The following is a 72,089-nucleotide window of genomic DNA, read 5'->3' on the forward strand; positions in this document are numbered from 1 at the left end:
AAGGTGGGACTGGAATAGATGGGGAATCTTAATCTACATAGATAAGTTGGGCTGAAGGCTTTTTCATCCGTGCCGTGTGACTCTACGACTTCATGACTCCATGCAATGAGAGAAATTTTGAAATATATGTTTAAAAGAAGCTGAACAACAAATGCAAAGAAGCACAAAAAATTAAAACAAAATCCTGAACAATATTTAGCAAAAGAAGAGAGAGTGGGTTTTAAGAAAGTCATTTCTAGATTAATTTTGCTCCCGCTATGTGGTACCACTAGTGTATAATGGTGACCTGCAAGCAGAGGGATAAATGGAAAATGCATTATTACAATGATTGTAAATTCAATCCATCATTTGTAGCTCCGCCAATGCACCCGTTCCCCACCCGTAGCCCCCATGGAAGGTGTGGTCCTCTAACTTAAGCCATTCCCAAACATAAGATCCCAGCACTCCCCTGCCTCCCTCAGCAGTGGGCTTTAAAAAAGAATTCCAATTGCACTTCCCCTGCCTGCCGCAGAAGTTCCAACAGCAATACCAATTGGCCCTTCCCCTCCTATTGAAAAATCTAATTGAGGTGAAAAGTTCAGAGACTTTCTGTCTTGCCACTTTGTATCAAAGTGTATTGGAAGCTGTGGGGAAAGTAATTTAACAGTAAAAATCTTGATATAGTTGTCATTTTTAAAACTTTAATCGCGAATAAGGATGAAATCATCAGTGAAGCTGATCACTGCTCGCCGAACAATTGTGACGTCATCAGTTGAAGCTGGTCATTTTCAATTCATAGTCTTTTGATTTTTTTTTACTTTAATCAGTAAAAAGTTGAGAATGTTGAGAAATAAAGCATAAAATGTTCAGTGAAGGTGTCCCTGATGATGATGATTATATTAATATTTCTAAATATTTCTTCCAGTATTAATCAGTTATCAAAATCTTTGTCGTGGTTTAGAAATACAGCATGGAAATAAGGTCCTACAGCCCACCGAGACCACGCCGACAATTAATCATGTATTCACACTAGTTCTATGTTATCCCACTATTGCCCAAACTCCATACACACTGGGATTTGGGAGGAAAGCGGAGCACCCAGAAGAAACCCACACAGTCAAAGGGAGAACATGCAAACTCTGTACAGATACTAACTGTGCTCAGGATCAAGCCCAGATCTCTGATGTTTGTGAGGCAGCAACTCTATCAGCTGTGCCACGGTGTCACCTTGTTGAATTCTGATTTAAACAATAGACAGTAGGTGCAGGAGCAGGCCATTTGGCCCTTCGAGTCAGCACCGCCATTCAATGTGATCATGGCTGATCATCCTGAATCAGTACCCCGTTCCTGATTTCTCCCCATATCCCCTGACTCCGCTATCTTTAAGAGCCCTATCCAGCTCTCTCTTGAAAGTATCCAGAAAACCGGCCTCCACCGCCCTCTGAGGCAGAGAATTCCACAGACACAACTCTCTGTGTGAAAAAGTGTTTCCTCATCTCCGTTTTAAATGGCTTACCCCTTATTCTTAAACAGTGGCCCCTGGTTCTTGATGACCCCAACATCGGGAACATGTTTCCTGCCTCTAGCGTGTCCAAGCCCTTAATAATCTTATATGTTTCAATAAAATGCCCTCTCATCCTTCTAAACTCCAGAGTCTACAAGCCCAGCCGCTCCATTCTATCAGCATATGACAGTCCCGCCATCCCGGGAATTAACCCTGTAAACCTATGTTGCACTCCCTCAATAGCAGAAGGACCTCTTTGCTCCTATACTCAACTCCTCTTGTTATGAAGGCCAACATGCCATTCACTTTCTTCACTGCCTGCTGTACCTGCATGCTTACTTTCATTGACTGATGAACAAGGACCCCCAGATCCCATTGAACTTCCCCTATTCCCAACTTGATATCATTTAGATAATAATCTGCCTTCCTGCTTTTGCTACCAAAGTGGATAACCTCACATTTACCTCTCACGACCATAGGAGACCTCTCACGCCCATACAGACGACCCCCCAATGACCGTGGTCGCGAGAGGTCTCCTATGGTCGTGAGATGTCTCCAAAGAGTTGTGGCGTCTTTCTGGTCACTGCTGAATATTCAACATATTGAAAATGTCGGCGACCTATCACGGGTGCCGGCAGTCGTCTGTAAAGGTCGTGAAAGTGGGACAGGCCCTTTAGTGTGCAGGGATCGCTGGTCAGTGCGGACTCAGTGGGCCGAAGGGCCTGTTTTCACGTTGTATCTCTGTATTTCCGAACAAGTAAAAAATTCCACACCAACCACCTACCCTTCTATGACTTGGAAAAAATTATTTCTATCCATTTAAACTAGAAAATGTTAAAATAGTAACATCAAAAGCACAAGGCATTAAACTGATTTAGAGAATTTTATTTTAATGGCAAGTGGTAAAAATACCATCCTTGGCGTTCATCAATGAGGAAGGATATTGGCTTGATGTTTCCCCTGTATCTGCAAACGAGTGTCAAATAATCACTATGTGGCATGTTGTTACCAGATATCTACTGTTCTCCATGTAAACAACATTCCCCACAGTTCCTTCTTAAAACCCCATCCCCATCCTGTCCCACTTACGCGACTTTTTTGGAGACTGCCGGAGCCCGTCATAGGTCGTTGCAGGTCACCGAAAATTTTCAACATGTGACCAGAGTGACGCTACAACTCTTTGGGCGACTGAGGAGACTACTCACGACCATACAGGCGAAAACCCCGCCGACATGTCGCGAGGTGAAGCCTGTATGGTCGTGAGTAGTCGTCCAAAGAGTCGTACCTTGTTCTGGTCGCTGTTGGATTTTCAACATGTTGAAAATTTTCGGTGACCTGCAATGACCTATGACGGGTACCAGCAGTCGCCGAAAAAGTCGCGTAAGTGGGACAGGCCCATAAACCTATGACTTCTTGCTTTACAATTACAATGGTATCAAAATGATCCTGGTACAAATTCCTGAAATTCCTGATCTAATATCATTGTGAACCCACTGTTAGACCAATAACACGCACAAGGAAAACTGTGCATATCGAGGACAACTGGCAGAAATTAATAAATGTACCCACCAGCAGCAAAAAAACTGTGAAAAATGACATACATTCCAAAATAGCATGTATCGCTTTACCTTGAGTGACAAATGGTACTGTGGGGGTTATTAATGTGACATTGACTGCATAGTACATTTTTCTCTGCAGACCTTGAGTTGCTATTTTGAGTAAACTCTTGACAACTTCTGTCCCAAATGACATGAAATTAGTTGGGAATAGCAAGAAGGGCGCATTAGGTTTCAAGGTGATTTTGAGCGTGTCCAAATATATGACAAATGCAGTATAATTTAGGTAGAGGTAAAATTGTCCACTTTGCTCAGAAAACAGAAAGGCAGAGTATTATTTAAGCGGTGATCCATTGGCAAAGACCTTGTCAACAAGTCCCTGCAAACAAACATGGAATGTGCTCATTCTTCAGGGAACAGGAGTTCCCCTCCCCCACTATAGATGAGGCTCTCACCGGGGTTTCTTCAATAACCGTAACACTGCTCTCTCTCCCCACACCCTCACTGTAACAAGGGCCGAGTCCCGCTAGTCCTCACCTTCCACCCTACTAGCCGTCACATACATCAAATAGTCCTCCATCATTTTCGCCACCTCCAACCTGACCCCACCACTCACCACATCTTCCCATCTCCCGCCCCACCCCCCCCCCCGTCTGCTTTCCGCAAAGACCGCTCCCTCCATAAATCCCTGGTCAATTCTTCCATTCCCACCCGTACCACCCGCTCGCCGGGCACTTTCCCTTGCAGCCGCAAGAAATGCTACACTTGTCGCTTTACCTCCCCCCTCGACTCCATTCAAGGATCTAAGCAGTCGTTCCAGGTGCGACAGAGGTTCACCTGCACCTCCTCCAACCTCATCTATTGCATCCGCTGCTCTCGATGTCAGCTGATCTACATTGGTGAGACCAAGCGTAGGCTTGGCGATCGCTTTGCCGAACACCTCCGCTCGGTCTGCAATAACCTACCTGATCTCCCGGTGGCTCAGCACTTCAACTCCCCCTCCCATTCCGAATCCGACCTTTCTGTCCTGGGCCTCCTGCATGGCCAAAGTGAGCACCACCGGAAATTGGAGGAGCAGCACCTCATATTTCGCTTGGGCAGTTTATACCCCAGCGAATGGAACATTGATATATGATCATTGACTTCTCCAATTTCCGGTAACCCTTATCGTCTCCTCCCCTTCTCAACTCTCCCTCAGCCATCTGGCTCCTCCTCTTCCTTTATTCTCCCCCCCCCCCCCCCCACCCTAAATCAGTCCGAAGAAGGGTTTTGGCCTGAAACTTTGCCTATTTCCTTCGCTCCATAGATGCTGCCGCACCCGCTGAGTTTCTCCAGCACTTTTGTCCACCTTCGATTTTCCAGCATCTGCAGTTCCTTCTTAAACAACATGAAAACAAACATGCAGCTTCAGGAGACACAGAAACTGCAGATGCTGGAATCTTGAACAAAACACAAAGTGCTGGAGTAACTCAGCAGGTCGGGCAGCATCTGTAGAGTGAATGGACAAATTAAGATTTGGGTGGGGTCCTTTCTCGACCTGAAAATTGGTCGGTCCGTTCCCTCCACAGACAAACCCCACCCACTGAGTTCATCGAGCACTTAATTTTTTGTGCAGGTTCACTAAACTGTTAAGAAGACAAGTAGTATGTTGGCCTTTGTTGCAAGAGGTTTTGGATAAAGGAGCAGAAATATGACAATTATATATGGCCTTTAGAAAGACCACACCTAGAGAACCGTGTGCTGTCTCCTCATACAAGAAGTGTACCCTCACCACAGAGAGAGTGCAACAAAACAGATTCCTAGGAAGCTGAGACTGTTGTTTGAGGAGACATTGGTGTTTAGAAGCATGACAAGAAATCTGACTGCTACATACAGCATTCTGATAGAGCTCAGCAGTGTTGAGATCTCACAATCTCAGGATAGAGTAAGACATTTAGGACTGGGATGGGAAGAGATTTCTTCACACATATAATGATAACTTGTAGAATTCTCAACTGGGGTGGCACAGTGGCACAGTGGCACAGCAGTAGAGTTGCAGCCATACAGTATCAGAGACCCCGGTGTGATCATGACTCCAATTGCTGTCTATACGGAGTTTGTATGTTCACCCTGTGACCCCGTGGGTTTTCTCCAAGTGCTCCGGTTTCCTCCCCCACACTCCAAAAACATACGGGCTTGTAGATTAATTTGTTAAAAAGAATTGTAAATTGTGCCTTGTGTGTAGGATAATGCTAGTATATGCTGATCACTAGATGCCATGGACACAATGGGCCAGTTTCTGTGTTCTATCTCTAAAGTCTAAAGTCACAAAGGAATTTGGTTGCCAGGATGCTGGATATATTAAACAAGGAAATAGATTTATAGACACAAAGAGCTTGAGGGGATATGGGGTGACAGCAGGAATGTGGTATTAAGTTAGGAGATCAGTCATTTATTATACTATTGAATGGTAGAGAACCAACAGCCAAATTACCTAATTTCAATGTTTCTAATTGTTTCTCTTATTTTCGTTATTGCTATCAAAGGATGCAGATACTCATCCTCCAGGAGTTGGCAGAATCATGGAATGATGCTACACAAGGGGATGCCCTTTGGACCATCGTCCCGATGCTAACTCTCTGGAAGGCCTATCGGATTGTTCACAATCCCCTTGGTTTTTCCCCAAAAGCCAGCAACAACTTTTCCCCTTCAAGTGACAAATTGTTTTTTGAAAAAAGTAGTTGAATCTGCTCATTATCCTCTTTCAAGCTGCTCATTGTCGATCACGACAAATCACTGCGTTAGAATGCGTTTCACCTGACTCCAAAACAACAGCATGTGTTCAAAGTGCAGCAGATGTATGATAATGTTCCCATTCACTGAGACGGTAAAAGGTGAACTGGGCTGTTGCAATTTGCTTGTAAGAAGCTTTAATAACGGTAGCATTATTCATCTCCCATCTCCAAATTGATGAACTCCCAATTAGAGGAATTCCCATGGCTTGGCACACAACCAAATCTAGTGAACTGAACTAAGCTGGAAACTACAATGGGTCAGCACTCCTCCCAACGGCAGGTGTAAAATCTGATGAAAATCAAAGCATCTGTGTTTTGGGCAGATTGCAGAATGTTACCAATACATTGCAACCTTCCATTTAAAGCAACACCATTCTCACTTGCTACCCATTATTGGGAAGTCTTGCCTGCCAGAAATCTGACCACAAATTGTGTCATTTTCTGACCATTGAAGGTCAAGGCATCACACCCTCTTCACAATTGGAAAAGCACTATTGCCAGCTGCACAAAGACAGGAAAATATTCAAACCTACCCTCACCTTCATCTGTCACCACTGCTAATCTGTCGTGGTGACTGCGAGATGCATTTAGACTATTACCCATCCAGCACTAACTCAAACAGAAGTTCAGGTGAACAACAGCATCTTACTATCTGGGTTCCAGATGCCTTTTAAGCTCGACAAATGTGATAAAATATACATTTAGAGTACTGTTAAATGATAGTCTGCAGCGCAGTTCATTTACTTGAAAATCTCCAGGCAACCATCTTCACAAAGGTTTTCAAATAAACCCTAACAGGAAACCTTTTTAGTGAGGCTGATAAATTGTGAGTAATGGCTATTCATGTGTTTGTTTAAATCATCATAGGCACTCACTGATGCAGAGCGAAAGGCAAAACAAGCGCTCACTTCCTTAGAAACTTCGAAAAAGAGTTGTCATTACCATCAGCAATTGAACTGCAAGGCCTTTTATTGCAAAAATTGAACAAAAAAAATCTAGATGCATTGATGTGCCTAATGCATCTGTTCATCTTACCATCCTTTTGTCTTCTGTAAATAGCTCACCGGCTCCTCTGTCCAACAGAGAGCATTTACGTAAATGATGCTGAAGCCTGTATCATTAATATTCACCCATTGTCTGTCACAGACACGTTACTGTACATCTGTTATGCAAATGTATGCAAATTACATCTCACTGACAGCTGCCATTATTTACTCCATTTTTTTGGTGGGGGGGGAGAAATCTCCCATTCTGAAGTTTTCAATCTGCCACAGTAAAACCTTTACCTAATGGTTAGTAATGAGAGTTATATATGATGAAGAATGGAATTCAGCACTGAAAATGCAGAGGGCGTATAACAACACTCGCTGTTAATGAGATGCCAGAATGTGGAATGGGCTGTAAACAAGTTGGTTGGGACCCTTCCTGAGTGATTTATATTTTCTAATTTGCTTTTAGTTTAAGCCTTTTGTTCCCCCTTGCACATCTTTGCAATGCTCTGACTGTGTTAGCCAGCATTCATCCACAGGCAAAATTAATAAATCCCATGCATGGCTGCACAAAGAAAATTGATTTTTATTTGTGTTTATTTTCAAAATAATGTACATGCAACTCGACAACGGACTACACTAAAGAAATGCTTAATTAAAAATCTACTTGCTAGGATTTTTGCTGAGTGGCATTTGGTAATAACATTGTTAAAACATTTTCTGACGGTTGCTAGGAGACTCAGATGATTCTGGTTGCAAGAATTGTGGGAAAGGTAGTTTAAAACTGATCATCCTATTTTGTGTCCTTCTGCTCTTCGCCTTCTAACTATAAGCCGTTTATCGCTTCCTTGTTGACCCTTCGAAAGAGATCAGCAGTTCAATCCATTGAGGAACCTGCATAATACATACTTCACTGGCAAATATAACTGCATGATGATGAGATGGCTTCTGGTGGGTATGCCTGGGCAGAGACACATCAACTGGAAAAGTATTGTATCAACAACATCCTTCACCACTGAGGTCTAAAGAAGTGTTGTGACTGGAATGTTAAATTAACTCCAACAAAAAAGTGTAATTTATTTTTCAAGTGGAGTGTGAAGTAAATCCAGTTAATAGAGAGAATCGGTATATGAAGTCTTCTATTATATGGTGAATCTCACTCCTGTATGTCTTAAGTGTCATGAAGGTGACAAGGAAAGAAATAGCTAAAGCGATTCTCATTAATTCTCTAACCCACATCAGGAAAATTAAATCTGATGCTCAAAGCTGGGAGTGTTTCTCATTTAAAATAACCAGCAGGAAGACTTGTTAACCAGCTGAATTTTTTAAAATCCAATTGGGACAAAGTGATTATTGTTGCCAAGGCTATTATTGTGAGCATTTATTGAGCTCTGGCTATAAAACTAAGTAGTCCACTTGCTATTATCACTCCTTTATTTTGATTGCTATAATCCTAATGCAGGATCACGACCTCAAATGTCAATACATCCTTTTTGCATCCACAGATGCTACTTGACCTGCTGAGATCTTCCAGCTGTTTGTTCTTGCTATTATCACTCAACTATTCCCATTAAACCAAAAGGTTCTTTGCTATGCAAGTGACAGGCTATCATCTGAGATGTTCTTTGTTATGACTAAAATGTATATGTAAGGATGTCCAAAGAAACAAAGTAAAATGTTGATATGGAATTGGATTTCCTCTTATGGTAATCCAAATGCATGTTGTATTTGCATTACAATCAGTAAGCAGCATTGTGTGTGATGTGTTGCAGTGAACTGCGAATGCTAATTTATACGGAAGATAGACACAAAGTACTCAGCGAGTCAGGTAGCATCTCTAGAGAAAAAGTATGGGCGACGTTTCGGGTCAGGACCCTTCTTCAGACAGGAGACAGGAGAAAGGTCACCCATCCTTTTTCTCCAGAGTTGCTGCCTGAACCACTGAGTTACTCCAGCACTTTGTGTCTATTAGCAGCATTATTGTTTTGGTCATTAAAATTGAACCTGAAAGAAGTGGATAAATAGTGTTTATAAAATCTAACCAAATAAAGAGAGATGTGATGCCGACTGATTGTTTGTAGTTTAGTATTAACAATTATAAATTGAGTAAACATTAAAATGTAAGAGTACTTGCTGAGACTTCAGGAGCTCCTGTATGGATCGGCTTATCGACGAGGAGAGGTCAAACATTTCAGACTCAGGCTTCAATGGTAGTTGTAGAAAAAAGGGTAAAAACTAAGGAGGTGAGGTACAAGTCAGAAACCTATTGATTCATGGGGCATCAACTGATAAGAGGCCTCTTCATTTACTAAAATCTGCAATTATAATTAAAAAGAAAACAATTTCAAAAATATCAGCTGCACCAATTGTAAAATTGATGATTTCCTTGAAATTAACTTAACTCTCTGAAAAACTAAGATTGGTAGTGAGCAGTACATATCTCGGGCATAAAGAATTAAACCAATGGTAATTTAGTTTAGAGATGGAGTGCGGAAACAGGCCCTTCAGCCCACCGAGTCTGCACCGGCCAGCGATCCCAGCACAGTAACACCATCCTACACACACTAGGGACAATTTATAAATTTACGAAGCACATTAACCTACAAACTTGTACATCTTTGGAGTACTGTTCCCTTTATGATCTGCAGAATTGACATATGTTTGTTGCCTATTTGGACGACAATGAGGCATTTGGCATGATAGGCTGGCCCATATGGTAAAGATACATGAAATCCCAGGCAAACTGGCTACTTGGAATCAAAACTGGTTTGATGATAAAAGGCAAAGGGTAGTTGTAGAAGAATATTCCCCTGATTTTTCGTTGTGTCAGCCACAGGAATCTGTGTTGGGATATTTGCTGTTTGAGATGTATGTTAACAAGTAGGATGTGAATGTAGGTCAGATGATTCGTAAATTTTCAGGTGCCATGAAATTGATGGTGGTGTGGATATTAAGGAAGATTGTCTGAGGCTAAAGCAGGGTGTAGGTAAGTTAGAAAGTGTTGCAGTACTAAAAAGGTGCAGAGGAGATCACCAGAATGTTGCCTGAATTGGAGAATTTTAGTTATGGAGGGAGATTGGATCGGCTTAAGATAGACACAAAGTGCTGGAGTAACTCAACGGGTCAGGCAGCATCTGCGGAGAAAAAGGATGGGTGACGCGTCAGTTCGAGACTCTTCTTCAAACCTTCTGCAGGCTTGGGCTTCTTTTCCTGGAGTGAAGAAGACTGAGGAGTGACGATCGAAGTATATAAGATTATGAAAGGTATAGACAGGGTAAATATCCAAACTTTTTTTCCCATGATAGGTGTATCAAAAACAAGAGAGCATGAATTTAAGATGAGAAAGAGTTTTAAAGGGGTCTGAAGGTTACATCCTTTACATGGAGAGTGGCTGATATCTGGAAGGTGCTGCCATAAGATGTGATGGGATCAGACCCAACAATGCTCTTCAGGAGGCATTTAGACAGTCACTTAACTGGACAAGTCAAAGAAGACGTGTGGCAAACAGGTTTAATGTAGATGAGCAAAAATGTTGGCATGGACACGGTGGGTTGAAGGGGCCTATTTCTGTGCTGTACAACTCTATGACTCTTGGACTAAGCTGGCCTCCTGGGTAAATTCATGGCAGCAAAAGTGCCCCCTGAATGATTGCTCCATGTGCACAGATTCCCCACAGGAACTGGAAGAGTAATCTTAAAGAGAAAGTGACTATAATCTGGCAGAAGGATGAGGGGTGATCTTATAGAGGTGTAAAAAATCATGAGAGGAACTGATCGGATAGATGCACAGAGTCTCTTGACCAGAGTTTGTTTTTTTTTTCAATTTTTAGGCCTATTTTAGATATGGTAATTTTAATTTTTAAAGCTATATGTATTTATTCTGTTTTTATTAACCACACTGATGGGAACTGATTGAGAAACAATTTTTTCATTTCATCTGTGTATGTAAGTACTCAGTTAAAATGACATTAAAGTAAATACTGAATACTGAATACTGAGTAGGTGAATCGAGTACAGACATGTAAATGGATAGGACAGGTTAGGAGGTATATGACCAAATACTGGCAGGTGGAATTCATGTAGCTGGGACATGTTAGCCGGTGTGGGCAAGCTGGGCCAAAGGGCTTGTTTCCACACTGTATCACTCTATGACTATAAATATGATTGGGGAAGTGATGGCTTTTCGGGAGAGATAGGCTTAGGAGAAGAAAGTGAAAAAGCAATCCCGTCTCCACCAATGAATTTATCCTTTGCTCTCTTATACTGAACCAGACATAAGTGAGAATGAATCTCTGAGAGTTTATGCATTTCTTTCTAAGCTACATGTGTGCTCCCTTTCCATAGTCCAGCACAGTACACTGTTCAGACAGCTTCAAGAAGCTTCACTGTAAGCCAGCAAGATTGCCTTATTGAAGCTATCATGGACACTCTGACTCTTTATCGGGCAATCTGCGACCTGTTTATATTCCACCCTTGTCCCTTTTTAAACGTCTTGCAGGAGAAACTGCTTCAGCAAACGCAATGGGAGCCTCCTAACCTTAGAAGAGATCTCTGGAAATGCTGAGTTTGGTGGTAATTGAAAAGGTTTATCCCCTCACATATCCAAATCCACAAAGGTGAGTGCAGATGAAGAGTTTCAACCCATAATTGACATTTCCTGCACAGTTGTTGCCTGGTCTGCTAAGATTTTTCATCAGTCTGGGGTTTTTATGATTCAGATGTCAGCAACTGCATTTAGAAGGCTGAGGGGGGACCTCATTGATGCTTACCAAATAGTGAAAGGCCTGGATAGAGTGTAAGTTATTGGGGCAAATCCTCCAAAATTATGGAAGAACTCGGGGATGAGGACCATGGACATTTTTTAACAGACTTGCTGGCTGCAAAGGAAAAAACCCCAATCCACAAAGGAGGAACCAGTTTAAAACCTGTCTGTGGGCCTGGGCATTACATGACTATGCGAATGGTGTGAACAGGAAAGGCTGAGACGGAGATAACAAGATTATCTTGGAAAGACAAAGGAAGGAACCGAGCCTCAGCAGACGGGGGGTGAACAGCCCAGCAGCAAGACCATCACCATCGTGAATGGCTCATCCATCGGGACAATGGGAGCCCATCCAGGTGATGGGATAACGATCAAGCTGGCGCATCGTGACATCAGCAAAACCATTACCATCGGAAGCCTATTGTTCATGCCAGATCGAAACTGGGAATCATCGAAAGACCCCTTTGTCCAGAGGACCACCTGGGGGGTTTCAAGAGATAAACTCGGATATAAAAGGGACAGGCAAGCCAGAACTCGTTGTCTTTTCTGCTCTGTTGGATGCCTCCTGACCCAGCATCAATCTAGCTGTAAGTACCCCAGCGACCTGGTGAAGTTCCCGAAATAGGATAGAGGTTGAGAGAAGAAGGGGAAAGGGGGTGTATCTGTAAGTAAAATTGTGTAAAGTAAGTTTTACGACATGCTCGATAATTTTCTTTCCATAGTCTTAGTTTAAAGCATAAGTTTAGCCATGTATTATGTAGTGTTGCTGAGATTCGATTTCTCATTGTTTAATAAAGCCTGTATATTTTAGACTTGCTTTGAGTCCGTCTTGGTTTCTGTTTTCTCTCATCAGCACGCTCTGGTCAAGTCAACCTTTTATCATATCCCACCATAGAACCAGGGGACCACGTTTTTTTTGTATTCTCTCTTGGGAACCGCTCGAGTGGAGTGGTGGCCGTTTGACCCACCAACAAGGGAGAGAATCACTTGGGCAGCTGGGCCCGAAGTGGAGTAAAGGGAACCAAAACCCCTACATAGAGTGGATGTGGAGAGGATGTTTCCAATAATGAGAGAGTCTTGGGCCAGAGGCCATAACCTCAGAAAAATAGGAGGTACATTTAGAAAGGAGATGGGGGTAAATTTCTTTAGTCAGAGGGTGGTGAATCTATGGAATTCGTTGCCACAGAAGGCTGTGGAGGCCAAGTCAATGGATATTTTTTAGGTGGAGATTGACAGATTCTTGATTAGGTGTCAGGGGTTATGGGGAGAAGATAGGAAAATGTAGTTGAGAGGGAAAGATTGATCAGCCGTGATTGAATGATGGAGTGGACTTGATGGGCCTAATGGCCTAATTCTGCCCCAAGAAACTTTGAACTTATGAACTGCAGTTTCTTGTATATCAAAGGTGTTATTATCCTTTACTTTTATTTTGTATTTGCTTATTCTCCCATTCACTCCCACTTATTTACAGTGTTTTATTTGGTAAAGCTTGTCTTCATAAGGTACAGGTCCTCTCTGGGTTATGACAGGATTCCGTTCCAGGGAACTGTTTGAAACCCTGACAGTTCACAAGTTGGGAATGTGACCATCAGGACAGAATGTTCAAATAAAAACATCGGCAAACCAAGGGCGACTTGCAGTTAAACCAGGACGTTTAACTCAAGCATTCAGATTTCACTGCAGGATGCACTGATATTGCTGTGGACCAAGTTCCTGCATGGAAGAGGATGCCTGCACCCCTACAACGTCCGCTGGATCCCTGCTGGAATCCTGCATTGGACCAGGTGGAAATCCAATCAGTGAGTCAGACAGCATCTCAGGAGAACAAGGATTGGTGACATCCCCCTTAAGACCCTCAGCTACCCATCCCCCAAACCTTTGTCTCTGAGATAAAAAGGGAAACTGCTGGAAACACTTAGCAGGTCCGGCATCATCCATGGACAGAGAGTAAAGGGGTTGTCCCACTAGGGCGACCTAATCTGCGAGTTTAGAAGAGTGTCTTCGACCTTCAAACTCGCAGCATGGTCGACACGTGGTCCTAGGAGATCCTATGAGGTCGCTGGAACTCTCCTTCATGCTCAAGGGAAGTTCCCGAATACTCGTGGCCTCAGCTTGGTTGCGGAAATTTTTCAGCATGTTGAAAAATTTTCCGTGAGCAAAATTTGGTCGGCATGGTTCTTTTTAACTCGTAGTGCAGTGGAGTGGGGTCGCTATTTAGGGCAGTCAAGGGCAGTTGTAGGCCATCGCCTTTGCTGACCGGGCACTTTGATTGGCTCATTGGAGTTTTCAGGACCAAGGAAAACCTACCAGTAAGTAAAACGCCCCCTAAACTTTATTATACTTCTTAAAAGTGTCTCCACTCCTTCTCTCCCCCTTGTACCCCCCCTTGTACCCCCTTCTCTCACCTTCTCCCCCCTTCTCTCCGCTTCTCTCCCCTTCTTCCCCCCCCCCCACCGCACTCTCTAAAGGACTTACCATTACTGTGCAGCCGTTTTACCTTCCTCTTCATCGTGGGTGTGAATTTCTGACAGCGTTCACCCGCTTCCCTGGCCCCGCCTTTGCGATGTGTGTGTGTGTGTGTGTGCGGTCGGTCGACCCAGCTCGCGGTTTCAACGCGGACGGTCGATCCAGCTCGAGGCTTTCCAGGCGAGTGCCCTCGAGCTTGAAGGTCGAAGACACTCTTCTTAACTCGCGGATTAGGTCGCCCAAGTGGGACAGCCCCATTTACTATTCCCAATCTGGTTCTCCTTCCATTGCAGTTCTTTTTAATTTTCTTCGTCTCTTGGACACAAAAGATCTCAAAGGACGAAGGACAAAGGACAAGGAGAAGGACAAAGGACATTTATTGTCACATACACCAATTGATGCAGTGAAATTTGAGTTACCATGCAGCACACAAATAAGATAAACACAACACTATAGAATTTAACATAAAACATAAAAACATCCCCCCAAAACGGAATCAACGTTTCCCATTGTGAGGGAAGGAAGGCAACAAAGTTCACTCATCTTCCTCATGTTCACCCGTGGTCGGGGCCTATTGAGGCCACCGGAGACCGCGGCTCCCGAAGTCCACAGGCCGAGCTGGGCAGAGATTCAACGCTGGCGACCCCGGCAAGGATCCCAGGCTCCGCCGCCCACTGCTGGAAGCTCCACAGACCACAGCTCCATGGTGTCAAAGTCGGCTGTCCCAGCACTCCGTAGCTCCAACACGGCGATCCCGGTAAGGCATTGCCCTGGCCGGCAGGAAAGGCCGCGTCAATCCAGATGGTAGGCCGCGAGTAGGGGGCGAAGATGCGGCTCGGAGGAAAGACGCATCCTCGACCAGGTAGTGACTGAGAAAAACGGTTTCCTCCTCCCTCCCCCCCCCACATAATAAAGACTAAAAGACCTCCAAAAACAAACTTTAAGACAGACTAAAAATAACAAAATGGATGAAAGGATGGACAGCTGCTGGCGAGGCTGCCACACTCGACGGCACCACCACTCATACCTAGGCCCAGATCTCAGGCCTTTTGCAATGAAAACTTGCAATTATTTTATGATTCTCTGATTCAATTAATTCTCCCTGTTGTCCTGACCAATTTTAATTCCTCAAATGACATGAAAATAAACTAGATAGTTATTACATTTGGTATTTATTAGCTCTTACGCGTGTGTAAATTACTGCTGCCTTCGCAAGGTGATTACACTTTAAGAAGTATTTCTTTGTTAAAAAATGCTTCAGAGCATCCTGAGGTTTTACAATGATGCTGCCATAGAGATATACGTCTTTCTTCTATTTCCTTCTTTGTCGGACGGCACAGTGGCTCAGCTGGTAGAGGCGTTGCCTCACAGCGTCAGCGACCCGGGTGTGAACCTGAGCTCAGCCGCTGTCTGTGTGGAGTTAGCACGTTCTCCAATGACCGCGTGGTGTCCTCTGGTTTCCACCCACATCCAAACGACATGCAGTATTGTAGATTAATTGACTTCTGTAAATTGCCCCTCGTGTGTAGTGAATGGGAAAGTGGGATAGCATAGAACTAGTGTTAATAGTGATTAATAGCCATTGTGGACTCAGCGGGCCCAAAGGCCTGTTTCTACAGTGTATCTCTAAAACATATATGCAGCATAAGATGAAAAATCTTTTAAGAAGCAAACTTACAGATTCAGTTTTAAGAAGGTAACTATAGGTTTGGCTGTTGCAGTAGATAGGGAAATAGTTCTCAATGCTGATCAAAGTGGGCTGGACCATTTTGTAAAAGCAAAGGCCCATCAGAAAAGATATGAATTTGTAGCATTAATTTTATACAAAAGAGGGACCCGAGCTTTTGGAGTGCCATTCATGCACTTTACCATATTACTGCAACTTCAGTGATACGGCAAAAGCATTAAAGCAAAATATCCCACCCCACCATCATAGCTGCATGGCCAAACTCAAAGTCATGCATTTTGCAATGCCTTAGTGAACATAGGACAGTACAGCACCAAGAACAGGCCATTCACCCCAGAGCAAGATGCCGAGACCATATCTTATCTACCTTCACATAATCCATATCCCTCCAATCCTTGCATATACATATGCCTATCCAAAACTCTCTTGTACGCCACTATTGTTTATGCCTCAACCACCAATCAGGCACTCGCCACCCTCTGTGTAAAAACGTTTGTCCCTCTCACCTTAAAGCCATGCTATGCTGATTTATCCATATTGGTAAATAATTCTGACTGTCTATCCTTTCTATATCTCTCATAATTGTGTATACTTCTATCAGGTCTCTCCGCAACTTCTGTCAGTTATGCATTTAATTTGTTAAACATGTTTGGAGTTATACAAGCTTCCGCCTTACATTTTATCAACGATGGGTGAGATAAATTGAGTGTATGCAGAACACCACTGCTGCATACACAGCAGTGAGCAAGAACTAAAACATTCTTGTGGTCAATCTACAATTCCTAGAGCTAGATCCTTGACTCTGATGAGCATTGAAATCTATGCATTATATTTTCAGATTATCTGCTCCAAACACAGCTCCTAATTCAGGGGCAGTTGAATTTGGAAAGTTGGATGAAGGTTCGAGTGTGCCTGATTTGCAGGTGTACAAACATTGTGGTCACTAATTTAGAAGGCTTTATTCTCAGTGAGTTGGGGTTAGGGTAAGGGTTGGTGTAAAAACCAACAAAAATAAATAACAAAGGTCAAATGGCCTAATTTAAAGATAATCAGATTTTCTTGGCTTTATCCTAACAAATAGAGAATTCAGAGTATTGCCAATTCACATTCCTGGTCTCTGCGGACAGTTTTTTCTTTCCTGTCAAATGGGCTGAACTGCAACTGGAGTCTCTGAAAATTTTCCAAAGGAAATTCACGCTTCCTCATTCTAATACGATGTTGAGACAGTGCCAAATATTAAAGAATATTAATGACTCCTCTTGATTTCCTGACACCATCATTTATCACAGGTTACCCAAAAAAGCTTTTAAACCACCTGGAATTCAACCAGCCCCATCTGTAGAGAAATATGAAACATGATCCTCCATTTGTGCAAATTCAAATTGACACCGTAAGTTCCTCAACTGTATCCAAGGATACATTTCATAAGACACTAGCAAGTGTTACTAGCAAGACATCAACAGCAGTTGATGGGAATCAGAATATTATAGGGCCTACACTTTTTTAATTTCTTTACACAGTATGTGTGAAGTCTTGTTAGATTTACACCTTTCAAATCTCTGTTTTCTAGGAGTTTGATTAGGTTTATTATTGTCGCGTGCTGAAGTACAGTGAAAAGCTTTGTTTTCTATGCTATCTAATCAAATCAGATAATACTATACATCAATACAATCAATCCAAACTCAAGCACAATTTGTAGAGCAAAGAGAAGGAAACAGTCTGCAGAATATAATTCTCAGCATTGTAGCATAACAGGTCCAGAGAAAATGTCCAATGTCCGCATTGACGTAGAGGAGAATCGGGACTGCACCCTAGATCATGGAAAGCTGTTCAGAAAGCTGATAACAAAGGGGAAGATACTGTTCGAGAGCTGGATGATGCATACTTTCAAGCTTTCATATCCACGACAAATTGTTGGTAATATTTACACCAAGGAATCTGAAGCTCACAGCATTTTCCACTTTAGCCACGTTGATGCTGATTGGGGCATGTACTCCACCTGAAGTACTTTTTGAAGTCTTGCATGAAGATAGAGTGGCATCCACCTTCTGGTTATTTTCCTCTCCTCAATGTCACCTATCCATGTTCGCCAGAGATACAGCCTGACCCACTGTTTCACTAGCACTTTGTGTCTTTTTTGGCTTTCGGTTGCCCACTTTCCTTCATGCACTGTGAAGCATGCAAAGTAAATCAAGTGAGTCTGGATCCAGGGAATGTTAGAGGAGTGAGAGGTTATGGGTAAAAAGAGCTGGCAGCAAGGTAAAAAACTAGAACCTGGCGTGATGCCCAGGGATCAGGATCTGATAGACGGTTGTTCAGAGATCATGGGAATTGGCACAATAAAGAAAAGTTAACAATTGTTAAACAATGAAGGGGAGTCCCAAGATGGCTTTCTTCCCGATGCTGGACCCCCCCCCCCCCTCCCCTTTAAATAGAATTGCTGCCTTTTCATGAGTGGCCAGTGAGTTTATGTTCAGAACAATGTAGCCTTAACTACAGAACAAAGTTCCAAAGGATTATTGCCTAGAGAATGGTGCCATTTCACATGCAATTGGCTTGTGAAAGACTGGGTAGCTCAGTTACTGATGGTAGAGCATCAGACTTTGAATTTGAGGGTCCAGGGTTCAAGTCCCTGTTCAGGTGCTGGGTTTTTTTCAATTCCAAAGTTTGATACCGTATTTCATTGCTCGTTAAAGATTGAGATGCTGCCTGACCTCTAGCCTTTTGTGTCTATCTTTGGTATAAACCGGCATATGCAGTTCTTTGTGTCTGTGTCATCCTCTACTGGAAATGGCCAGTGGGGCTTCTGTAATGCATGGTTCAATCGAGAAATGGTTGCATTTGCTTTACTCTTTAAGCAAATGATTTCACCACATCAAGGCCATGTCACTGAATTTCTAGGCTATTAATTCATAACCTTGACTTTGCACATAAAATGTTAAGGGCATATTGCAGTGAGCGACTTGCATTAACGTACCCTTATGTAATTGTGTCAATTCAGTGCACTTAACACAGACAATTTTCCATGGGCTGTTTTGATTTCCAGTTCCCCAATGCGGTGAACTTTTGTGTGTGTGTCTGGCAGGGAATCTTGCCCATCTGCTGCACATTTCAAAAGATTACAGAGGTAATCTTGAATTTCAGAAACGGAAGCAAAAATTTGCAGATGTTAGATAATTGAAACTAGAACGGAAATTGCCTTATCACTCAGCAGCTCAGGCTGCATCAGTGAAGAGGAAACAGCATTGAGTTCGATCCTGACTATGGATGCTATCTGTATAGAGTTTGTATGTTCTCGCTGTGACCACATGGTTTTTCTCCATGTGCTCCAGTTTCCTTCCAGACGTGCAGGTTTGCAGGTTAATTGGCTTTGGTAAAAATTGTAAATTGTCCCAAGTGTGTAGGATAATGCTGGTGTACGGGGTGATCGCTGGGCGGTGCAGACTCGGTGGGCCAATGACCTGTTTCCGTGCTGGTATCTCTAAAGTCTAAAATAAAGTCTAAAGAGTCATGGAACATCAGAAATTTATCACAAGGTTTATTTCTCCATTACAATACTTACAAGAATCCATCTTGTTCACTCAAGCCCCACAAGTTTTTAATTCACCAGATGGGCACCTTATACTTTGAGCACAGCAGGAGACCTGCAGCTGCCTGATTGGAAACTATGAACAAACAACAAAGTGCTGCGGATCAAAGAAGGGTCGCGACCTAAAACGTCATCTGTCTGATCCCTCCACAGATGCCATCCGATCTGCTGAGCTTCTCCACTTTAATTTTTTGCTCCAGCATCTGCAACCTCCAGAGTGTTGAAGGCTGATTTCAAAAGAGAAACTTAGGTGTCTGGCTTTATTAATTTCTCAGTTCTGCAGAAGGGTCACAGATTTGAAACGTTGACGCTCGTTTTCTCTTCACAGTTGTTGCCTGACTTACCGAGTGTTTCTGCTGTTTTCCTTTTTATGTTTGTGAATTTCAGGCATGGTTCTGGGCGAACAAACTCCTCAGCAGCAGGGTGGGTTCATGAAGTTATAATAATTTGCCTTGGCTTTCAGTTTGAGCTCATTGCTGGAAAAAGTAGAGACAAAGTACATTCCAGACTCAGCCTCTTACCTAAGGCCTAGTTCTGATCTTGTCCTTAGAGAGCAGGAACTAACTTTCCAAATGTTAAAGGGAAAAGACAGTTTAGTTTAGTTTAGTTTGGGTGGCCACGGTGGCGCAGCGGTAGAGTTGCTGCCTTCCAGCGCTTGCAACGCCGGAGACCCGGGTTCGATCCCGACTAAGGGTACTGTCTGTACGGAGTTTGTACGTTCTCCCTGTGACCGCGTTGGTTTTCTCCGAGATCTTTGGTTTACTCCCACACTCCAGAGGCATACAGGTATGTAAGTTAATTGGCTTGGTGTGTGTGTAAAATTGTCTCTAGTGTGTGTAGGATAGTGTTAATGTGCGGGAACCGCTGGTCGGTGAGGTGGGCTGAAGGGCCTGTTTCCGTTCTATATCTCTAAACTAAACTAAGCAGATTGAAGACAAAATACAACAAAACTATTGTTTAGATATACCAATATTTAACTAGGAATGGAAAACCATAGTTGGAAGGAAACTAAAGATGCTTGCTGCTCCCACAGGAGCATAAAATAATATTTAACAGATTTTTTAAATTCTGAACTGTTTTGATAAAATGAATATGGTCAGTCAGTTGAAGTATATTATCAGGGGGAGGGCTGGAAAGAAGAGAATAATATTTGCATGCTGATAGCTAGAGTATGAAATGCTTAAAATGGACAGGTCAGAGCAGAAATTAAAGATCATCAATCAAGAAGAAATGAGCAGGTTTTGCAGCCAGACCCAGCACATGGACAGCTCATCATCGGGAGAGCCAATAATTTGATGTCTAAAGTGTACAGAGAGCTCAGTGTCTATAGCGTGTGTGAAGCATGTAGCAGGAGTGTTTGTGGAGGGGGTAGGGCCTGAAGAGTGAAGCCTCCACCGAGGTAACCACCTTGAGAGTAAACAAGCTGGAGAGTGGAGACATTCACTGACTGAAGAAGGGTCTCGACTCGAATCGTCACCCATTCCTTCAATCCAGAGATGCTACCTGTCCCGCTGAGTTACTCCAGTATTTTGTGTCTATCTTCGGTGTAAACCAGCATCTGCAGTTCCTTCCTACACACTGACTATCCTGACAGACTCATTAATTTATTATTGTCTTTCACTTATTGAGGAAAACGTAAGTGCTCTCCATTTTAACAGTTAATAATCTTTGCTTCTGTGCTTTGTAATGGATGTGAAAACATTTTTATTGAAGGTCAGAGAGTGATCTTCTCAAATAGATATTTATCATTAGTTTGGTGAAAGGACCAAATTGAGATTTACAGCTGAGCATCCGGAGATCTACCATCAAGATTTTGACAGACCATTATGAGGGGCATAGATATGGTAGATGGTCTAAGTCTGTTTCCCAGGATGGAAATGTTATGATGGGCATTGGTTTACAGTGAGAGGAGAACGTTTAAAAGAGATGCGCAAGGCAACTTTGGTAGACGTTTGGAACATTCGGCCAGGGGAAGTAGAAGGGTGGCACAACAGTAATGTTGCTGCCTTACAACACCAGAGACCCAGGTCGATCCTGACTAACGGGTGCTGTCTGTATGGAGTTTGTACGTTCTCCACGTGGCTATGTGGATTTTCCTGGTGCTCCGGTTGCCTCCCACACTCCAAAGATGTACAGTTTTGTAGTTTAATTGGCTTCAGTAAAAATTGTAAATTGTCCCCAGTGTATACGATAGTGCTAGTTTACGGGGATCGCTGGGTGACGCAGACTCGGTGGGCCAAAGGGCCTGTTTCCACACTGTATCTCTAAACTAAATAAACCAAACTAATCACATATGAAAGCAACGTTTAAGAGGCATTTAGTCAAACACTACGAACAGGCACGGACTGGAGGGATATGGACCATGTGCAGGCAGTTGTGATTAGTTTAGGTTGCATTATAGTTGGCACAGACATGGTTGATCAAAGTGCCTGTTCCTGTACTGTACTTTGCTGTTTTTTTAATATTCTAATTTGGAGAACACCAAAGGAAATATGATACCATATTTATTTCTGAATTCCAAATCTGATGGAAAAATGGTGGGAAAATCTTGAAAGATGATAACTACAAGTCCAAGATGCACATGGTGTGGTTTTATATCTCTGGTTGTTGCCCAGTTGCAAATCAACCTTGTTCTGAAATTTGATTGTTTGTAATCAATATAGTAAAGACCACAGTTATAATTGCAAAATACATCCTGTTATAAAACCATTTCTAGTATGTTGTTTAAAAAAGCTTCATTTGTATTAAAGTAACTTTCAACATTATATATGGGTACTATCACACTTGCATGAGTTACTTTATCACCATAATGTGGAACAGTACAATTTATACAAGGACCAATGTTTATTGACAGGAAGAATGTCTTGGAATAAACTGTTCAGCTGGTTAACTTGTATCGTTCCTGCATTGTTTATGACACATAAAAAATGCAAAGAAGGCATTTTACTGATAACTTGATATTGAACCAGTGATTTGAATCGTTCTCCTGTTTGTGGCTTTGGAGATACACATAGATAAGGTGCAAGACTTCCTTTTGAGTGATGCTACGATTACAACTATTATTAAATCGACTGAGTGGGATTTTACTCAGTGTGACTGGTTTCATACTTTTGGTACATTCTTAGTTATATCGTGATTATACAAGACACCGTCAGTTTGTATATGCTCCAGTTAAATTATATCTGACAGCGGTAATAAAAAAAAATATATTTGCTTCTGCAAAAAAAAGATTGTGCAGGTGATTTAGTTTAGTTTAGTTTAGAAATACAGCGCCGAAACAGGCCCTTTAGGCCCTTTAGGGTCCGAGCCGACCAGCGATCCCCGCATATTAACCCTATCCTATACCCACTAGGGACAATTTTTACATTTAACAAGCCAATTAACCTACATACCTGTTTAAGAAGAAACTACAGATGCTGGAAAATCAAAGGTAGACAAAAGTGCTGGAGAAACTCAGTGGGTGCAGCAGCATCTATGGAGCGAAGGAAATAGGCAATGTTTCGGGTCGAACCCTTCTTCAGACTGATGTAGGGTGGAGGGGGGGGGGGGGTGTGCGGGAGAAGAAAAGAGAAAGGAAGAGGAGGATCCCAAGGGCTGAGGGCTACCGGAAATTGGAGAAGTCAATGTTTATGCCGCTAGGGTGCAACCTAGAAGCATAAACATTGACTTCTCCAATTTCCAGCAGCCCTTGCTGTTTCCTCCCCTTCTCAGCTCTCCCTCAGTCCTCTGGCTCCTCCTCTTCCTTTCTTCTTCCCCCCCCCCCCCCCCCCCCCCGTCTTTCTCCTTTCTTCTCCCCGCACCCCCTCCCCCACCCTACATCAGTCTGAAGAAGGGTTTTGGCCCGAAACGTTGCCTATTTCCTTCGCTCCATAGATGCTGCTGCACCCGCTGAGTTTCCCCAGCACTTTTGTTAACCTACATACCTGTACGTCTTTGGAATGTGGGAGGAAACCGAAGATCTCCGAGAAAGCCCACGCAGGTCACGGGGAGAACGTACAAACTCCGTACAGACAGCACTCATAGTCAGGAACGAACCCGGGTCTCCGACGCTGCATTCGCTGTAAGGTAGCAACTCTACTGCTGGGCCACCGTGCCGCCCGTTTAGGGCACAGAAGAAGAGAAATAACAAAATTAAGATAAACTGCAAATGAAATGTAACATGACAAGGCTATTTGTTTAATGTACTTAATTTAACATCTTAGTTTTTATCTGTTATCCTACTTACATTTTAGCCTCAACAGAAATTAGAATCATTCACTGAACTAATTTTAATATCAAACTGAAAATGTTGGGAAATAATCAGCAAATACAGAAATACCCGTGGAGAGAGAACTGTTTAACATTTCAGGCAGTGACTTCTAATGAAGATTCAGGTCAGAGTCCTGCAATGCAATGGACTTCATCAACTTCACCACCAATTTCCATCCTGCACTCAAATTTACTTGGACCAGCTCCGACACCTCCGTTCCCTTTCTTGATCTCACAGTCTCCATCACAGGAAACTGTGATCGACTGACATCTATTACAAACCCACTGACTCCCACAACTATCTCGGCTACACTTCTTCCCACCCTGCTTCCTGCAAAAACTCTTTCTCCTACTCCCAATTCCTCCATCTACGCCACATCAGTGCCCAAGATGAGGTGTTCCATTCCCGGACATCCGAGATGTTCTTATTCTTTAGGGAACGGGTATTCCCCTCTCCCATCACACGTGTCTCCTTGGTACCCCACAGCTCCGCCCTTGCTCCCCCTCTCCCTAGTCACAACAGAGACAGAGTCCCCTAGTCCTTACCTTTCACCCCATTAACCGTCGCATACAACACATAATCCACAGATATTTTCACCACCTCCAATGGGATTCCAACACTAGTCTTCCCATCTCTACCTCTTTCCACCTTCCACAAAGACCGTTCCCTCTGCAACTCCCCAGTTAATTAATTCCTTCCCACCTAAACAATCCCCTCTCCAGGTACCTTCTCCTGCAACCGCCGAAAATGCAACACCTGTCCCTACACTTCCCAGTTCATCTCTGTCCTGGGATCATGACAGTCCTTTTGGGTTAGGCAGAGGTTCACTTGCACCTCCTCCAACCTCATCTATTGTATCTGTTGGTCAAGATGTGGACTCTTATCCATCGACGAGACCAAACGTAGACTGGGCGATCGTTTGGCTGAACACCTTTGCTCAGTCCGCCTGAACCTACCTGATCTGCCAGTTGCTAAACACTTTAAATCTCCTTCCCATTCCCACACAGACCTTTTTGTCCTCGGTCTCCACCATTGTCAGAATGAGGCTAGACGTAAATTGGAGGAACAGCATCTCATATTTTGCTTGGGCAGCTCACAACCCAGTGGTATGAATATTGATTTCTCTAGCTTCAAGTAACCCCAGAATTCCCTGGTTAATTCATTCAGAGGCCCAGGAGCGGCTGGTGCAGCGTCCAGGCGGTGAGTTTAAAACACGAGCGCGGGTTTTGTTCCACAGAAGCCCAGGAGCGGTTGGAGCGGATGGTGCAGCACAGAAGCCCAGGAGCGGTTGGAGCGGATGGTGCAGCACAGAGGCCCAGGAGCGGTTGGAGCGGATGGTGCAGCACAGGGGCCCAGGAGCGGTTGGAGCGGATGGTGCAGCACAAGAGGCCCAGGAGCGGCTGGTGCAGCACAGAGGCCCAGGAGCGGTTGGAGCGGATGGTGCAGCACAGAGGCCCAGGAGCGGTTAGTGCAGCACAGAGGCCCAGGAGCGGTTGGAGCGGATGGTGCAGCACAGAGGCCCACTCTACAACGTTCCATCACACTTCAAATGAAGTGGTCTGGAGGAAGCTGTTGATTGGTGGAAGCGGACTAGAGGAAGCTACTGATTGGGAGTAACCCCAGGTTTGTATTTCTGCTTTCTGTTCGTAATTTTTGTTAAGGGTTCAGTGAGTTAAGGGTACAGTGGTTTTTAGTAAAGGTACAGTTTCAAACTTCAAATTCCTAGGAGTCAATATCACCAACAACTTCTCTTGGTCCACCTATATTGATGCAACGACCAAGAAAGCACACTAACGCTTCTATTTCCTTGGAAGGCGTGGAAGTTTGGTATGTCCCCTACAACTCTTGCCAACCTTTACAGATGCACCATAGAAAGCATTTTATCAGGATGCATCACAGCTGGTTTGGGAACAGATCCATGCTGGACACTAAGATATTGCTGCGAATTGTGGACGCAGCCCAGACCATCACACAAACCAACTTCCCTTCTATTGACTACATTACCTCACGCAGCCTTGGCAAGGCCAGCAGCATAATCAAGGACAAGTCGCACCCTGGCCACTCCCTCTTCTCCCCTCTCCCATCGGGCAAAAAGTATAGAAGTGTGAAAATGCACACCACTAGATTCGAGGACAGTTTCTTCCCAGCTGTTATCAGGCAACAGCCATCCTACCACAACCAGAGAGCAGTACTGAACTACTATCTACCTCTTTGATGACCTTCGGATTATCCTTGATCGGACGTTGCTGGCTTTATCTTGCACTAAACGTTATTCCCGTATCATATATCTATACACTGTAAATGGATCAATTGTAATCATGTTTTGTCTTTCTGTTGACTGGTTAGCGCACAACAATTGCTTTTCACTCTACCTCATTACAGGTGATAATAAACTAAACTGAATTAAAGGTGGCACAAAAGCGCCTCATAGTTTCAATGATCCAGGTTAAATCCTCATCAGCTGCTCTATGTGCGGAGTCTGCACATTCTCCCTGCGACTGTATTTCCTCTGGGTAATCTGGTTTCCTCCCACATTTCAAAGATATGCAGGTTGGTAGGTTAATTAGACCCAGTAAATTTACCCCAGAATGTAGGTGAGAGGTCAAATCTGGAGGGAGTTGAGGGGAATGTGTAGAAAGTAAAATGGGATTAATGTAAATGGGTGTTTGACATTGACTGTGAGTCAAAGAGCCTGGTTTTGCATAGTATAACTCTACTCTATGATGCTGCATCTCTATAAAATGGAGCCATTTCCTGATATTCATAGACACCTAATAACAGATTGCCAATAGCAACCAGATTTTTGTTTTGCTTTCCAGTTAGTTTTCAACGGGAAGATTACTGGATGGCAACACTGAGAGAAAAATGTTCCATGCAGGAATAGAGGGTGGAAGTGCTTGTGTAGTTGAGAGTGAAAATCAGACAGGAAGAGAGATTTAAATGTGGGAGGAGGTCATGGGGGTGGGAGATCAATTTATGGGGTGGGATGGGAGGTTTGCTTGATATATTGAGGGCCAGGGGAAATCTCCTCTGGATCCTCAAAGCCAGCACATCCTTCCTCAAATATGGTGCCCAAAATTGCTCACAATATTCCAAATGTGGCCTTATAGAGCCTCAACATTACATCCCTGTTTTTGTATACAAACCCTCTTGAAATAAATGCTAGTATTGAATATGCTTTCTTTACTACTGATTCGACTTGCAGATTAACCTTTTAGGAATCCTGCACTTGCACCTCCGATTTCTGGATTCTCTCCCCATTTAGAAAATAGTTTATGCCTTTATTCTTACTACCAAAATGCACAACTCCACACTTTGCGACACTATATTCCATCTGCTACTTCTCTGTCCACTCTCCCAACCTGTCCAAGTCCTTCTGCAAAGTCCCTGCTTTCTCTACACTACCTGCCCCTCCACCTATTTCCATATAGACATAGACATACAACCATAGAAAATAGGTGCAGGAGTTGGCCATTCAGCCCTTCGAGCCAGCACCACCATTCAATATGATCATGGCTGATCATCCAAAATCAGTACCCCTTCCTGCTTTCTCCCCATATCCTTTGATTCCATTAGCCCCAAGAGCTAAATCTAACTCTCTTGAATACATCTCCACTGCCGGCTGTGGCAGAGAAATCCATAGTTTCACAACTTTTTGGTTTTTCTTCATCTCAGTCCTAAATGGCCTACCCCTTATTCTTAAACTATGACCGCTGGTTCAGGACTCCCCCAACATCGGGAACATTTTTCCTGAATCTGGCCTGTCTAATCCCTGTAGAATTTTATATGTTTCTATAAGATTACCTCGCATCCTTCTAAATTCCAGTGAATAACATTGAGGGGAAGTCTTTTTTTTTTCATTCTGGCCACATGCACTGCCGGCAAAGCACTGATTGGCTGCAAGAAAAATTTCACATCGCATTTTAACTGCCGGGCTTTCTGATCAGACCTGTTGTCAATGTATTCAAATGATTGGTAAAATCTAAAGATTGACCCCAATCTTCTGGTTGACCCCTGGTTGAAACAAAGGTAGGGGGTTTGAAACCATTCCCCCCTTTTTAAAAAGAATTTAAACATCCTAATCCTCTCCACAAAATTATGGGAAAAATAAAAATTACTCTATGCTATATTTTACCCAAAGCTGATATTATGGAACAATGCAAATTGCTCCTAAATCATGCTCTAAGTTCCAATATACATCGCTCAAGGTTGGATTTGAACTCGTATCTCCCTGTTCATGCATTACACCCAGGTATGTCAGTGGGGATCAATGAAGTGAAGCATGTTCAGTGTTTAGTGAAGCATGTACGAGTGAAACATTTCTAAAATAAGTCTTCATATGCCTTAATGAAACACATGTAGGTCGTCAAGCATTGAGTGTACCTTTCAGTAGGATACTTCTGTTCTGTGTGTGTGAGTCTCTATATCTATTTGAATAGTTTTAAATATCGCTGCCCAATATTATAAAACCACTTGTAATAGTGATGAGCTGTGAAAAGATTGTAATGTCCTATCAAATGGAGAGAGACCACAGAATATTTATCTCCAAAGACCTAGAGTTTATTTAGATAGGCAGAATCTTTATAAACTATTTGTGCTGAGACTGTAGGCTGTTTTGCAAATTGAATTTCTCTGACAATGTCTCACTATTGAGAAGCAAGCCATCACATGACTAGAAGTTGCGTATATCTTTGAGTGAGAACCTTCTGCTTTGTGTGTGTCTGGTCATCCTGTGATCTTGATTGGAAACTTAATTGTGTTCCTCGCTGATGACAACTTTTTATTCGAACTTCATTTATTTTAATTTCTTAATTAAAGAAAGTTGGCCAGGATTAAAAGATATACTAACTATTTGGATGTGAATTCGGCTGGTATGGTTACTAAGTTTCCAGATGACACTAACATTAGTGGTACAGTGGAGACTGAAAGAAAGTTGAACATGGCGGCATGGTGGCGCAACAGTAGCGTTGCGGCCTTGCAGCACTTGCAGTGCTGGAGACCCGGGTTTGATCCCGACTGCAGGTGCTGTCTGTACGGAGTTTGTACGTTCTCCCTGTGACCGCGTGGGTTTTCTCCGAGATCTTCGATTTCATCCCAAACTCCAAAGGTGTACAGGTTTATAGGTTAATTGGCTTGTTATATAAGTGTAAATTGTCCCTAGTGTGTGTAGGGTAGTGCTAGTGTATGGGGATCGCTGGTTCTTACGGACTCTAAACTGAAACTAAACTAAAAGGATTAAAATCACATTTTCAGGAAACCCATCAGGAAAATTACTCCTTTCACAACTCCATCTAAATATCAGGTTCATTGAGGAAGGGCAAAGTATATAGGGGTTAAAATTAAATTTGCTGGTGATACCAAAATTGTCTGTGGGCTTGATAATGAGTGAGAAAGCTTACAGTTGCAGAAAAACATTGATGGACAGGACAGAGACGGCAGACAAAACAACAGATTTAAAAAAATTAAATGAAGGACATTCCCTTTTTCCAATAAATAACCATACCACTTATTCACATATAGAAACATAGAAACATAGAAATTAGGTGCAGGAGTAGGCCATTTGGTCCTTCGAGCCTGCACCGCCATTCAATATGATCATGGCTGATCATCCAACTCAGTACCCCGTACCTGCCTTCTATGCCAACTAGGGGACATAGTTGCAGAATAAGGGGGGGCTCTTTTAAAACTGAGATGAGGAAGAACTTCTTCACCCAGAGGGTGGTTAATTTATGGAATTCACTGCCCCAGGGAGCAGTGGAAGCAGAAACTTTAAATATATTTAAGACTAAAATAGATGGTTTTTTAGCTGCCAAGGGGATAAGGGGCTACGGGGAGAGGGCAGGGATATGGACCTAGGTATGGTTAGTATAGTAAGACCTGAGTGATCTCCTGGACAAGTGTCGATCGCCTAGATTGGGGTCGGAGAGGAATTTCCCGGATTTTTTTCCCGAATTGGACCTGGGTTTTTATCCGGTTTTTTGCCTCCCCCAGGAGATCACGAGGTTTTTGGGGTGGAGAGGGGTGATAGCGGTATAAAGGGGAGGGTAGTGTCTTGTGTTCTGTGTCTTGTGTCTACTGTTTGTGGGTAAGTGTGTCTGTTTAGTGTTCAGCCATGAGCGAATGGCGGTGCGGGCTCGACGGACCTGGTGGTCTACTCTCGCACCTACTTTCTATGTTTCTATGTTTCTATGTTTCTCCATACCCTCCGATCCCTTTAGCCACAAGGGCCACATCTAACTCCCTCTTAAATATACCCAATGAACTGGCCTCAACTACCCTCTGTGGCAGAGAGTTCCAGAGATTCACCACTCTCTGTGTGAAAAAAGTTTTTCTCATCTCGGTTATAAAGGATTTCCCCCTTATCCTTAAGCTGTGACCCCTTGTCCTGGACTTCCCCAACATCGGGAACAATCTTCCTGCATCTAGCCTGTCCAACCCCTTAAGAATTTTGTAAGTTTCTATAAGATCCCCTCTCAATCTCCTAAATTCTAGAGAGTATAAACCAAGTCTATCCAGTCTTTCTTCATAAGACAGTCCTGACATCCCAGGAATCAGTCTGGTGAACCTTCTCTGCACTCCCTCTATGGCAATAATGTCCTTCCTCAAATTTGGAGACCAAGGAAGACCCTCTTTCTCACCAAGACCCTGTTCAACTGCAGTAGAACCTCCCTGCTCCTATACTCAAATCCTTTTGCTATGAAAGCTAACATACCATTCGCTTCCTTCACTGCCTGCTGCACCTGCATGCCTACTTTCAATGACTGATGTACCATGACACCCAGGTCTCGCTGCATCTCCCCTTTTCCTAATTGGCCACCATTTAGATAATAGTCTGCTTTCCTGTTTTTGCCACCAAAATGGATAACCTCACATTTATCCACATTATACTACATCTGCCAAACATTTGCCCACTCACCCAGCCTATACAAGTCACCTTGCAGTCTCCTAACATCCTCCTCACAGCTAACCCTGCCGCCCAGCTTAGTGTCATCCGCAAACTTGGAGATATTGCCTTCAATTCCCTCATCCAGATCATAGAAACATAGAAACATAGAATATTATATTACATTAATATATATTGTAAATAGCTGGGGTCCCAGCACTGAGCCTTGCGGTAGCCCACTAGTCAATGCCCGCCATTGTGAAAAGGACCCGTTTACTCCTACTCTTTGCTTCCTGTTTGCCAGCCAGTTCTCTATCCACATCAATACTGAACCCCCAATGCCGTGTGCTTTAAGTTTGTATACTAATCTCTTATGTGGGACCTTGTCGAAAGCCTTCTGGAAGTCTAGATACACCACATCCACTGGTTCTCCCCTATCCACGCTACTAGTTACATCCTCGAAAAATTCTATAAGATTCGTCAGACATGATTTACCTTTTGTAAATCCATGCTGACTTTGTCCAATGATTTCACCACTTTCCAAATGTGCTGCTATCCCATCTTTAATAACTGACTCTAGCAGTTTCCCCACTACCGATGTTAGACTAACTGGTCTGTAATTCCCCGTTTTCTCTCTCCCTCCCTTCTTAAAAAGTGGGGTTACGTTTGCTACCCGCCAATCCTCAGGAACTACTCCAGAATCTAAAGAGTTTTGAAAGATTATTACTAATGCATCCACTATTTCTGGAGCTACTTCCTCAAGTACTCTGGGATGCAGCCTATCTGGCCCTGGGGATTTATCGGCCTTTAATCCATTCAATATATCAACACCACTTCCCGACTAACCTGGATTTCACTCAATTCCTCCAACTCCTTTGACCTGCGGTCCCCTGCTATTTCCGGCAGATTATTTATGCCTTCCTTAGTGAAGACGGAACCAAAGTAGTCATTCAATTGGTCCGCCATATCCTTGTTCCCCATGATCAACTCACCTGTTTCTGACTGCAAGGGACCTACATTTGTTTGAACTAATCTCTTTCTTTTTACATATCTATAAAAACTTTTGCAGTCAGTTTTTTTTGTTCCCTGCCAGTTTTCTTTTTATAATCTATTTCTCCTTTCCTAATTAAGCCCTTTGTCCTCCTCTGCTGGTCTCTGAATTTCTCCCAGTCCTCTGGTATGCTGCTTTTTCTGGCTAATTTGTACGCATCATCCTTCGCTTTGATACTATCCCTGATTTCCCTTGTTATCCACGGATGCACTACCTTCCCTGATTTATTCTTTTGCCAAACTGGGATGAACAATTTTTGTAGTTCATCCACGCAGTCTTTAAATGTCTTCCATTGCATATCCACCGTCAACCCTTTTAGAATTAATTGCCAGTCAATCTTGGCCAATTCACGTCTCATACCCTCAAAGTTACCTTTCTTTAAGTTCAGAACCATTGTTTCTGAATTAACAATGTCACTCTCCATCCTAATGAAGAACTCAACCTTATTATGGTCACTCTTGCCCAAGGAGGCAGGTACAACAAGACTGCTAACTAACCCTTCCTCATTACCCAGTCTAAAATAGCCTGCTCTCTCGTTGGTTCCTCTACATGTTGATTTAGATAACTATCCCGCATACATTCCAAGAAATCCTCTTCCTCAGCACCCCTGCCAATTTGATTAACCCAATCTATATGTAGATTGAACTCACCCATTATAACTGTTTTGCCTTTGTCACACGCATTTCTAATTTCCTGTTTGATACCATCTCCAACTTCACTACTACTGTTAGGTGGCCTGTACACAACACCCACCAGCGTTTTCTGCCCCTTAGTGTTTCGCAGCTCTACCCATACCGATTCCACATCCTCCAAACTAATGTCCTTCCTTTCCATTGCGTTAATCTCCTCTCTAACCAGCAACGCTACCCCACCTCCTTTTCCTTTCTCTCTATCCCTCCTGAATATTGAATATCACTGGATGTTTAGCTCCCAGCCTTGGTCACCCTGGAGCCATGTCGCCGTGATCCCAACTATATCATAATCATTAATGGCTATCTGCACGTTCAACTCATCCACCTTATTACGAATACTCCTTGCATTGAGACACAAAGCCTTCAGGCTTGTTTTTACAACACTCTTACCCCTTATACAATTATGTTGAAAAGTGGCCCTTTTTGATTTTTGCCCTGGTTTTGTCTGCCTGCCACTTTTACTTTTCACCTTGCTACCTATTGCTTCTACCCTCATTTTACACCCCCCTGCCTCTCTGCTCTTGTACCCATCCCCCTGCCACATTAGTTTAAATCCTCCCCGACAGCACTAGCAAACACTCCCCCAAGGACATTGGTTCCATTCCAGCCCAGGTGCAGACCGTCCTGTTTGTACTGGTCCCACCTCCCCCAGAACTGGTTCCAATGCCCTAAAAATTTGAATCCCTCCCCCTTGCACCATTTTTCAAGCCACGTATTCATCTGCAATATCCTCCTATTTCTACTCTGACTGGCCCGTGGTACTGGTAGTAATCCAGAGATTATTACCTTTGAGGTCCTACTTTTAAGTTTATCTCCTCGCTCCCTAAATGCATCTTGTAGGACCTCATCCCTTTTTTTACCTATATCGTTGGTGCCAATATGCACCACGACAACTGGCTGTTCACCCTCCCCCTCCAGAATGTTCTGCAGCCGTTCAGTGACATCCCTGACCCTTGCACCAGGGAGGCAACATACCATCCTGGAGTCTCGTTTGCGGCCGCAGAAACGCCTATCTATTCCCCTGACAATTGAATCCCCTATTACTATTGCCCTTCCACTCTTTTTCCCCCCCTCATGTGCCGCAGAGCCACCCATGGTGCCATGAACTTGGCTGCTGCTGCATTCCCCTGATGAGCCATCTCCCTCAACAGTATCCAAAATGGTATACCTGTTTAGGAGGGAGATGACCGCAGGGGACTCCTGCACTACCTGCCTACTGCTTTGCTGGCTATTGGCCACCCGTTCCCTTTCTGTCCTCTTACCTTTTACCTGCGGTGTGACCAACTCGCTGTACGTGCTATCCACGACTTTCTCAGCATCGTGGATGCTCCAGTATGAATCCAGCCGCAGTTCCAATCGTTCAATGCGGTCTGCCAGGAGCTGCAGCTGTACACACTTCCTGCAAACGTAATCACCAGGGACACCGACCATATCCCACATGTTGCAGGCTGAGCAAACCACGGGGCCAATCTCCACTGACATATCTTACTCCCAAATTAACTCTATATTAAATATTAAAAAACACAAAACTTTATCCTTTAAACTTTACTAATAAATGCTAATAAATACTGTACACTCAACTCCCAGAATCCTTAACTCCCAGAATCCTTAACCTGAAGGCAGAAATGTAAAAATGTAAACCCGGTCCTCTTCCACCAATCAGATGCTTCCGCCAGACTCCTTCTCTGGAACGTTGCCGATTTTAGTGTCAGGTCCCCTCGCACCAACGGCTCCCTGGGCCTCTGTGAAAGCAAGCCCCGCGATGTATTTTATACTTACAGCACAGGTACTCCTCCCCTCGCACCAACGGCTCCCTGGGCCTCCGTGAAAGCAAGCCCCGCGATGTATTTTATACTTACAGCGCAGGTACTCCTCCCCTCGCACCAACGGCTCCCTGGGCCTCTGTGAAAGCAAGCCCCGCGATTTACATATGTAAAGAGTTATTGATACAGAAGAGTCACCATCTTTTGGTCAGCTCAAAAACAAACAAGAGCTAGTTAATATAGAATATTACAATAGGCTATTAGAATATGCTTCTATACCAACCAGGACTGGTGCATTGACACCACGGTAATGTCCGAACACCTCAGCTCGGTCTGCATTAACCAACCTGACCTCCCGGTGGCTCAGCACTTCAACTCCCCCTCCCATTCCGTATCCGACCTCTCTGTCCTGGGTCTCCTCGATGGCCAGAGTGAGCACCACCAAAAAGTGGAGGAACAGCACCTCATATTGCACTTGGCGAGTCTGCATCCGGGGGGCATGAACATTGAATTGTCCCAATTTTGTTAGCCCTTGCTGTCTCCTCCCCTTCCTCTCTCCCTCAGCCCTCGGGCTCCTCCTCTTCCTTTTTCCTTTCTTCTCCCCGCCCAATCCTCAGCTGACCAATGACCTGAATGAGTTTTACTGCAGGTTTGAAAATCAGAAACGTAACCCTGGTACCCCCTCCCCAACCAACACAGGCCAGACCCCAGTCTACAAAGAATGGACCCTGCACCCTCCCCTTCCCATTCACCACTTCACACCTACTTAAGGCAATACTCCAGTAGACTGGACAATTTCCCACCCCAACCAACACTTCACACCCACTCACAGCCTGACCTCAGTCTGCAAAGACTGGGCCTTTCTACACCCACCCACCCTCCTCCAATCACCACTTTACACCCAATCACCTGTGGTCAGATGAAGTGTTAGTGTGTAGTGTGTTAGTGTGTATAAGTACCCTCATAACTTATCCAATATCAACAATAAAAATAGAGGAGGTGGAGAGGCTTTTCAGAGGACAAAAGAGCCGGAAAGCTCCAGGACCTGTCAATGTTTCCCCCTCTACTCTCAAACTCTGTGCCAAACAGCTGGCACCGGTTGATACAGACATTTTTAACCAGTCCCTGCAAACATGTACTGTCCCTGCCTGCTTCAAAGTCTCCACTATTGTCCCTGTACCCAAAAAGGCAAGGATTACTTGGCTTAATGACTTCAGGCCTATCGCACTGACCTCTGTAGTCATGAAGACAATCGAAAGGCTTGTGCTGGCCAAGCTGAAAAATATCACAAACTCCCTGCTGGACCCTCTGCAGTTTGCATATCGGGCCAATAGATCTGTGGATGATGCAGTCAACCTGGGCCTGCACTTCATCCTACAGCACCTAGACTGCCAGGGGACCTATGCGAGGATCCTGTTTGTTGATTTTACCTCTGCATTCAACACCATTGTGCCAGAGCTACTACACTCCAAACTTTCCAAGTTGACTGTGCCTGAACCCCTCTGTCAGTGGATCACCAACTTCCTGACAGACAGGAAGCAGCATGTGAGGCTGGGAAAGCACATCTCGGATCCGCAAACGCTCAGCATAGGAGCACCGCAAGGTTGCATACTCTCTCCTCTCCTCTACTCTCTCTACACCAACGACTGCACCTCCACAAACACCTCTGTCAAGCTTCTCAAGTTTGCGGATGACACAACCCTATTGGACTGATACAGGATGGGGAGGAATCTGCCTACAGATAGGAAGTGTCACAGCTGGCGTCCTGGTCCTGTAGCAACAACCTAGAGCTCAATGCTCTTAAGACAGTGGAATTGATTGTAGACTTTAGGAGAGCTCCCCCTCCCCTCACCCCACTCACCATCAACAACACCACAGTCACATCTGTGGAGTCTTTTAAGTTCCTGGGAACCATCATCTCCAAGGATCTTAAGTGGGGGGCTACCATCGACTCCACAGTCAAAAAGGCACAACAGAGGATGTACTTCCTGCGGCAGCTGAGAAAGCACAATCTGCCACAGGCAATGATGGTCCAATTCTATATGGCCATCGTAGAGTCTGTTCTCACCTTCTCCATCATGGGAGAAGGTGAGAACAGACCTGTTCTCAGGTCTGGCTCAGCCACCAAGCACGACACCTGGAGGCTGCAGCGAATTGTCCGATCAGCAGAGAAGATTATTGGCTGCAACCTTCCCTCCATTGATGAACTGTACACTGCAAGGGCCAAGAAGCGAGTGGGCAAGATCATCTCTGACCCCTCTCACCCTGGCCACAATCTCTTTGAATCACTTCCCTCTGGAAGGCAACTCCGGACTGTCAAAGCTGCCACAGCCAGACATAAAAACAGCTTTTTTCCACGAGTAGTTGCTCTACTCAACAGCCAAAAATCTGTAGCCTCCCTTTGATCTGGTATTTTGTTGGTTCACATGCTTGATCAATGGTGTTTTATCATTAATGTTTTATTATTATTAATGTTTAGTGTTTTCTGAGTCATTCGTAACTGTCACTGTATGTCATGTTGTTACTTGTTGGCGGAGCACCAAGGCAAATTCCTTGTATGTGAATACTTGGCCAATAAACGTACTTACTTACTTACTTATGTTACTTAATACTGGGAATGGATTATGGTCTCACTCTTAATGTTTCCTATTCCAATGAATTGTCTGCTATGGCTCCTATCAATAGGCAATGTGTTTATGGCACATTTCAGAGATTGCAACAGATATCCCAAGTGGACACTTAAACATTGCACTTTTAGATATTCTAATAATAATAATAATAATAAATTTTATTTATGGGCGCCTTTCAAGAGTCTCAAGGACACCTTACAAAAATTGAGCATGTAGAGGAAAAACATGTAAGGGGAATGAAATAAATAGTAGAGACATGACTAGTACACAAAGTAAAGACAGAATTCAATACAAAACACAGTATGAGGCAATTAATGCACAGATGAAAAGGGACGGGGACGTGGGGCTAAGGATAGGCAGAGGTGAAGAGATGGGTCTTGAGGCGGGACTGGAAGATGGTGAGGGACACGGAATTGCGGATCAGTTGGGGGAGGGAGTTCCAGAGCCTGGGAGCTGCCCTGGAGAAGGCTCTGTCCCCAAAACTGCGGAGGTTGGACTTGTGGATGGAGAGGAGACCGGCTGATGTGGATCTGAGGGACCGTGAGGGTTGGTAGGGGGAGAGGAGGTCAGTGAGATATGGGGGGGCCAGATGGTGGAGGGCTTTGTAGGTGAGGACCAGGATTTTGTAGGTGATCCGGTGGGAGATGGGAAGCCAGTGAAGTTTTTTGAGGACTGGAGTGATGTGATGCCAGGATTTGGTGTGGGTGATGAGTCGGGCGGCTGCGTTCTGGACCAGTTGGAGTCGGTTGATGTAGGTGGAGCTGATGCCAAGGAGAAGTGAGTTGCAATAGTCCAGTCGGGAGGAGATGAAGGCATGGATGAGTCTTTCAGCAGCAGGCGGTGTGAGAGGCACCTTAAGATTAAATATTAAACGTGGTCCCAACTTATCCTTTCCATATTAAAAAGGTAAAGGATCTCACTGTTCAAAGTACATGTGAGTTCTCCCAGTGTTCTGGACAGCAGTTAACCTCTTGATCAATTTACAAAACATTTGATGATCCGGTTGATTATCTCACTGTGGTTTGTGGAATCCTTGTGTGTTTTTCTAATATTCACCAGGGACAACACTTTAGAATGTATTTCATGAGCTGTGAAGTATTTGGGAAAAAATTAATGGTCTGGAAGGGTGTTATACCCTCACTTTCTTTCACTCTTTCTCGTAAGCTCATTGAAGGCTTGTAAGCAGCTTAGTAATTAATGTTGCATGGCATAGAATTAAATAGGCAAACAGACTACTTATTTTTGTATAAAATGGACTTCTAAGGGTTAGTTATTATGAATTCACCTTCCTGCTGGGCAAAGCTCCATGCTGACTGTGCAAATTTGTAAAAATGCCCCTTTGATGTCGAGTTTATATTTGAGCAGTTACAATGCTTCATTCAGATTGGATGCTGTTTGATCCAAGACCGCAGGAGGAAGAACTACTCTGAATCCCACAAGTAAATAAGACTTTGCTGTCCTCTGGGATCCTGAGATATTCCATGGATCAGTATCAGAGTGAAACCGAAAACAATTTCAAATCAATTTTACGAGATCAAAAGCTGCCACTTCTTGATTTTTTTTAATAGTTGTTCTGAGAGTTCATTCTGAATAGACTCAGAAATAGCCAAGTAAACCCACAAAATAGTGGCAATGAAATACAGTTATTTCCTTCGAAGTTTCCCGAAATTGCTAGTTAACTTATGTGAATGTCACAAACACAAAGTAGATGTTTATATTTCCAAAACTACCTTTTGACAAATAAAAATAGACACAAAATGATGGAGTAACTCAGCTGGTCAGAAAGCATCTCCGGAGAAAACGGACGGGTGATATTTTGGGTCGGTACCGTTCAGGGTTACGTTTCCTGGGTAACCTTGAAGGGTCCCAACCCGCTGAGTTACTCCAGCATTTTGTGTCTATTTTTGGTATAAACCAGCATCTTCAGTTCCTTTTTATTACATTTTGACAAATAAATATTTTCTTCTTCACTGTCCTTTAATTTTATTATGCCTAACATGCTAAAAGAACTTTAAAAGGCCTTATTGTAAGGCCAATATTAGAAGTGGATACAAAGTTTCTAAAAATTGCTAGAAAATGGGGAAAAATTGGTTTGTATGATAATGTCACCTCAAGCAAAATACAAAAAAGTGTTGCAAAAGTGACTCAAAAAAGGAACGTGGAATAATATGGCTGTGAAAATATGCTAACAAAAAGGAGGCGGCAACACAGGCGCTAAGACTAAATTTCAGGACAGGGCGTGCAGTAACAGGAGGAGAAATTGTTCTTGAATTTCATACTAAATGCAGTTGGAACGGTGTAAACGGAAACTATCATAAGATTCAGGGTTATTGAGTTATTGAGCATTCAAAGGGCTCTTAAATATTTGGGATGGTGTGACCAGTATGACTACACGTTGGGGAATGTGTGGGGAACTTTCAGGCTTTTGAAAGCCTATGCACACTTCCTGCGAATTATGGGGAGAACAAGTAAACACATACATAATCTTTTGATGATTATTGGGGGCTCAGGTCCCTTGTGCATTCTGCAGGCACGCATATTTATTGTCCAACTTGCACCTGGTGACAAAGTTGTGAGTGTTTACACCACAGCAGCGCAGTGAATCCCCATCAGAAGTGCGCAGAGCAGGCAAACTATAACTTCAAAAGACAATGCAGGGCAGGTTTGCCACCAACGCTGCTTTATGAACAGACCCCTTCTTGCAGCTGAATGCAGAGTCAGAAGAAGAGTTCTGCAACTAAGGCCATTTAAAGAGATCAAAAACTGTTTACAGTTCAATTCAGGTTGATTTCCTTTGACTATTGACAAGGCAGTGCAAGAATCTGGCACTTTCCATGGTTGTTTCAAGTGCATATGTCAACAGACTGTGGTATCCTGCTGACTTCTAAGCCTCTGCACAAGTCACTTGCTCCCAGTTATAGCCACATTAGCATAGCTTCTTTTTAGAACACAGCAAGGGTGAATAAGTAGAGGCACAGCAGGAAAACTAGCAGGAAGTGGGAAGAAGGAGTTGAGCTAGGGGGGGGGGGGGGAGAGGGGCAAGAGGGAGAGAGAGGGGTGAGTGAGAGGGGGGGAAAGAGAGAGGGGTGAGTGAGAGGGGGGAAAAGAGAGAGAGAGAGAGAGAGAGAGAGAGAGAGAGAGAGATTTAGACCGACCTAGACTTCAACTGAGACAGACTTTCAGCAGGATGCCTGTCTTACATGATATATAGGGCACAATGCTGCCTGGACCTCAGCAAAGAGCTACGAGATGGACAACTGCATTTCAATATGTAACATCTGTGGCAGCTACAACTGCAGCTTCAGAAGACCAGGGACCTCATTGTCAAGGTCTGTAAAGATGACTCAATGCATGGGTTTGGTTCTTTACAAGCTGCTTATTTCCATGCCATCGTGCTTTGCAGAGGTTGCTGAGACTCTGTATAGATTTTGAGACTCTGTAGGAGAGGTGTAGGTAGTTGGGATCAAGTAAATATCTGTGTGTAGGAGTATACCTTAGGCTTAGAGAGAAATCGGGGGGGGCACAAAAGTGACACGAGATAGGTTTAGCAGCTAACGGAATCCAAAGAGATTCTAGAAGTATATCAAGTGCACAAGGGTAACTAGTAAGTTAATAGGATCCTATATGGATAGACACAAATGCTGGAGTAACTGAAGACTGAAGAACGGTATCGACCCAAAACATCACCTATTCCTTCTCTCCAGAAATGCTGCCTGTCCCGTTGAGTTAATCCAGCATTTTGTGTCTATGTTCGGTATTTCTTGTCTGTATTTACCGTGGAGAAAAACAGGGATGTTAAAGAACTCAGGGAGATTAATAGTGATGTTTTGAAGCGACTTCACATTACAGAAGAGATGCCGGAGGTCTTAGCATACATAAAGGTAGATAAATCCTGAGGACCTGATCAGATATATCCAAGGATGATGTGGGAAACTGGGGAAGAAATTGCAGATGCTCTGGCTGAGATATATGAATCATCATTAGTCACGGGTGATGTGCTGGAAGACTGGAAGGTAGCTAATGTTGTGCCTCTATTTCAGGAAGGTTGCAAGAAGTTGGTGAGCCCAGCTTCAGTGGTGGGTAAACTGAGAGATAGGCTCTATTTGCATTGGGGAAGGCAAGGACTGATTAGGGTAGTCAGTATGGCTTTGTGCATAGGAAATCGTACCTCACAAACTTGATTGAGTTTTGAACAAGAAGATTGACACCAAGTGCTGGAGTAACTCAGTGGGTCAGGCAGCATCTCTGAAGAAAAAGGATGGATGACATTTCAGGTTGGGACCCTTCTTCAGACTGAAAGTAGAAGGGAAAGAACTGTAATGTTTAGTGTGAGCCAGGAATTGGTATTGAGTCTACAATTAATTATACTATCTATTTAGATGTGAACTCGGATGGTATGGTTCGTAAATTTTCAGATGACACTAAAATTGGCGGTACAGTGTGCACAGAAGGAATGATCTAAGATTAAAATGGGATCAACTGGGCCAATAGATCAAGGAATGGTGGATGGATGTGAGATAGACAATAGACAATAGACAATAGGTGCAGGAGTAGGCCATTCGGCCCTTCGAGCCAGCACCGCCATTCAATGTGATCATGGCTGATCACCCACAATCAGTACCCCGTTCCTGCCTTCTCCCCATATCCCCTGACTCCACTATTTTTAAGAGCCCTATCTAGCTCTCTCTTGAAAGCATCCAGAGAACCTGCCTCCACTGCCCTCTGAGGCAGAGAATTCCACAGACTCACAACTCTCTGTGAGAAAAAGTGTTTCCTCGTCTCCGTTCTAAATTGCTTACTCCTTATTCGTAAACTGTGGCCCCTGGTTCTGGACTCCCCCAACATCGACAATCTTATATGTTTCAATAAGATCTCCTCTCATCCTTCTAAACTCCAGAGTGTACAAGCCCAGCTGCTCCATTCTCTCAGCATATCACATTCCGGGAATTAACCTTGTAAACCTACGCTGCACTCCCTCAATAACAAGAATGATCTTCCTCAAAGTACACTAACCTACAAACCAGTATGTCTTTGGAATGTGGGAGGAAACCAGAGCATTCAGAGAAAACTCACACAGTCACAGGGAGAACATACAAACTCCACGCAGACAGCACCCATAGTCATACTCAACGGGACTCTGAGGTTGTAAGGCAGCAACAGTACCACTGCGCCAATGTACCGCTGGCAGCTATATGAGAAACACTAGAACCAGTAACATTGGAAATCAGGCCCCATATCATGGTTGAGTCTGGATAAGCTCCAATGTGCAGCCAGCGTACACACAGTTGCCTGTAAGTGGAGCACAGACTCTAGTGTTTCATGAAGCAAGCTCAAATGAATTAAATGAAGGAGCCTGGAAGGCAGCTGGGTGAAGCCCGCAACCTAAAGAGATCCCAGAGGTCCACACTATTGCTTACTCTTATCCACAGGGAGGACACTGCAAATGTTTGCTCGAGAAAGTAAACATGAATCAGCACTCAATGGGAGCATGCGTTGCTGACTGACAGTGTGGATATCCCCTGAGGCTGTGGGGAAGGTGCCGGAGACAATGAACTTCAGGGTGCATTCAACTTGACAGCAATTTGTTCTGTGGGGATTGCTGATCCTACTCCATTGCAACCTCACTGCAGAAACAAATCATATTTACACTCCACTGCACAGAGAGCCACAGGGATGTTTTCCTGGGCCTCTGATCTCCGTTAAGGGGGCAGGATTCCTCTGTGCATTGCACTTGTCTATTTGTTCTCACCACAGCTGCTGCACTCTTTGCTCCTTCCTGCTGTTGCCCATCTCTGAAGAAACTCTCTGATGAAAATATATGATGCCGGAAACCCCATAAGAGTTAAGCTCATTTTATTTCAACCAGAGGCTACTTTAAAAATTATCTAAGTAAAAAATTACACCTTTTGCAATATAAAACATGTCCCAAAATATTCTACAATTTCTGCCTGGAGCTGTTGCTGATTCTTTAACCGCTATCGGGATTGGTGGCTTCCCAACTACAATCACCTGTGGATTATGAAAGGAACAGGGGTTGTCAAGAGCAATGAGTACAGTGAAAATTGTGTATTGAACATCTATAACTATATTAAACACAAAAAGCTGGAGTAACTCAGCGGGACAGGCAGCATCTGTGGAGAGAAGGAATGGATGAGGTTTCAGGTCCGGATTCTGAAGAAGGGTCTCGACCCGAAATGTCACACATTCCTTCTCCGTCGAAATGCTGCCTGTCCCGCTGAGTTACTCCAGCTTTTTGTGTCTATCTTTGGTTTAAACCAGCATCTGCTGTTCTTTCCTACATATCTATAACTATATTGTCCATCCCCAAGGCACTTTCAATAACATGACCCCACTTGTTTCAAGAAGACGGACTGGACATCAAGATTGAGGCCAGCCTGAGAACGGGAATGAGTGTGAATGATGGAGAAAGTCGCACTTCAACCAGTCGTTCGTATTGGGCACTTCAAGTCCATTTTGAAATAGAAGCTAGAGAATAAGGAAAGAAAATAAAAGCATCTTTTCTCAATTCATATTTTCACCTCTAGTGAGCTGGCACGAGCTGTGTTGTTCAGGCTTTGTAAAAGAGCTGACAGATAGTTACCATCTTGTTAGCCGTACTACTGAAGATGAATATTAGTCCCAGCATTCTCTTGAATAATTTCCTATTAAAAATAATAAGCAACTGATCATCGTTAGATTTTGACACTATACGAGTGGAATATTGTCACTGACCAATGTATGAACTAAATGCATCTTAAACTGTTAAATCTGTCACTCTCTTCACAGATACTACTTGACCTTCTGTGTATTTCTGGCATAAACTATTATTACTTCAGATTTCTTCCAACTGCAGTATTTTTCTTTTGCACAACCTGGTTTAGCATGTGCTAAATAATATTCAGTGAATTGTAAGAAGATGAAATGTTTAAACACAGAGGTGAAACGTAAATAACTTACTCATTTTAATATTCTGAGAATCAGAGGAAGAAATATTCACTTTGGTAAATCAGTTTTATCACATATCAATGGATTATTGATTAAATATTGGTTTCATATTTTTCCTTTAATGTTAAAATATGTGCTGAATACCAGCCATTGCTTTGGAATATCCTCTTGATTTTCCCCATTACTGCCTTCAATACTTGGGATCAAGCATTACTACTCAAGATCTGTTTGCAGCTGGTGGTAGAGATATGATAGTGGCAGTTAAGAGGCTTTCAGATAGACATATGGATATGCAGGGAATGGAAGAATGTGTATTGTGCGCATGTTGATAAGAGATGGTCTTGGCATCATGTTCGGCACAGACATTGTGGGCTGAAGGGCCTGTTCTTGTACTGTAGTGTTCTATGAGAACAAGAATACATTTTGGACCCAGGGATTTTAATAAACTTGGTGTGTGGCTTTGCCTTACCAGTGCATATGATGTGACCTAGGATAAGACAGTAATTTCAAAGATTACTGTCACTGCAGCAGACACTGTGAAGTTAGTGATACCAAATATACAGTCCCATGCCGTCTTGATCTACTTTTAATACAGTATGTTTACCAGAATGTAATGGCACATTATCTCTTGGGTAACCTCTAAATAAAGATATAAATAAACATGGAAAATAATCTGAAAGGTCAACAACCTTAAGTGTTAACTCTGTTTCTCAGTCCCAGATGTTGCTTGACCTGCTGAGCATTTCCTGCATTTTCTGTTTCATTTCAGCTTTCCAGCATTTGTTTACTTTTGCTTCTGATTTAATTAAAGAAAAAACATTGCTGAAAATATTTGTGGAAAAGTTTGCACTTGCAATGCTGCATTCACACGAAGAAAGCTCAAACAATAGCCTCAACCTTTGATCTTTTTACCACAGTTCTGACTTCAAAGGCAGAGAGCTGGTTTCAAAATCATTCAGTATGATTAATTGAAGATTAGCTGCAAATGGTATGAGTACTGCAGCACTCTTGCCTAAATATTGTTGTTTAAACTTCATGTTATCTTGCAGGAGTTTAACAACTGCGGACATCTGCCAGAAATAATTTTTCCAGTAGGGACCAAGCTCATTGCAAAAGAAAACTGATGGCTTAAATTGCTGCAATTGCTTCTATTTCAATATTGTGAATCCGATTTTCTACTTTTGAAACTAACTTATACAGCTGGCTCGATGATTCATGTATTTTGCACATTACAAAACTCATTACCCAAAACAGCAGGTTCATATTTGTCCCCATTCCTCTTTAGTTGCATTCTCATTCAGTACTGTAATTAATCAAGATTTTGCTTAATGATGTTAAAATCTAGAGGATAAGTTTTAATGTACTTTTCTGGGCCCTGACAGAGCCAAGCCAGGTTTTAATCTGGAAGTTGAGTTCCCTGGTAACATTTTCAGTCCTTTAGAGTATGAAAAGAATCCTTTGTTTTTTATATAAAGACACTGAATTCAAATTAAAAATTCTCAAAGGCTTTATATAAATCACTATTTAAGTTTTGTGTCGAGTTCTTACGATAAGAAATTTAGAAGAACAATAGTAAAGGGGTATTGTAGATTAGACCAACAGATAACAGAGATGAACTCTAATAACGAAAGACACAAAATGCTGGAATATCTCAGCAGGTCAGGCAGCATCTGTGGAGAACATGGATAGGCAATATTTTGGATTGGAACCCCACTTCAGACTGATTGCAGTAGTATAAACCATCAGTGTAAACCTGCAACTGCAGTTCCTTGTCATTAAATGTAAGGGAAAACTGGAGAAGTTCAGTGATTTTCATTTAACCTAGCAGGCAGCAACACTGCATAAAGAGATCATCAAGAGACCATTTATGGGCGGCACAGTGGCACAACGGTAGAGTTGCTGCCTTACAGCGTTTGCAGCGCCAGGGTTCGATCCCGACTACGGGTGCTGTCTGTACCGAGTTTGTACGTTCTCCCCATGACTGTGTGGGTTTTCTCCGAGATCTTCGGTTTCCTCCCACACTCTAAAGACGCACAGGTTTGTAGGTTAATTGGCTTGGTAAATGTAAGAATTGTCCCTAGTGTGTGTGTAGGATAGTGTTGTTGTGCAGGGATCGCTGGTCGCGCGGACCTAGTGGGCCGAAGGGCCTGTTTCCGCGCTGTATCTCTGAACTAAACTAAACTGGCAATGGGTTAATTACCGGTTGCTTTTATTTTGTCTCTCTTTTTTTTATCAATTTACATGCACTTGGTGCTTTTTATAATTGTTTCAAGTTGCAAAGGTCCATAGGTTTTGTAAATACTCACGGGCATTGTCCTGACTTCAAGGCTTCTGCACAAACCAGGTCCCAGATCCCTTGGAACACAGCACAGCTGATGGGTTGAGCAAAGAGCACATGGAGTTGGGCAAGTTGCTGTGAGAGGGAGAATAAGGAGAGAAAGAATAGCTGTCATGTGAAACCATGTCACAAAGGATGATTTGCAAATTCTTGCAATTGAACATTAGCAATGAATGAATCATCTGAGCTTCCGAAAGAATGTCTTCATTGATCTAATAAGGATACAGATTGGAATACAGCTATTCTCATTCTCTTTGCCTCACATTCAAATTTACGAGATGTCAATAAAACTTCTCTCCCTGAACGGCAAAATCTTTCAAACGTCAACAAACTTCAGTTGTATGACAGCTCATGGTGATAGAAAATAGGAAATAGGTGCAGGAGTAGGCCATTCGGCCCTTCGAGTCTGCACCGCAGATGATTCTGGATGACCGTTCTCTATATGAAAAAAATCAACAGATTTTAAAATTTATGCTGAAGAGGTTTCTTGAGGGAAAAAATCAGCAGGACATCAATCGCCTCAAATTTCCCAATCCCCTTACTCACTCTAACCTCTCCCCCCCCCCCCCCCCCCCCCTCCCCCCCCCCCCGAACGTACAGCCTTCCGCTCACTTTGGAGCAGCACCGAACAACTTCAGATAGCCCTTGCTTTCTCTCTCCATCCCCTTCCCCTTCCCAGTTCACCCACTAGTCCTACTGTCTTGACCAACATCCTACTGTTGTCCCTCCCCCTTTCAAGTCTCGACTTGAAACGTCACCCATTGCTTCTCTCCAGAGATGCTGCCTCACCCGTTGAGTTACTCCAGCATTTTGTGTCTACCTGAGGTTTCCTGAGGAATGGATAATATGATCAATCTTATAAATACAGGGGACTTCTGATGCAGAGGAGGGGTACACTCAAACACACACATTTAGTAAACTATGAGCTTCCTTTGTAGTTACGTCTTGGAAACAACATTGTCTTATTTCTTTCTTAGCCAAAGTCAGCAGTCTGGCAACAATGGTAATGTGTTGACAAAAATCAGTGTGCCGGTTCCTCTCACTGACATGTGCAAGAAGCACATAGCTATCCAGTCGTTGGTATTAGTTTATTGTCATTTCATGTACCGAGATACTGTGAAAAATTGTTGTTTGTCTGCTTTCCAGCAAATCCTACCATATATCAGTATAACAGGTAGTGCAAAACCAGAAAGGAAACAGAATGCAGAATAGAGTGACACAGCTGCAGAGATAGAGCAGATAAAATAAAAGTGCAAGGACTACAATGAGCAGGATTGATAGACCAGGGATACATCCTTAACATGATAGATCTGTTCGAGAGGCTGATAATGGGGAGGAAGGCTAATCAAAGTGACAATTATAGAAGCTATTTGAGAGGTATTTTAGGGGTGGAAGAGAAAGATAAAAACAATGTGGTGATCATCTTGCAATTCCTGTACTTGGGAAATGCAGCAGAATGATGGCATTGATACAGATGGATAAAAACTGAGGTAAAACAACCATAGAAGCTTCAAACACGTGACCCATCATGTCAGTGTACGGTGCTGATTAATCAATGGCGCAGCAGCAACCCATATTTATTCAATGCCGCTTATGTAATGAAATGTCCAAAGAACTTATCAAGAGTATTTTCTAATCAAAAATTGTCATTAAATCCTAGAATGAGAAGGATGGATGACTAAAGGCTTAGTCAAAAGAAGCAGATTTTAAGGAGCATCTTAAAGGGGAGAGAGAATTATAGTGAGAGAATTTAAGGCCCGGAATTTCAGAGATGACTAACACAGTTGAAAAACATGGTCAATAATATGAAGAAACAAGAGACAGCATTTGGTGGAATCATGAGCAAATTGCAAAATTCGGGAGAAATTCAGCAGGTTAGGCAACATCAGAGGGAATAGTCAGGTGATACTTCAGAGGAAGACTCCAAAGAAGGGTCCTGAGCTGAAATGTTGTCTGTCATTCCCATCCCCAGATACGACCTTACCCGCTGAGTTATAAGGTCAAAGGTCAAAGGTCATAAGGAATAGGAGTAGAATTAGGCCATTTGGCCCATCAAGTCTACTCCATCATTCAATCATGGCTGATTTATCTCTCCCTCCTAGCCTCATTCTCCTGCTTTCTCCCCATAACCTCTGACACTCGTACTAATCAAGAATCTATCTATCGCTGCCTTAAAAATATCCACTGACTTGGCTTCCACAGCCTTCTGTGGCAAAGAATTCCACAGATTCACCACCCTCTGACTAAATAAATTTCTCCTCATCTTCCTAAAAGAACATCCTTTAATTTTGAGGCTATGACCTAGACTCTCCCACTAGTGGAAACATCTCCACATCCACTCTATCCAAGCCTTTCACTAATCTGTATGTTTCAATGAGGTCCCCTCCTCATTCTTCTAAACTCCAGTGAGTACAGGCCCAGTGCCGAAAAACGCTCATTGTAGGTTATCCTACTCATTCCTGGGACTATTCTTGTAAACCTCCTCTGGACACTCTCCAGAGCCAGCAGGTATGGTGCCCAAAATTGCTCACAATATTTCAAATGCAGCCCAAGCCAGCGCATTATAGAACCACAACATTACATCCCTGCTTTTGTATGCAAGCCCTCTAGAGTTCCTCCAGCACTTAGTGATTTATCCATGGCCATTACTATTGGATGCATGGCCAGATTTTGAGGATTAACACGAAGGCTAATAGGACTGCAAGAGATTGTAGAGATGGTGAGGAAACAAGGCTGTGGAGAGACATCAGAACAAGGATAAAGATTTCAAAATTGTGGTATTCGTGCAATAGGGTAAGCATGAAGGTGGCAGCTAAACAAGACTTGTAGTTTGTTAAGGGCAGCAGAGTTCTCCAAGAAATTTGCAACCTCATTATTCTCCTCATTTAAAAAGTTGCAGCAACTCACCAGCTGCCGGTGAAATGATGCTAATATATTGGGGATCCATCGATTGGGCCAAAAGTTTAATGTGAAAATAATATGAGTATAACTTGACTTCTCAGAGGGAAAGTGAGGAAGACTGAGAGCGAAAGTGGGAGAGAGAGGGAGAGAGAGAGCATTTGATCAAATGTACATTGACAGTACTATTTACTCAATGGATGTTCTTTGCAGAATTTACAAAGGAGGTAATTGAAATCAAGAACTCTGTGCCCTTACGAAACTGAAGGTCCCACTGAATCAATTTAAATTTCAAACTAAGATAGATTTTTGTTGGCAGAAGGCATCAAGGGAAAGGGGAAACTAAAAGGTGTGATCTAATTGAATGGTGGGACAGTCTCATGGGAATGAATGGTCCACACTGCTTCTGATGCAGCAGACAATAATATTCAATTTGTTTCTTTTTTAAATCATCCTCTCACAAGAGAGCCCCTGTAATCTCTATAGCAATTACGCGAAAAGATTGTGCTAGAAGGATGCATTTACTTTATATATCCTGACATTCAATGCATGTTCAATCAGAGTATTTAGTATAGAGGTCATGATACCGTTGTATAGTACATTGGTGAGACCGCATGTAGAATATTGTGTTCAGTTCTGGACTCCATGTTATAAGAAGGATATTGTCAAGCTTGAAAGGGTTCAGAAAAGATTTACGAGCTTGTTGTCAGAACTAGAGGGTGTGAGCTATATGGAGAGGTTGCGTAGGCTGGGTCTCTATTCCATGGAGCGTAGGAGGATGAGGGGAGATCTTATAGATGTGTACAAAACCATGAGAGGAATAGATCAGGTAGATGCACAGAATCTTTTACCCAGTGTAGGGGGATTGAGGACCAGAGGACACAAGTTCAAAGTGAAGGGGAAAAGATGTAATGGGAATCTAAGAGGTAACTTTTTCACACAGAGGGTGGTGGGTATATGGAACAAGCTGCCAGAGGAGGTAGTTGAGGCTGGGACTATCCCATAATTTAAGAAAATGTTGGACAGGTACATGGAAAGGACAAGTTTGGAGGGTTATGGACCAAGCGCAGGCAAGTGGGACTAGGGTAGCTGGGACATTGGTGGCCTGTGTGGGCGAGTTGGATCAAAGGGCCTGTTTCCACACTGTATTAATCTATGACTATGTTTCAGTAGAACTATGTGTGCTGGTACATTGTACCTTCAGTTGGACAGCACGGACCTTACATTTATATTAATATTTATGATAGTGCTGAATCCAGTGCTACTACATTGCAGCATTCACTGTCAGCAACCCACTGAAACCCATTAACCTTTATATGGATAACATTTCAACAGAATGAACCCACAGATAAGGAAAATCTCTTAAGGTTGAGCAACTGGCTTCAGGTCAGGAAGTGCCTGCAGAGTTCTTACAGCATGTTTTTCCATCAAAATAATAGTGTAGAAAGCCATTCAACTCTCTGTGATAGTCCTTTTACAAGAGTCCCGATTCCATTCTCATTTATCTGGTTGAATTCCACATCGTTCTTATATGTTTCTTTTTAAAAGGCATAACATACATCAATGCAATCATTCAAAAAGGATATGAATAATCTGTTTCACACAGAGTACCATTAACTAGCAAATGAAACTTAATTAGGCCATAAAACCAGGATAAATCATCACCTCATGAAAATGCTCTACAGTTCATAGTGTCATAGTCATAGTGCCTTACAGCGTGGAAACAGGTCCTTCAGCCCAACTTGTCCATGCTGACCAACATGCCCCATCTACAATAGCTCCACCTATCTGCACTAAGTCCATAACACTCTAAACCTATCCTATCCATGTACAGATGTCTCTTAAATGTTATGATAGTACCTGCCTCAACTTGATTAGTACAGGTGTCAGAGTTTATGGGGAGAAGGTAGGAGAATGGGGTTAGGAGGGAGAGATAGATCAGCCATGATTGAATGGCAGAGTTGACTTGATGGGCCGAATGGCCTAATTCTACTCCTATTCCTTATGTCATGTCAACTACTTCCTCCAGCAGCTTGTTCCATACACCCACCACCCTTTGTGTAAAAAAGTTACCCCTCAGATTCCTATTAAATCTTTCCCCCCTCACCTTAAACCTATGTCCTCTGGTTCTCGATTCCCCTACTCAGGGCAAAATACACTGTACACATATCCGATCTATTCCTCTCATGACTTTGTACACCTTTATAAGATCCCTCCTCATCTTCCCGCGCTCCAAGGAATAAAGTCCTAGCCTGCTCAACCTCGCCCTATAGCTCAGGCCCTTGAGTCCTGGCAAAATCCTTGTGTTCTCTGCACCCTTTCCTGCTTGAGCCAGTTTCATCTTCTAAAATTTGAAAAAGCCTCCTCACTAGGGAATGTGTCCAGCTTCCCTTTGAATAATGGCTGTGAATCCAGGCACAAATCCAATGTCAAATTCTTTGTCACAGTAGCTATGCCAGCTAATGAATGTTAGAACTTCTGTGGCATTTTTTAAAGTGAACTCCAGACGTCTATGGAAATGATGCGCCACAATTCTGAGAACTAAATTCTGCATTCTGTATCTTATGTCACTCCACTCTGAACCATTTGGACAACAAAAACTCGTATGTCAGGCTGTTATTCATTGACTACAGCTCGGCATTTAATACAATCATCCCCTCCAAGCTGGTTACCAAACTCTCAGAACTGGGTCTCTGTGCATCCCTCTGCAATTGGATCCTCGACTTCCTCATTCACAGACCACAGTCTGTCCATATTGGTGGAAATGTGTCAGCCTCGATAATAATCAGCACGGGAGCACCTCAAGGCTTAGCCCCCTGCTGTACTCACTCTATACTCATGACTACGTAGCCGGTCATAGTGTGAACTCCATCATCAAGTTCGCTGACAACACCACTGTTGTGGGATGTATCACAGATGGAGATGAGTCAGAGTATAGAAGTGAGATCGACCGTTTGACCAAATGGTGCCAGCACAACAACCTGGCTCTCAACACCAGCAAAACCAAGGAACTGATTGTGGACTTTGGAAGGGGTAGGATGGGGACCCATAGTCCCGTTTATATCAACGGGTCGATGGTGGAGAGGGTCAAGCACTTGAAATTCCTGGGCGTGCACATCTCTGAAGATCTCTTCTGGTCCGAGAACACTGATGCAATTATAAAGAAAGCACATCAGCGCCTCTACTTCCTGAGAAGATTACGGAGAGTCGGTATGTTAAGGAGGACTCTCTCGAACTTCTACAGGTGCACAGTAGAGAGCATGCTGACGGTTGCATCGTGGCTTGGTTCGGCAACTTATGCGCCCAGGAGCGAAAAGACTGCAAAAAGTTGTAAACACTGCCCAGTCCATCATCGGCTCTGACCTCCCTACCATCGAGGGGATCTATCGCAGATGCTGCCTCAAAAAGGCTGCCAGCATCATCAAGGATCCACACCATCCTGACCATCTCCCCGCTGCCTTCAGGTAGAAGGTACAGGAGCCTGAAATCTGCAACATCCAGGTTCAGGAATAGCTGCTTCCCCACAGTCATCAGGCTATTAAACTCAACTCAAACAAAACTCTGAACATTAATAGCCCATTGCACTTTATCTGCTTATTTATGTGTGTATATATATTCAATGGTATATGGTCACACTGATCTGTTCTGTATTTATTTATGCCTACTATATTCTGGTGTGCTGAAGCAAAGCAAGAATTTCATTGTCCTATCTGGGACACATGTCAATAAACTCTCTTGAATCTTCCCCTTTGCTCTATCAATTGTAATTGAGTTGGTCTTTATAGTATTTACGTGGGGTAGATCTGAACAGTTGTATAGGATGCAAGACAAAACTTTTCACTGTGTCCCAGTGCACATAACAATAATAAAGCTATACCTAAACCTAAACCTAAATATTTTTAAGAACCTCTGATGAAGTTACTTCATATCTTCATATCCCAATAGCATAAGCAAATGTACAAGTCTAATTCTCTCTTTTTAAAAAAATATTTTTAATATTTTTATTAGAACCATATACATATGATAGCAAAACACGATTTGTTTACCAATTACATACATGCAACGCTTCTATTTTTTATACAATTTTTTTTGAAAGATAAAGCTGTAGAGAAAGATAGAAATAAGAGAAAAAAAACTATAAACTAATAGAGAGGGAAGGGTAAAAACAAAGGAAATTACCAATAACACGGTTTTGGAGATAGGTCCATAGATTATAAGGTGTAGTTATTTATCCAGTCCTGGACTCAAGTTTCAGTTCAGCTTCTGTGTTGAACCCTTTTAGAAAATCAATAAATGGAGACCATATTCTAGCAAGTAGTTCTGATTTGTCAATTAAGACAAGTCTAATTTTTTCCAAGTGTAAGGTCTCAGACATTTCCGTAATCCACATTTTAATTGTGGAGGTTGTTGGGTTTTTCCAAAATTTTATTATTAATTTTTTCCCAATTATACTATAATCAAGAAAATGTATTTGATTTATTGTGAGTTTTATACTTTGTTCTGATATTCCTAATATTATTAGTTTTGGATCAGGATCCAATTGAATGTTAACAACTTCAGAGATAATTTTAAAAATATTTATCCAAATGTTTTAATTTTTATGCAGTTTACAAAGGTATGAGTTAAGTCAGCTTCTAGGCATTGACATTTATCACAGATAGGAGAGATATTTGGAAAAATTCTGTTTAGTTTTGTTTTGGAGTAGTGGAATCTATGTAGTACTTTAAATTGTATTAAAGAGTGTCTGGCATTTAACGAACAATGATGTATATGTTGTAAACTTTCATCCCATATATCTTTCGTTATGGGTTGAGCCAATTCATTTTCCCATGCTTGTCTATGTGATTCCGTCGATTCCAGCAACTGATTATCACTGTAAATTGTCAAACTATAGGATTGTGAAAGAAACAGCAGATGGAGAATTAAAGGGGGCAAACTGAATGTGGAATCTGATACAAGAAACGCATGACAGAGAAGGAATGATTGGATTATTAATGGGAGAAAGATGAATCAATGGAGAAGTTTTGTAGGGGGCGCTGCACTGGCAGCGCCTGTCGGCAGCGTGTCCGTCTTTTTTCAACTTTTTTAATTTTTTTAGTATGTTTAAAAGTATGTTTTTAATGTTTCTTTATGTGTTATGTGTGGGGGGTGGTGTGGGGGGGTAAGGGGGAAACCGTTTCGGCCGCCTCTTCCATGGAGAGGCGATTTTTTCAGGTCGCCTCCCCCGTGGCCTAACAGCAAGGATCGGCGCCGACTTTCCCGGAGACGCGCCCGGAGCTTCAGCGGCGGGCGCAGCGTGGACTCTCGGCGTGGAGCGGGTGAGACCTCGCTGGAGGGGAGCGCTCCGTTACGCTGGCCCGCGGCAGCCGGCAGCCTGAAGCCGCGGTCTGCAGAACTCCAGCTGGTGCGGCGTCTACAGCCCGGGATCTCACGTGGAGGACCCGGGGGAAGAAGAAGCTTCCACCGCCGGCCCGCGGCCGTCTTCTACCGCGGGGCCGGCATGGACTTAACATCACCCCTGGAGGGGAGCTTCGACCGCCGGCCCTGCAGACTGCGGTGCTTCCGGCTGCGGCACGGCAGGTACTTTAAAACTTTGACCGCCGGCCTGCGGCCTACACCAGCCTGAAGCCGCGGTCTCTGGTTGGGAAGAGCCGATCCTGGACTCACCTTGACTTTGACTTTGACTTTGTCCCTTACCATCTGGACGCCCGCAGCAACGGCTGTGGAGGGTGGTGGTCCCGACCACGGGGGAAAATGGAGGAGGACTGGCCAAGCTCTGTGCCTTCCACCACAGTGATGAATGCTGTGGTGGATGTTTGTGTAAAATTTTTATTGTGGTTGTGTTCTTTATTATTGTACCGCTGCTGGCAACCCAAATACCACCGACCTTGGTTGTGTGGCAATTAAATTATTTCAAATTTCAAATTCAAGTGCCGAGGGAGTCGAATCATACAGTTCAGAAACAATCTTTTTGACCCACAGATAGTCATAGATTGATTGCTTCATTGTTAGGCCCAATTAATCTGTGGCGACCAAGATGTTTCTCTAAACTAATCCCATTTGTGGTATCTGCAAAGTTTGAGAATTGCCTTTCCAGTCCCTGCACACTCATCTATGAGGAGATGCTTCTTTTGTTTTGAGCAACCAAGTTTCCACTGTTTTTAAAGCTTTTCTTTAATCCCCTGTGATTTCCTATCCTCAGGGGCAAGATTTACTGTGGCAGTCGGTGTAGACTACAGCATCTGTTCTCAACAATAGCCAACCATCAATTACCCATTTCAACAAATCCCATTTTTATTCTCCCCGTATTCCCAACAACTCTCCCCAGATTCCACCACTTGCCTACACACTTGTGTACTTTACAGTGGCCAATCAACCTCGCATGCGCAGTGAGTGACTGGCCAAAACTACTCATCACATTGTTAATTGTTATTTGCCTTGAAATGACTTGTGTTTTTCTTTGCAGATGCTGGCTTATACCAAAGATAGACACAAAATGGAGTAACTCAGCAGGTCATACAGCATCTCTGGGGAAAAAGAATAGGCAACATTTCATGTCGGAAGCCTTCTTCAGACCCAAACTTCACAGTCTGAAAAAGGGTTCTGACCCAAAACGTCACCTATTCTTTTTCTCGAGAGATGCTGCCTAACTCGCTGAGTTACTCCAGCATTTTGAGTCAACCTTTGGGTTTTTCTTCGATGAGTTGTATTCCTTGGAATGAGGAATGACTTTATTTAAACATGTAAGATCCTAAGGGGGCTTGAGAAGTTAGACACTTTGGGATGTTTTCACTCATAGGTAAGTCATGATAAAGGGGATATGGCTGCAAAATAAGGGGCCGGTCATTAAAACTGAGATGTGCAGAAATCTCGTCACACAGAGAGCATCGAGTCTTTAGAATTATCTGCTCTGAATCATTCGATATATTTAAGTTGAAGTAAGGTAAATATCTGAAAGATCGAGAAATTGATGGTTATGGGGAACTGACACAGAAGAGAAAGTGAAGAACGGCAGTGCAAAAGTTTTGGGGCAAATTGGTCTTTAGACTGATGAAGGGTCCCGACCCGAATCATTACCTATCCATGTACTCCTGATCCTCTTGTGTTCTTTAATTTACATGTCCTGTACAGAAGCAGACATTCAGTATTCAGCACCAGAGAGAGGGACTCTGTTGCAACAAAGCTAATGTGAGAATGGTTTAAATGGGACAGCTGATTTTAGACATTAACGCCCATCCACCTATTGGTAACTTTCCAGAAGTTGCTTTATCACTATCCATAAATAGACGTCAGCTGCTTTAACTTCAGAATTATGTTAATAGCAAATGTTGGCCCAATTATATGTTACCACAAAAAATGCTGAAGAGTGCAATTATTGCAATTAAAATGCTAACTCTTGCCCGACCCCTCTCCCCCACCTCTTATATTATCTCCTTCCCTTTTACTCTTTCAGCCCAGATGAAGGGTCTCAATCCAAAACATGGATTGCCCATTTTCATCCAAAACTGTTGCCTAATGTGCTGAGTTCCTCCAGCAGCTCTCCTTTTTTTTGATGTTATTCAAATATAAATTTGTTTAATGTTATTCACAACCAGCATAACTGAAGAATGGCCCCAACCCAAAATATCACCTCTTCATGTTGTCCACCAATGCTGCCTGACCGGCTGAGCTACTCCAGCACTTTGTATCCTTTTTCACTGCAGAAACTAGGTGGATCAAAGGCATCAGCACCAGTTCAAGACACAAAAAATTCAGAGTGAAGCATCCTACCACTTTGGAAACCATGTGGGCGGTATAATATTGCGTTTCTGAAATCAATCCTGCTTCTTCAACGTGCTGATGCCTAGTTGTGGTGAACGGCTGACCACAGACTATACCGACTGCCGCAGTAAATCGTGCCCCTGAGGACAGGAAACCACAGCAGTTTCAAGGAAAGCCACCAAGGCAATAGTGGAAATTTGGTTGCTCAAAGTAAAAGGAGCATCTCTTTGTGGAGGTGTGCGCTGGAACTGGAGGTACAATTTTCATCCTCCGCATGTGCCTCACATGGATAAGTTGCCTTTCATTGTAAAATGAAGTGCATCACACTTGCAATGACTTTCCTTCAGAAAGGTTTTTTGTTCGACTAAGACAAGTTGAGTTTTCTGGCATTACATCCCAATGAGACAAGATAGTAGCAAAGGAAAAGAAATGGACTGCAATGGCACTAGGAAGTTTAGTTTATTATTGGGGTTGGGATTGAGGCTGGTTGGAGAATTGGGCACACAACGTGATTGGAACAGTGCCAGCAGTTCATAGAAAGGGTGCAGGCATGAATGAAGTTGGGCGTCCAATCTTAAAGTGATTGAACTGAAGTGCTGGGAGCACCTAATGATTGATCCAGCTGCTTCCTGTAGAATAGGCCTTAAAATCCCCTCAAAATGAGCCAGAAAGTTGCTGTCTTCAATATTTAAATACAATCAGATGAAGTTGAGATAATTGGGAGGGGCAAATTAGGAGGAAATGGAAGCAGAAGGTCAGGATTTAAAAGTCAAGAGTGAGTCAAGAGTGTTTAATTGTTAATTATTACTTGCAGCAGCACAACGAGCATGTCAACACAATACACATAAATAATATATAATAAATAAAATAAGTTAAAAAAAACATAATAACTAATACTAGTGCATAAACCAATAGTTGTGAGTACACAAAAAGACATAGCAGCTGAGATTGTGTTGAGTTGAGTTGAGATAGATCCCTTGGATGGTGGGAAGGTCAGTACGTGATAGGCTGGGCAATGTTGAACACCCTTCATTCCTGGGCATTCAAGTTTCCACACCAGGCTGTGATGCAACCAACCAGTATATTCTCTCCCCTAGAAATTCAAGAGAATAGTCGTCGACTTACCAAATCTGCACAATCTTCTAAAGTAAAAATGAGCTTTCTTAGTGATTGCATAAATGTGCTGGGCCCAGGACAGATATTCAGAGCTGTGCATGCTCAAGAACTTAAATTTGTAGACTCTCTCCACCATCAACCCATCAATGAACACAGGTTCGTCGACCCTGTTTTCTCCTTCTGACATTGAGAGCAATGATATTTTTCTTGCACCATTCAATCAAAAGTTCAATCTCCCTGCTCTCATTCACCATTCATCAGTCATCCAATCGTCAGTGAATTTAAAGAAGGCATTGGAACAGTGTCTGTCCACAAAGTCATGGGTATAGAGCAGAGTTGACTCAAAGCCATCATTAGGCTAGTGGAGAATTAGCAGTCAGAAGATAGGTGGCAATTTCTAGGTCAGAAACAAGGATTAGAGTGAGATTAGAGGACAACAATTTCTTGCGAGGTTGAATCATAAATCTGGAGAAAAGCAACATGCAGATTACTATAGGCTAGAAATTCCTTGCATCATTTTCTCAGCATAAAATCAGCATTGCATGGCTCACAGATGCCTTAAAGAACTAGTCTGTGTAACAACTAGTCTGTAGCAACATAAGGTCATCAGTCTGTAAGTAAGTTTCTCCCTCCATGGATGCATCTTGACCTGCATTTATTTGTCTCTTTCTCTTTGTGTTTCTTCATGCAGTTCCATTTTTCTCACCTTTTGCCGCTCTGTTAATTTCTCTCCCTCTCCGTCTCTGCCCACCAGTTACTCAAAGCTCCACTTCTTTCATTCTTTTGAATGTTGCAAACTGTGGGGGTCTCAGAATTTGTCCTCTGCATATAATGTTGAAATTTGTTTTAAAAAAAAGTGCCTGGGCCATTCAGAAGCAACATATTTCAGAGAGGCACAGATAGACACAAAATGCTGGAGTAACTCAGCGGATCAGGCAGCATCTCTGGAGAAAACGGACAGTGGATGTTTTGGCTCAGGACCCTTCCTCAGGACCGAGACATCTGAAACGTCCACTGTCCTTTTTCCCCAGGCATGCTGCCTGACCCACTGCATCACTGCAGCACTTTCGTGTCTATCTTTGGTATAACCAGCATCTGTAGTCCATTGTTTCTACACACTTCAGAGGGGTATGGGGCCACAGCTGCCATTGACGAAGGGTGATACTTGGTTCAACAGATAGATAGGGGGTATTTTCCAGGCCTGAGCAAGGGCCATTATGTAAGATTTTGAAGGAAGCCCTTCTCTCTCATTCTCTCTCACTCTCTCTCTCTCTCTCTCTCTCTCTCTCTCTCTCTCAAAGAATTACCGTATTCCATTCCTGTACAGGAATATCGTATGTTGAGAATGGAAGCTGTAATGACCTTATAAATGCCTTTAAATTTTCACTAGTTTCTCCAAGTTTAGTTTCTGGCTTAGAGATACAGCATGGAAAGAGGCCCTCGGACCACCGAGTCCACGCCAACCATCAATCACCTGTTCACAATAGTTCAATGTTATCCCACTTTTGCATCCACTCTCTACACATTAGGGGTTATTTGACAGAACCTACAACAACTCACATCTTTGGGATGTGGGAGGAAACAAGAGCTCCCGGACAAAACCCACACGATCACGGGGAGAATGTACAAACTCCACACAGACAAAACCTAAACCTCAAGATTGAACGCGGATCTCTGGCACTGTGAGGCAGCAGATCTACCAGCTGTGCCACTGTGCCACTTTGTCCTACCTCTCAGTATAACTAATATTCTCGAATCCAGGTAATATCCTGGTGAACCTCTTCTGCGTCCTCTCCAAAGCCTCCGCATCCTTCCTATAACGTGGCAACAATTACTGCACATAATACTCAAATATGGTCTCACCAAATGTTTATATGGCTACAACATGACTCCAACTTTTAAACTCAATGCCCTGACGGATGAAGGAAAGCATGTCATACTGCTTCTTATCACCCTTCCTACCTATGTTGCCACTTTCCAGGAGTTATAGCCTTGCACCACATAATTCCTCTGTGCATCAATACTGCTAAGGTTCCTATCATTTACTGTGCATTTTCCTCTTGCATTTGACCTCTTGAAAAGGCATCATCTCATACTTGTACAGATTAAAACCATCTGCCATTGCTCTCTTCCTACATCTAACTGATCCATACTCTGCTGTATCGTTCACTCTCCCTCTCCAACCAATTTCCACCAAATGTTTGTATTGCCTTGCAAACTTGCTAGTCCGACCACCTGCATTTTCATCCAAATCGTTTATGTATATTGCCAAGCAGAAGGCATCAATGACCTCTTTGATACAGGGTGAGCAGCAAACAGTGGCACGTAGCTTCTATTAGCTGCTGGAGGCTGCAATAAACCTGAATCTATGATGTTAATTGTGGGTGACTTTGACTTCAACCGTGAGCACAGTTCAGACATGTCTAACTTTATGCTTGATATTTTATGATGACAAAGATCTAATTAAGAATGACACCTTAGATTCTCCTTAGTTATAAATACGTATGGACTTTGGGGAAGTTACTAAATTGAGTTAGAGCAGATTACAACATTATTAGGCAGCTGGGGAGAATAAATTGAAGGAGTTGTTATTCGGTAAGTCTATGTCCGATATGTGGGAGTTTTTTAAAGGCCAACTAATCAGAGTTCAGGACTGGCATATTCCAGTTAGGAGGAAGGATAAGGATGGCAAGGTAAGGGAACCTTATAAAACAAGCAGGAAAATCTCAAAGGTGTAATTACAAGTGCCAAACAGGGCAATAAAATATTAATAAATGGCAAGTAGGATTAACGAAAATCTGAAGGCTTTTTATACGTACATTTAAAAAAAAGAGAGTAACCAGGGAGAAGGTAGGGCAGCTCAAGTTTAAAGAAGGAAATTTATGGTTGGAGTCAGAGAATGTAGGCAAAGTATTAAATGAGTACTTTGTATCTGTATTTTCCAAGGAGAAGGGTATGGAGGGTAGTGTGCAGAATGCCAATACACTAGGGCGGTTTGAGATCAAGAGGAGTGGGGCTCCTCGTGATCTCATTCAGGGATTAATCTCCAGGACCTCATGGGATCTATCTCATGTTATTGAGAGAGGCAAGAGGGGAGATTGCACGGCCAATGATGAAGATCTTTGTATCTTCGCTAGCCGCAGACGAGGTCCCGGAGGACTGGAAAGTATCCTATGTTGTGGTTGTGTTTAAGAAGGGAAGTAGAGGTAATCTAGGGAATTGTAGACACATCAAAGAAGATTCTTAGGAAATGGATTTACTCTCATTTGGATGAGAATGGGTTAATTAGGGACAGATGGCATGACTTTGTCCGTGGTATTTTAGTAAGGCTTTAATAAAGTAGGTTTGATCCAGTAGATTAAGATGCATGGGATCCTTGGTAACTTGGTTGTTTGGGTTCTGAACTGACTTACTCAAACAAGACAGGGTGTTGTGGTGTAAGGGTGTTATTCTGGCTGCAGGTCTGTGACCAGTGGAGGTTCGCAGGGATCTGAGCGTGGACCTTGTTTTTCTGTGATATAAATGAACGCTGTAAATGTTGGATGGATTGGTTAATAAGTTTGCAGACGGCTGCAAGATTGGAGGAGATTCAGACAATACGGAAGGCTGTCAAAGTATGTAGTGAGATACAGATCACCTAGATCACCTACAGAAACGGGTAGTGAAATGGCAGATTGAGTTTAATCTGATCAAGAGTGAGGTGATGCACTTTAGGAGGTTGAATGTAAGGGCAAAGTATTCAGTTAAATGCAAGATCTTTAACAACATTGATATAGAGCATTGATGTACAGGGGAATCTTGGAGTCCAAGTCCATAGCCCCCTGTAAGGGACATCGCAAGTAAAAAGAGTACTAAAGAAGACATAAAGTATGTTTGCCTTCATCAGTCAGCACATTGAATGCAAGAGTCAGAAGGTTATGTTGCAGTCTTACAGTCACAGAATCATACAGGCCCTTGGGCCCAACTTGGCCATGCCAACCGAAATACCTCATCTAACCTAGTCCCATTTGCCTGTGTTTGACCCATATCCCTTTAATTTTCTATCCATGTACCTGCCTAAGTGTCTTTTAAATGCTGTTATAGTATCTGCCTTAACTACTGTACCTCCAATGGCAGTCGTTTCCATATACCCACTCTCTCTGAGTGCTTTATACCACTAAGGCCGCATTTGTAGTATTGTGTGCAGTTCTGACCGCCCCGTGTTGGAATGATAAAGAGGTTTGGAGAGGACGCAGAAGCATTACCATAAAACTGCCTTGATTAGAGTAGTATTAGCTATAAGTTTGGACAATCTTGGTTTGCTTTTTCTGGAACATCGGAGGTTGACGGGAGACCTGATAGAAGTAAGTTAAATTAAGAGAGGCACAGATAGGGTAGACAGTCAAAAACAATTTCAAGGGAGGATGTAGCTTTAAGATGAGAGGAACAAATTTAAGGTAGATGTGCAGGGCATGTTTTTAACTGAGAGGGGTGGATTGGAACTCACTGATAGGGGTGGTGGTGAAGAAAGATACAATAGTGGAATTTAAGAGCCATTTAGATATCATAAGAGCATGGATATGGATTATGTGCAGGATAAGTTGGCACAGACATTGTGTGTGGAGGGTGCCTATTCCTATGGCTACGGTTCTATGTTCTATGACATTGTTAAAGTATTGTAAAATATTTGGGATTCCTCCTCCAAAAAGAGTCAGCAAAAACAAGGATCTCTGTGAAATCCGAGTGTTTAAAACCTTGGCTACAGAGCCCTTGCGACTGTCGTTGAAACTATATTGCAAGATACTGTGTGTGTAATGAACTGCTGTGTACACCTTTGTGTGAGGGAATGGATAATGGGACAATCAAGTGTCAAGAGTGATACTAGCCTTGAAGTTAGCACAGTCCTCCCCACCCCTTTGATTATCTGCTCAGAATTTTCCCAGAAACCTCTATTCACAAGGACGCATCATGTGCAGTTTAGAGTGAGTTTGAGTTTAGTTTATTGTCACATGTACCGAGGTAGAGTGAAATGTTTTTGTTGTGTGCTAACCAGTCAGTGGAAAGACAATACATGATTACAATTGAGCCGTGCACAGTGATACAGTGATACATGATAAGGGAATAACGTGAATAAGGTGAATAAGGTTTAGTACAAGATAAAGTCCATTCAAAGATAGTCCGAGGGTCTCCAATGAGGTAGATAATAGTAAGATTAAACGAGAACTTACCAGTTTGAAGTTTGATCATTATTTTATGAGGAGTAACGTTGAGGGATTACGTGAAGAACCCCGCCAGGACGCATGCGTGTCATTCTTCAAAGCAGCGGTGTGAAATCACAGATAACTGTAATGACTAAACATAGTAAGATTAGAGAAGAGATACCAGTTGAGTATATGATCAAGGGTGGGAGCGGAGGGCACGTAATCCCTCAACGTTACTCCTCATAAAATAACGATCAAACTTCAAACTGGTAAGTTCTCGTTTAATCTTCCTATTTTACTTCGGAGTCACGTGAGTGACTACGTGAAGATTTTAAAGCTCTGTGATTTCATGCCGTGGAAACGAGTCCATGCATCACATCTGCCTTGATTATGGGGAGAATAGTGTTAACATCATTAGACATCAATACGATATTGAAAACCCAACGATAAATATATTAACACCAAATTATAGCCCCTATTTATGGGGTAAATTATATTACAGAACTTAAAATTGTTTCTGCAAATGTTCCAGGTTTAATGACTGGTTTGTTATAAAATCATTGGAAAGTTTTCTCCGTTGACCATCCTGCTGTCTTGAGGATTTGGTCCATAGGAACATCCAACTTCATAGCTGCCGATGTAGCGGCAGCCCTGGTGGAGTGAGATTTAAAATGCTAGTGTCTACTCCAGCCTTATTAGGACCTGTTTTAGCCATCTAGAGATGGTCTGGACTGTCACTGTTTTGAGTGGCTGTTTGTAGCTGATTAAAAGTGACATTTCTTTCCCTCTGATGATCTTAGTATACTCCATAAATAATAGTAAGTGTGTTACAATACAGAGACGATCATCTGTCGGGTATGCCCTGAATTCTGTTTTTAGGCCTGCTGAACCCTGTCTGTTCTGTTTGACTAATTCATTGATGTGAAAAGTTAAATTTCCAGATGAAATAGTCATGTTGTCCAGCCTTAGGTTCTGTAGTGACTGGACCCTTTGTGCCGTGACCAAGGCCATCAGCATGACGGTTTTCATAGTCAGTTTCTGTAGGGACAGAGCTGTAGCTGGAGACCAGTTTCTTAACATGGTCAGTACAATGCTCACATCCCATATTTGGGAGTACCTGGTTCTTGGGGGATTAACATTAAAATGCCCCTCATGAGTTTGGTTACCAGGGTGTGTCCCAACAGAATGCCGCTCTGTTCCTTGCCACAGGTATGTTGACAGAGCACTTCTGGCGCAGTTGATGGCACTATGACTGAGCCTCTCATCGTAATGGAGGCTTGCCAGGAATTCCAGAACAGACGGGATGTTCATAGATCTGTGGGTGATCTTTCCTTTGTTACCGGATGGACCAGTAAATTAGGTCTATGATGGATGGTGATGCATGGTTCTAATAACCATGTCTAGTATCACCGGGAATCATGGTTGAGTAGGCCAATCGGGTACTATCAAAATACCAGATGCAGAGTCTTGCTGTATTTCCCTTAATACCCGACTGATGAGGCAGAAAGGAGGGAATGCATAAATAAACAATTTCCCCCAATGCAGCGAAAGTGCATCTGTTGCCGCTGCCCCAGGGTCTGGTTCCCATGAAACATAATTTGATAAGTGGTGATTGAGCCTGGATGCGAAAAGATCGATATCTGGTGTCCTATACCATGCTGTAATTTCAACAAATACATTTTTATCCAACATCCATTCAGTGTTTTCATTGAATTTGCGTGACCTGGTGTCTGCCACTAAATTTAGTTTACCTGGTAAGTAGGTAGCTGATATCCAAATATCTCTCTGGATACACCATTGCCAAATTGTGTTGGCCAGATTGTCACATGATGTCGATTTGTTTCCACCCATATGGTTGATATATGCTACCACGGTGGTGTTGTCAATTTGTAGTCTAACATGTTGGTGATTTAACCCAGAACAATATGACTTAAGGCCATGAAATGCACTTAACATTTCCAGCTAGTTTATGCCCAGTGTTTGTAATAATGATGCCTCCTGTGCATTCCATCTCCCTCCACAGCTGGAGATGGAATTGGTAGCACCCCAACCAAGTGCACTGGCATCAGTTTATAGTACCATAGACGGGTTGCTGATAATTATTGGATTGGAACAATACCTGATGTTATGTTCCCACCATTTTAGTTCCATTATGGCCTCTGTTGGTAGCTTCATTGGTCTGTCAAAATGGCCACCATTAATTTTGAGTGCTCTTATTTTTGCTCTCTGTAAATTTCGATAGTGTAAAGGTCCGAATTGTGTGGCTGGAAATGCAGCCACTATCTTCCCAATTATTCTAGCTACCAGTTTAATGGATGGTTTGGTGATGTCAATGATTTTGCTACAAGCCTCTATTAAGGCTGTAACCTTTTCTTTCGGCAAAGTCACTGACATGAGAACTGAGTTAATGGTGAACCCCACATAATCCATTTTTGTTGAAGGCGTTAATTTAGACTTAACTGGATGGATGATAAACCCCAGTTTTTCAAACAATTGTTTTGTGGCTGTTACCGCTTGTTTAGCCAATTCCAAAGTTTTGCCAACAATAAGCATGTCATCTAGATATGCCATTACCATGTGTTTTTGTTTCCGCAGTAACACTAGGGCTGGTTTTAACATTTTTGTGAACAGCCTGGGGGCTGATGTTAGACCATTAGGTAGTGCCCTGTATTGCCAACGCTGACCCATCCAGTTGAATTTTAAATAACATCGGTGGTCATCTCTTGTAGGTACTGTATAGTAAACATCTTTTAAATCGATGTTTGCCATGTAGTAGCCTTCGGAAATAAATTGTTTAGCAGTAACAATGGTTTCCATCTTGAAATGAATATATTGTACAAAGGTATTCAAAGTAGTCAAATCGATGATGATGCGGCAACCACCATCTTTCTTGTTTTTTATAAAGATGCTGGACACGAATTCCTGTGATTCGTGTTGGGTTTTCTCAATTACTCCTTTTTTATATAGCCGCTGTAATTCAGCATGTGCTTTAGATTTTTCTATGCCTGTGAGCACGAACATTCGGTTCGGTACATGCTGAACTGGAGGGTTATGTTTTTGTATAAATTCTATGGCATAACCCTGGATACTGCTTAGAATATAAGTGTCGGTAGTTAACTTATTCCATGCATCCAAATAATATCGTGATCTCCCACCAACTTCCATGCTCCCTTTAATTCTTAAGGAACCAGACCCACCTACCTCCATGGTTACCAGTGGTAGGTGTGTTACTTCTTTGGCAGCCTCCGTGGACGTTGAGGCGCCGTTGTCTGGGTCTGTAGTTGGGTTGGTGTTGAGGGCTTGCACATTTTCCAGGAAGGTCGGTCTGGGCCATGGCCTAAAAAAGACCGATGTTGGGTGTTCCTGGTTTTTGCGCTTTCTCCAGTTTGTCTTGGCCGACTGATGGGTGCGTAGGGGTGATGTTTTTGGCCGTAGTAGCTTTTGGATGCTGCTTTTATGAGCCCCAGGGGTTTCGCCTCCTCGTCAAGTTCTTTGACTTGTTTTGATAAATCCCCTCCAAATAGTAGTATTGATGGTTTGGAGGTTCCAGGTTTGCAGAGGCCTGCAAATATGGGGTCTAAAGCCGGTTGGATAGCACTTTTCCTAATATTGTTTAACTCGTATTGTGAGTTGCAGAGTAAAGCCAGTGCATCTTGGTGGTCTTGGGTCATGTTTTGCTCATTCAATGTGCGGGCAAAAGCCGTAATTCCTGCTGTTAGGACTTTTAGGACTTTCTGTATTTTTAAGTCCCTGGTTCTAATTGATGCCCCGACATGTTTCCAGATGCACTGGTTGACACTGGGAACATTTAGCGACTTGCAGTTCCCTGGTGGTAAGTGTCGTGCTGTGGTGTCCGATAATGCCTGTCCCTGTAGTTGGTTAAAAGACATGTGGTCAATGCTTGCCGCTATTTTCGGCTCCAGGTTTAGGCCAGTTTGGTCGGGTTGGATAAACTGGGGCACCATATCCAACATGTTTTCTTTCATCCCAGGCATACTAGGGGTATGTTGATCACTCCCCTCTTCAGGGTCAGCCCAGAATTGACCCTCCGTGCTCCCCTCTGATGAGGGAGAAACACTGTGCAGCCCCACAAGAGGTACTGCTGTGGGGCTTACTAACTGCCCACTGTGGCTAGCCTCCATCTCCCTGAGCCTGCCACTTTGGAGTATTTCCTCCAGCAGCCGCTCCAACCGGCTCCAATGCTCACGGGCACTGGCCGCTCGTGGCTGCTCCTGTTCCCCCAGCCGCTCCAACCGGCCCCAATGCTCACGGGCACTGGCCGCTCGCGGCTGCTCTAGTTCCCCGCTCCCAGCTGCTCCAACCGGCTCCAATGCGCACGGGCACTGGCCGCTCGCGGCTGCTCCTGAAGCCGCTCCAACCGGCCCCAATGCTCACGGGCACTGGCCGCTCGCGGCTGTTCCTGATCCTGCAGCCGCTCCAACCGGCCCCAATGCTCACGGGCACTGGCCGCTCGCGGCTATTCAGAGTCGGACTCATCGGAGTCAACGACTCTGTTAGTTTTTTGCTTCGCTCTACCGCCTGGCCGTGGCCGGTGCGGGAGCGAAATCGGACACAGCTGTTCCCATTTCGGGAGATTAGCGTGCCGTTGGCTGCTGCTGCCGGCTGCCCACAACTCCGCGGTTCTCCCCCGCCAGCTTTTTCGCAGCCTTCGTGGATCTGGTCCATCTCCACCTGTAAGGTAAGTGGAAGGAACGCAGAGTCTCCTTACCTGCTGTTCCCGGCTTTCAAATTCTGCCGCTAAGGGAACGTCGTTCCCCCTGCTGTGACTCGTTGCAATGCGTGTAGCGATATGACACGCATGCATCCTGGCGGGGTTCTTCACGTAGTCACTCACGTGACTCCGAAGTAAAATAGCTCAGGACTGCTCTCTAGTTGTTGGTGGGATGGTTCAGTTGCCTGATAACAGCTGGGACAAAACTGTCTCTGAATCTGGAGTGGGCGTTTTCACACTTTTGCCCGTTGGGAGAGGGGAGAAGAGGGAGTGACTGTGGTGAGACCCATCCTTGATTATGCTGGTAGACTTGCCAAGGCAGCATGAGGTGTAAATGCAGTCAATGGAAGGAAGGTTAGTTTGTGTGATGGTCTGGGCTGCGTCCAAAATTTTGTGCAATTTCTTGCAGTCTTGCATGGAGCCCATTCCCAAACCATGCTGTGATGCATCCCAATAAAATGCTTTCTACAGCGCCTCTGTGGAAATTGGTGAGATGACAACTTCTATCCCATCCTCTGGAAGTATAACCAGGGGCAGGTGCGGAAAAGGAGGCCATCGTTCAGACGTTTCATTGCCCCTGTGTCAGCTGATTGGCAGAGTTAATCAATTGGATCTCTTTCTTTCGTTCTTTTCCTCCAGCTTGCAGATTAGTTTCCAATTCATGGATGTATACAGTTTTTTTTTAAACAAATGGTGGATGTTCTTACACTCTGGTCTCAGACAGTGCATTTCAGAACCTAATAGGTTATTCCAGAAAATATGTTTTCAAATTGCCACTGGTTCTTCTTTCAATCGGTTTCCAATTGTATCCATTTGTTATTGACCCACTACTGCTAGGCTTTCTCCTTCTTAACACTCTCAAAACTATTCCTGTTTAAAATTGTACTTTTTAGTTTATACAGATACCCTCTCATTTACCACCAAAATTAATCATTGTAAATGTCATTGCATTGTTTGTTTTTCTCTTAGGTAACTTTTCATTTTAACCTCTGAAGTATTACTGATGTTCATTATTTACTACATCTGCAAGTTTTGTGTTCAAAGTTTGTAGTTATGCCCAAGTTCTCAAATGTTTATCAAAAGGACTGTAGGTTCCCACAACAATCCCTGGAGATCATCACTGCACTTTACTCCAATCAGGAAAAACAACAATCTTTGCTTTCTGTTCCTTTGCCAATTTTGTGTCCACATAGCTACTGACTCATTAATCTCATGTGCTTCAATTGTGTTAACATCTATTTTGACATTTTAAATTTTGCAAATACACGTGTACATCATGATGTGAACTCCCATCACCAACCCTCTCTAATGTACTGGTACATGACTGGGCGGGCAGGATGCATTCCCTGGAGCAAGAGAGCAAATAGCAAAATTGGGTTATTACAGCATTATATCTGGAGAGACGAGTTACTAGCAGAGAGCAACGTGCTGAGAGCCAAGTGTATGCTCTTGCCCTCCCAGTTGCAGTGCATAGCTGTGCCCAGAACGTGACATTAATCCAACAATAAATCGTCTCACAGTGATGAGTGTTGAGATGCTGCCCGTTGAGGGTGTTGCCATGGAGAAATCTGTGGGCTGGGGATGACTGTGCAGACAAAGAAAGGGAAGGAGAAACAGCAGCTTCTATTGCATCCACAGGATGCTGATGAGAGAGCTGTAGGATCCAGTGGCGTGTGTCACGATGGAGCAGGTGCTGTCAGGCCTGGGCAATGGCCCCTGCTCTCCTGAGCTCAGCACTGAGAAGCTGCACCCTCTGCCTCACCCCTTAACACCAGCCCTCAATATCAAAGGGATCTTTAGGAGGCACTGCCTTAAAAAAGGCACCCAACATTGTCAAGGGCCGCATACAGTCCAGGCCAGGGGTTATGTTGGTTTTTTTTTCAGTTTATTGCATTTTCTGTTCGTTATGCTATCTATGAGTATTGTTAGATGAAGACCTGTTAGATGAAGTAAGAGTTTCATTGTGTAGGAATGAACTGCGGATGCTGGTTTAAACCAAAGATAGACACAAAATGCTGGAGGAACTCAGCGGGACAGGCAGCATCACTGGAGAAAAGGAATGGGTGACATTTTGGGTCGAGACCATCTCATTGTTCCATTTCAGGCACATATGACAATTAAACCCTTCTTTCTCTCTTGAATCCTGACCCTCAGAGGCACCCTTTCCATACAGAGTCTTAGAGCAATTCACTGCTGGGGATTGCCAGTGGAGGTCATGGGATCTTGGTACAGCAGCACTTAGCCCCCAACAACAGATGTCTTTTGAAATACATGCCACAGTGGCGCAGCGGTAGAGTTGCTGCCTTACAGCGAATGCAATGCCGGAAACCCGGGTTCGATCCCGATTACGAGTGCTGTCTGTACGGGGTTTGTACGTTCTCCCCGTGACCTGCGTGGGTTTTCTCTGAGATCTTCGGTTTCCTCCCACACTCCAAAGATGTGCAGGTTTGTAGGTTAATTGGCTTGGTAAATGTTAAACAATTGTGCCGAGTGGGTTAATGTGCAGGGATCGCTGGTCGGTGCGGACCCGGTGGGCCGAATGGCCGGTTTCCACGCTGTCTCTCTAAACTAAACTAAACTAAACTAAACAATGGGGCTTCATACCTACAAGTGTTCAGACTGGACAAACAGGAGCAGTCGAGGGAATCAGAGGTGCATTATGGTATTTAGTGGAATACCAAAACAACTCAGTAAAGAACCTTCTTCTTCTTGTGAATGAAACATAAACCAAAGGAATAGTTAGATTTCAAGCTGGGTGTTGAGCAGCCAGGTAGTTGTCTCTGCGTCAATGTCTGCCAGGCCCTGAGCTCCATTTGGTGGGTGGTAGAGCGGGCACCCAGAGATGACATGGTTGGCTCTCTGTTGTTCTGCTCCGCATTCACAGGCTGGGCTCTGGTGGAGTCCCCATCTCCACATGCTGGCATTGAAACGCCCAACTCCAGTACGAAGTCTGTTGAGTTTCACCCATGCTCCTCTGGGGAGGTCAGACCCTGGACAGTTTTATCTGGTGATGAGATGTTGCTGTGTAATGGAGATGAGGTTGCCTTCCACTCCTGTGACGAGACTTCAGTCAGGGTGGCCTCTGCTCTCTGCTGATAGCCTGATGGAGGAGGTGATACAATACAATTCAATTTATTGTCATTTGGACCCCTTGAGGTCCAAACGAAATGCCGTTTCTGCAGCCATACATTACAAACAAATAGACCCAAGACACAACATAATTTACATAAACATCCATCACATTGCTGTGATGGAAGGCCAAAAAAACTTCTCTCTCCACTGCACTCTCCCCCCCGATGTCAGAGTCAAAGTCGAAGTCAAAGCCCCCGGCGGGCGATGGCGAATTGTCCTGTGGCCATTAAAGCCACGCCGGGTGATGCAAGGTCGCACACCGGGTCTTGGTGTTAGAGCCCCCGGCGCGCGCTCACAAACTCCCGCGGCCATTCCAAGCCGCGCGGGGCGATGGTGTAAGGCCCCGCTCCAGGTATGATCTAGGTCCATGGCACGATGAGATAGTGCCAGAGTTGCTGCTTGCCTTCGGATCCCTGCAGGCAGAATGCCTGCAAGTATAGGGAGCTGCTCGACTGGAGTAGGTTGAAGGCACCCAGTGATGGTGCGTAAGGTGCTGTTAAGGCTTGTGTCTACCAGGCTAGTATGTCTACTACTACTCCATACGGGTGCGCAGAACTCAGCTGGGGCATACACAAGAGCCGAGGCAGAGGTACGAAGAGTTGATGGACTGGCTCCCCAACTTGTTCCTGCCAGGCATCGGATGAGGCTGCTACGTGCCATGACCTTGTCGCGGAGACCAGCCAGGTGTTGACGAAATGTAGGTGACCTGTCCAGCTTTACACCGAGGTAAGTGGGTGTTTCTTGGAAGTCCAAGCGCCATTTAGCTTAGTTTCGTTTAGTTTTTTTTAGAGATACAGCATAGAAAGAGTCCACACCGACTAGCGATCACTTGTACACTAGTTCTATCCTACACACAAGGGACAATTTACACAAGCCATTTAACGTACAAACCTACACATCTTTGCAATGTGAGAGAAAACCAGAGCACCCAGAGGAAACCAACGTGGTCACAGGGAGAGCATAGAAATTCCATACAGACAGCACCCATAGTCAGGACTAAACCCAGGTCTCTGATGCAGTGAGGCAACTCTACCACTGCGCTACTATGACCGTGTGCGGGGAGAGGGGGAGAGACTGAAGAGAGGAGAGAGAAGGGGGAGATGGGAGCGTGGGGTTCATTTTTCCACACAAGCCATAGGTGACTGGGCAATCTAAACCCAAGCACCAAGTTGAAAGCGGCCAAAGGTGTGCATCCCTCGGGACAGCCCCCACTCTCCCACGGCCACCCTCCGCGGGCTGTGGGTCGGATGGAGCGGAGGTTTGGGACAATGTTCATAACTTCACAGTGATGTGATGGACGCGGGGGTCTGGACCAATCACTGACAAGTCCCGCCCCCGGCAAAGTCATGTCTGTTATTGGACTTTTCTGTTGAGCGGCAGTCGGTCCTTTGGCCTGTAGGCGACGCCGCCTTTC

The sequence above is a fragment of the Amblyraja radiata genome, chromosome 1 (assembly GCF_010909765.2).
Source record: "Amblyraja radiata isolate CabotCenter1 chromosome 1, sAmbRad1.1.pri, whole genome shotgun sequence".
Classification (NCBI taxonomy): Eukaryota; Metazoa; Chordata; class Chondrichthyes; order Rajiformes; family Rajidae; genus Amblyraja; species Amblyraja radiata.